The sequence below is a fragment of the Delphinus delphis genome, chromosome 7 (genome assembly GCF_949987515.2).
Source record: "Delphinus delphis chromosome 7, mDelDel1.2, whole genome shotgun sequence".
Classification (NCBI taxonomy): domain Eukaryota; kingdom Metazoa; phylum Chordata; class Mammalia; order Artiodactyla; family Delphinidae; genus Delphinus; species Delphinus delphis.
The window spans coordinates 32,937,625-33,009,713 of NC_082689.1; the positions used below are offsets into that span (position 1 = coordinate 32,937,625).

Sequence of the window (72,089 nt, forward strand, 5' to 3'; positions counted from 1 at the left end):
CTTTTTAAATTATGGATTTTAGAGACTCTGAATTCTGTTTTGCTTCTTTGAAAAATAATTTTTATTCTAGAAGGCAGTTAACTTGACTGAATTCAAATTCCAGACTCTTGTCTCCACTGTAGTGGTAGCAGTTGAAACCTTTACTTCAGTTTCTAGCTGCTGATTTTCTGCGAGGACCCCTAGGGTCCCCTCCTTCACTTCATGATTAGTTTAGTGAACAGCACAGGTCTTGGGAGCTCTTTGTGTACAGAGATTGTCTCCTCTTTGGCTCCCTCCCTTCCATGATATTCTTCCTAAATTTCTGGTAGTTCTCCAGCCTTGAGCTCTGTCATCTGATGATGTCAAGCCAGTAATACTCGGCTTTCTACTCAACCTACCCCCAGTGGCAAGCAGATTTAGCAGTGCCCTCCGCCAAAAAATGCAAATGTACAAATCTCACCTTTCGCAGATTTACCCACCCAGTCACTGTCCTCCCCTTGCCAGGGAATGTGTGCTCTCTGCAGGCAGGATAGATTTCAGAGAGGAAGGGGAGGACTCAGTTTATTGCTCTCAAATCCAATCAGATAAGTTACTCTTCCTTGCGTATGAAGGAGCTAGTGAGGGAGTGGAGAGAGGCCAGGAGTATACTGTTCAAGCTACATCAGCAAAGTGAGTTGAGGTGGGGAAGAGATGTTCTCTTCTGATACTCCTAAGAAGTTTGTTCTCTTAACTGATTGGGCCTAAGCCTATGTCAGCTTAGTAGAAGAGATCAGCAGTTTGTCATACAGTTGGACTGACCCTCAGGCTGATAACAATCTGGAGGGGAACACTAATTGAAAACCATCAAAAGCAAGCAAAAGCAGACAGAAATTGGAGGGGAAAGATAAACTGCAAGTTTTCCCGCAAGACTTTCTGTCAGACGGTATAATGCTTACATCAAATCCATTACCCCCCTGTACTATTTTCTATGCCAAATTATGTCCAACCCAGTTACCAGCATAGCACATGAGAGGTGCTACAGTTAAATGATAATTAATCTATACTGTCCAGGAATCCAGGAGGATATCCAAAGGAGAATAGCCAGCAAATATCTGGAAGAGTGGCCACCTGTGGACTTTACATTTTGTCTTTGTTCTATATAATGCTTTTTTTTTTTTTTTTTGCGGTATGCAGGCCTCTCGCTGTTGTGGCCTCTCCCGTTGCAGAGCACAGGCTCTGGACACGCAGGCTCAGCGGCCATGGCTCACGGGCCCAGCCGCTCCACGGCATGTGGGATCTTCCCGGACCAGGGCACGAACCCGTGTCCCCTGCATCAGCAGGCGGACTCTCAACCACTGCGCCACCAGGGAAGCCCTATAATGCTTTTTATTTAAACCTACTTTGTCTGATATTAATGTGGCTACCCCTGCTTTCATTTTCTTTCTACTATATTTACCTGGTATATCTTCTTTTATATAAATTTATTTTATTTATTTATTTTTGGCTGCACTGGGTCTTTGTTGCTGCATGCGGGCTTTCTCTAGTTGCAGCGAGCTGGGGCTACTCTTCATTGCAGTGCGCAGGCTTCTTATTGCGGTGGCTTCTCCTGTTGCAGAGCATGGGTTCTAGGTGCGCGGGCTTCAGTAGTTGTGGCTTGTGGGTTCTAGAGCACAGGCTCAGTAGTTGTGGCGCACGGGCTTAGTTGCTCCATGGCACGTGGTATCTTCCAGGACCAGGGATCGAACCCGTGTCCCCTGCATTGACAGGCGTATTCTTTTTTTTTTTCTTTTTGACAGGCGTATTCTTAATCACTGAGCCACCAGGGAAGTCCCTACCTGGTATATCTTAACCCATAATTCTTTATCGTTTTGTTTTAAGCGGATCCCAAATAGCATATAATTGTATATACTGTTTTATTTTTTATGATTTGAGATTCTTTGTATTTAAGAGGAAGTTTTCATTTATTATAGTAAATAATATAATTGTTCTTATTCTGTCATCTTAGTTTACACAATTTGTTATGTTGCCTTACTCCTGTTTTTCCAGTCTTCTTTTGCTTTTGCTGGTTTTTCTCGTTCTCTTGTTTTGCTCCTAATAACTTAGAAATTAGACATCCTATTTTTATTTGATTAGTAATTTCAAAATAAAAAGAAAGTGAACTTCTATTTCTTTACCAACATTAAGAATACATTAGTTATCTATTGATTCCCCTGGAAATGAGTCACATATTTTAGTACCTCCCTTTGTTCCTACCTCCCACCATTTATTGGAATAGTCTGGGCTTTTAAAACTATTATTATTATTTCTTTTTTTTACATTTCATTAATGAACACTTTTCACATTTGCATTTCCTTAATGTAGCCATGTTAACCATGTTAAGAACAGTTACTTAGACATTAATTTCTAAGTTTACAAAAGGTTACAATTTTCATCTCTATTTCTTTTATAACATATCTGCCTTATACTTAAGATCTTTATTTTTGTTAATTTATTGGATACTAAAGTATTTCTTTAAGTGATTTTTAAAGAAGAGTATATATCTGAATCTTTGCATATCTGAGGGTATATATTAAATGTGTATTCTTCTGACATAGCAGTTAATCCGTAGGAAGTTTTCCTAAGGAAATGATAGCAGGATGCAAAGATGTGTGTACAGGTTCATTTTTCAGTATTATTACAAAAGCAAAAATCAGAAACTAATAAGTGTCTACAAATAGAGATTGGTCGAACAAAATAAAATTATTTCCAGCCATTACTGCAAAATCATAACAGTTTTATCACTTTGTCACCTAATTAATGTATCATTAATCTTTTTGCCTGTTACTTGTGCAAGTTATAATTAAAACATAAATTTAGACCATACAAAGTAAACATTAGCATGTTTAGCTGTCAACATTAATATTCAATTTAGTATCTTTTTCAGTTTTTCAGTTAGATTAAATATTGGCTAAATAGATATTTATTATTGAAAATATTTTTTAAGAAATTTAATTTTAGTTATTTCTTGTAGTCACTCCATGGATTTTTTTGGGCAACCCAGACCAGAAGATAACCAGTCAGTAGTCAGCAGAATGCAAAAGAAATACTGGAAAACCAAACAGGTCTTCATCAAAGCAACCGGGAAAAAGGAGGATGAGCACATAGTGGCATCTGATGCTGAACTGGATGCTAAACTTGAGGTAAATTTTAGGATTCTGTGTACTGCATATAACTTGTTATTATCTAGGATGACTAAGAGGACTATGACAAGCTTTCATACTGAAGAACTTATCGGGATAAATGCAAAACTTGATAATAGAATAATTGTATCCATTTATCAATCAGATCTTCTGGATAGATCATAATTCTCACAGATTGAGGATTGGCAGAACTGGTGTTCATAAATTAGATAAATCATGAACTAAGTAATTTCTCTGGCACAAGTATTGTAATTTTTATGCCATGTTAATGAATTAATTATATTTCTAATTGGGACCATATACTCATTATGTATCATGTCATAATATTTTGTACTATTTTATCTGAAGTCTATAACTCACTGCAATACATTAACTGAAATCAAATAGTGAGTGAGGATTTTACAAGTTGGAGTTTTTGTTTCTATTATTAAGGGGTGGAGTTAATTGAAGTATGTCATATGCATTTTTGGTTCTCTTTTTCATTTTAAATAAAAGGACTAATTACCAGGAAACAACTTTAAACTTTAAATGCTTTTAAGTAATTAAGCTAATTAGAAGGAAGTTCTCATGTACGTTAATGAAAAAAATCTAGATTTTTAAATGCAGATTTGCTAATTCCATGTACATATACTAATGTAACTTTTACAAACATTTCCAGGCAGGAGTTCTGTTACGCTTGGAATGTAGTAATCTGTTGGGATTCTTAAATATTCTTAAATATTTTAAATAGAGGTCTAATTAAATAGGTCTTAATCTACTAAGTAATTTTATTCTGCAGAAAATAAACTTTCGTAATTGCCCTAACAAATATGGAAATAGAAATTACTTCTATTTAACAAACTTTTTGTGTTGAAAAGTACAATTTGTGTTGAAAAGTATTCTTCTTAGGATTCAGTGACAAATATGGAAAAAAAATGAAGGGACTTTATTTTAAGTAATATGTTTTAGCACCAGGGGAACTCTTCGCTGTTGCTACATATATTCCCACAGATGTATATTTTTTTGTATTGTTTCACATCATTAGGTAATGTGTGGGTGACATTTTATATTCAGTGTAATTCTTGTCCATTAGACAAATATTTGGAATCAATCAAGAACTTTCTCCCACAATTGTACTAATTTTTTTAAGAATGAGAAATAGTTTCATTTTAAGTATACCTACAAGTATGCATACTTAAATTATCATGTTGTACACTTTAAATATATTACAGTTTTGTTTGTCAAATTATATCTCACTAAAACTGAAAAAGATATTTTTATTATAACAGTGAAAAGCAATAGTATGTAAATCTTCCAAGGACCCATGGGAAAAAAAATCATAATCACTTCATCATAACAGAACTATCATTTTTGTATTCTTTTCTAATCCCCTTCCATATGGATTTAAAATGGCTTTTTAGATTGCCAAATCCATATACCAAGTGTAATTCAAACATACTTAAACTTACGTGGAAAATTGATGGTTGCTCCTCCACTTAGATTTTAGTGTCTGTTATCAGTCTTCCTTCGATCTGATCAAACATCAAAATAACAACAAAACTACATCAGAGATAGATCATTCAGGCTTAATAGTGATATTGGAAGTTCATTTGATAATCTCAAAGGATTAGGGCCTAATATTGTACCACAGTGCCAAGGTCTTTTTGAACTAAAGTCTCATAGCAACTCTTCAGCGAAGGACTTTGTGAGTCTTCTTTAGGCTGCACCCTAAAACCCATGCTGGCTTCTTTCTCTGGGAAAACCTAAATGTATAGATATGTGTGAAGAGTTACCTCACGTGTATGTGTCCTGATCTCAAATTTTCACTTGCTTTGAAATGGGAGCCTACTGGATATTTTATTTTTTTGTTAGCTATTAGCAGCAGTGATAATGAAGGGATTAATATTCATGGAAAATTCTAAACAAAAATAATCCAAAAGAATTTATTTTTGATGTTGTAACACATTATTTAATTTTTATGGTAAACTCACTGACCTGTTTTGCTTAGACCAGTATTGGAGAAAAGTCAGACTCTGAGTTAGTTAGTGTTTTCTAAGGCTATCTATACTCTTTTCATCAGTGGTAAGCAATGTTTGATGTAGTTTATATTAGATTTACATTTTTGCTATTTAGACAGTTTGGAGCTGAGGGGAGGACAAATTCCACAGTTATAAATTTTTATTAGTTCCCATGTATTTATCACCATTTCTTCCAACCCTCATGGGGGAAATCTAAGTGTGCTTTTTCTACACCTGAAATAAAATCAAAACTGAAGTATATCACAGTCAAGGAAAATAGACATAATACTTATAAGAAAATGTTTTGCTTTTGAAGTGCTTTTTAAATATTTTATATTTGTTTATGGTTCTTTACATTGTCCTAATAAAATTTATATTTCAAAGGTTTTTCACTCCATTCAAGAGACATGCACTGAACTTCTGAAGATAGTTGAGAAATATCAGCTAAAACTCAATGGTATGAAATCATAGATATCTATCTGACAATTCCCATTTAAAATAAATATTCATTTGCATTTTTTAAATGAAAGGTTTAATGTAAAAATAGTAGTTTATTAAATTATTTTGTGGACAGTTTCTAATGACAAAAATGAGTATTTACAGTGACCTGTTCTCAAATCCCCCAGTGTCCTCAGTTCATCAGATCCTCTGACAGACTCATTTTGCTGAGTTTAGTTTTCCTTCCCAGAGTCTTAAGTGGATTTGCTTCCATCATTTAAAAGCTCTCTTTCTCAACCCCTACTTGCTCTAGCAGTTGCCATCCCATTCCTCTGCTCCTTTCACAGGGAATTTCGACATAATTATCTGTAGGCACAGAATCCATTCCTTTCCTTCCACTTCTCATTCTTTAACCTTATTCCTTGACTCCAATTCCCTTTCTTCCCACATATTCAACATCTATAAACCTTTTAGGTTTTCACTCCCACCAGTCAGGTTTTCATTCCCACCACTGCACCAGATTGCTCTTGTCATAGTCATGAAGCAATAAATCCAGGGACCAATTCTCGGTCCGTGTCACATTATTTAACACAGTTGATTATCCGCCCCCTCCTTGAGACACTCTCTGTGCTTGGCTTCCAGTTACCACATGTCCCTGGATTTCTTTTTAATGGTCATTCCTTCTCAGTATCGTGCCACTGCTGGAATCTCCTCTCTTCTATTTTTTTTTAAATAAATTATTTTATTTTATTTATTGCTGTGTTGGGTCTTTGTTGCTGTGCCCGGGCTTTCTCTAGTTGCAGCAAGCGGGGTCTACTCTTCATTGCGGTGCGCAGACTTCTCATTGCGGTGGCTTCTCTTGTTGCGGAGCACGGGCTCTAGGTGTGTGGGCTTCAGTAGTTGTGGCACACGGGCTCAGTAGTTGTGGTGCACGGGCTTAGTTGCTCCGCGGCATGTGGGATCTTCCCAGACCAGGGCTCAAACCCGTGTCCCCTGCATTGGCAGGTGGATTCTTAACCACTGCACCACCAGGGAAGCCCTCTCCTCTCTTGACCTCTTCGGATTGGAACTCAATCTTTGGATCTCTTCTCCTGCCTTAATTACAGTTCCCTACTGGACATGGCCACCTCTCTGATTCTGTTACTTCTCTAATCTCATCTCCTCTTGAGCCATGTTAATCTCCTTCACAGTAGGCATATCTGCATAGTCGGCTCCTGATCTTCTTTAGGTATGTGGTCAAGTGTCATCTTTTTAGTGAGTCCTTCCCTGACCCCCATATCTAAAATGAAATACCCCTCTTTCTCATAAGTCTGTCTACTTAACAATAGAACTTAACAGTATTCAACATTCTGTATATTTTATCTGTTGTTTTTCTTACCACCACTAGAATATGCCCTCCTTAAGGACAGGAATTTGTCTGTTTATTTCTGGTCTCCTAACCTAGAAACAATGTCTAGCATACAGTGCATACTTAATATATATTTGCTCAATGAATGGTTTTCTTGTGTAGCTGTGTAAATTGGTCTCAAAATTTTACAATCAAAGTTCATGTGTTGTTCCGTTAAAGCAAGAAATCCATTATAGCATGGTAATTTTTTGAGTGCCTGCCATGTGTAAAACTATGTCCTTTTCCCAAGGCAGTAGTTTGAGAAACAACTTTTTGTAACAAAATAAGAGACAAGAATAGTGTGTAATTGAATTCAGGATAGTGATACAGACATACCTCTGAATTCTCTTGGAGTGAAAAATAACTGTGTATTAGAGTGATTGGTAAAGGCAACTCCATAGATGGGAATTGAGGTAAAATGTAAAAGGTTTATAGATGTTGAATATGTGGGAAGAAAGGGAATTGGAGTCAAGGAATAAGGTTAAAGAATGAGAACAGTCTGCATGATGGAAGAGTTTGTAATTGGGACTAGTAGGGTGATACAAGAGCAAAGGAAGATTCGAGTCAGATTGCTAAGGACCTTAAATATTTTACCAAGCAGTAAAAAGCCATTGCAATCATTGGAGCAAGGGAGTCCTGTGACAGAAATGTAAAGAAACATTTGCAAGTTTGTGCATACTGCATTTTGTCCTGGGATCACCAGATCTTTTAGCATGCTGGTGGAGCATTTCAGGGTAAGGAAGGGATATACATATATATATTTCATCATGTACTTTCTCTTCAAGGTTGTGTTTGACTGTGTGATTTCTTGAAGACTGTTTTATTAATAGATCTTCTGTTGAGACTAACATTGGACAATTGCAGTAGATTCCTCCATCACTATAAAGCTTTATGAGAATAACTTGGCTGGGGAAGAACACATAGGAGTAGGGTCTCTGTAGTTTTTGGCAGCAGGTCCCAACACAGAATTAGCACAGATTCAGCTTCATCTCCTCCCCTTTCTGCATTGATAAGGATGAGGCTCAATGATGGTTCTTGTTCAATTGATATTTGTTAATGAGATAGTCCGAGTTCTCAGAGAGCTTTCTGGATCATCTACAAGTTAATATTTTTTTTCTAGTAGTTTTCATTGAGGTATATTTTATGAAGTTCTGATTCAAAGGAAATATGTAATCTGTACATCTTTGAAGTAATGAGAATATTAAATTAAGCAGATTCCTCAAATCCAATCCACTCTTAATCAGGTTAATTGTTCATAAAACAGCACTTGGTTTTATTAAAGATGATACTACAGAATGTGTAGACACCCTCTCCCAAACACCATCGTGCTCTCCTAGGGCCTCCCTTGTAGGTACTACAGGGAGGACCAGGCGGGGGGGCAGCTAGCAAGTGAGAAGGCCTGAGTTCCCCTGCTGCCTCAGAGGTATTAAAAGGGACTTCCCTTTCAGTTTTTAACTTCAGTTTTTCCATCAGTAAACTAGGGTGAAATTAAACATGACATTTGTCCTGTTTTTCACTTTTTTTTATAGAATTCTTTTTGAAATTAATTTATTAATTAATTGATTTTTGGCTGCATTGGGTGTTTGTTGCTGCACACGGGCTTTCTCTAGTTGCGGCAAGTGGGAGCTACTCTTCGTTGGCAGTGCTCGGACTTCTCATTGCAGTGGCTTCTCTTGTTGTGGAGCACGGGCTCTAGGAACGCAGACTTCAGTAGTTGTGGCATGCAGGCTTAAGTAGTTGTGGCACACAGGCTCAGTAGTTGTGGCTCGCAGGCTCTAGAATGCAGGCTCAGTAGTTGTGGCGCACGGGCTTAGTTGCTCTGCGGCATGTGGGATCTTCCTGGACCAGGGCTCGAACCCATGTCCCCTGCATTGGCAGGTGGATTCTTAACCACTGTGCCACCAGAGAAGTCCTTGTTTTTCACTTTAAGCTCACAATTTGAACACTTTATGGGCTTCCTCACCTGTTTGTCTTATTGTGATTAAAGGGTCATCTTCCACTAGATCAGCGCTTCTAAAACTGTGGTGAAGGGCCATTTTCTGTCTTGTGTTTTACTTTCAATCTGTTGTAAACTGACACTTTTGAAAATATAATAAAAATGAATTTTCAGAAAAATGGACTTAAAGAAGACATGCAAAATATAGGCACACTTTTTTATTATTAGACTCAGATATAAAACAGTCAAATTGGTAAAAGTTTCTAAATAGTTTCTTAGTTTTGATATCTGTCACAAGCTGGTAGCAAATGGTTCTGGACCGACATTGGTCTACAGACCACACTTTGAGTAGTATTGTACTACATGACAACTTTAAGGGTTTTAGGAACCAAATCGTGGACAGTTGTGGGTCTGAGATACTGAGCATAGGAAAATGAAGCCAGGATGGGAGACAAGAATAAGTTAAGTTTAAATAGAAAGCCAGGGGCTTCCCTGGTGGCGCAGTGGTTAAGAATCTGACTGCCAATGCAGAGGACACGGGTTTGAGCCCTGGTCCAGGAAGATCCCACATGCCGCGGAGCAGCTAAGCCCGTGCACCACAACTACTGAGCCTGCGCTCTAGAGCCCGCAAGCCACAACTACTGAAGCCCGTGTGCCTAGAGCCTGTGCTCCGCAACAAGAGAAGCCACTGCAATGAGAAGCACGCGCACTGCAATGAAGAGTAGCCCCTGCTTGACGCAACTAGAGAAAGCCTACGCACAGCGACGAAGACCCAGTGCAGCCAAAAATAAATAAAATAAAAAAATAAATAGAAACCCCCAAATACTTTGTAAGAGGCAATGATCCTAAAGTGCACGTTTGAAAATGCGTCATCTGTGGCTTTGTTTTATTATTTTGGAATTTTTTTTTTCACTAAAGATCAGTCTTTCCCGAAGTGAGGTCCATGGAGTCAGTGCATCAAAATCATCTGGAGTGCTTGTTTAAAAAAAAAAAAAAACAGATCCTCAGACCTGTAAAATCAGAATCTCTGGAGATGAAGCCCAGGAATTTGCATTTTAAAAATAAGTGTCTCTCCTTCCACCCCCAAGTAATTCTTATGTATAGAGAGTTATTGCTGTGAGAATTTTATTCGTGTGTGTGTGTGTGTGTGTGTGTGTGTGTGTTTTAAACCAATGATGAAATGAAACAATGAACTATACTGTCATTTTTTCCCTAGTTATATCGGAGGAAGAAAACGAACTAGGGCTCTTTTTAAAGTTCCAAGCAGAACGGGATACAACTCAGGCTGGCAAAATGATGGATGCCACTGGCAAGGCACTCTGTTCTTCAGCCAAGCAAAGGTTTATCATGGTTTTGCATCATCCTTAAATTTGTAGTCAGTATGACAGTTTTGATGTGTGTAGTTAAATTTGCATATTTGTAAAGGTTTCTCTTCATTCCATTAGAGGATTAAAAGAGAAGTATATTGCAGTATATAGTTGTTTTGATGCCTAAGTCTTATTTATTTTGAATTTAAAATAATTATTTAAAAATTGACATTCACAGGTTGCTTAATTCCTAGAAATAGACTTTAGGCCTGTACTTAAATTTCTTAAGTGGTTTGATGTAACAGAGGCACAGAATGGCTAAAATTTAAACATGTATATATATTTTTTTCACTTTTTGGATATTATACTATCTATGAGTACATTGGAACTTTTCCTCTTTTTAGGCAGAGGAAATTTTGTCTTCTTAATTATATACTTTGCATTCATTATTTTACAACTTTTTAACATAAAGATACCTGCTGCAAAGAATCTCCTACAATTACTAAATAAAGCCAAAATCTTTGCATTTTCTAGAGAAAAATAAAAATAGACTTTATCGGACCTGTAATGACAATGTATAACTTAAGTGGCTTTATTCTGAAACACCATATTAGTGCAAAAGTCCACCTTTAAGGAGGTGACAAAGAGACAGCCAATAAAAGCCCCTCTATTGCCACTAAGTCAAAAGCAGATCAGAGGAGCTGGGTTTGACTTGTGTTTCTTAAATCCTTTTTTCTCTTGTTCTCATCCTCAGCTGCTAAGAATTTTATCCTCATTCCTTCATCTAGCATTTTATCTGCTTTTCTATACCCAGGTTTTCCCTAAATTTGTCAAAAGAAAGGCTTTCTGCTTATAGGATTATGCTTTATAAATATAGGATCGCTTTACTCAAGGAATTCTTTTCTAAATGGCAGATTTACTTGGCAGATTATCTATACATGGATAAACATCTAAAATGTTGCAAAAATGATATATTGATATTTCCTGAAACAAGAAAGGGAGAGATAGAAACACATCTTTATTAACAGTTCAAAGTTGACTGTATGATCCTTATTTGCTTTCCGATTTTCGTAGGCATCTTAATAATTTCCTGTTTAAAGACTCATCTTGATAGCAAGTTATGCTTTATGGTTGTTTTTGTTTTATTTTGCTTATGGAACGTACATGCCTCTTATTTTTACCTCTCTGCCATTAGATTGGCTCTGTATACTCCCCTGTCTCGTCTTAAGCAAGAAGTAGCAACATTCAGTCAAAGGGCAGTATCTGATACCTTGATGACTGTCAATCGGATGGAGCAGGCGCGCACAGAATATAGAGGAGCTCTGCTGTGGATGAAAGACGTGTCCCAAGAACTGGACCCAGACACCTTAAAACAAATGGAAAAGTTCCGAAAAGTATGAAAATACATCCCTTTTTTATGTTTTCTTGAAGCTCTACAGAATAATTTAATCAAGAGTATAAAACGTCAGACTATTTTTGGAAAATGTGTTATATTATAAATTCTTGGTTGCTTGGAAATCTTCAGTTAACGTACAAAAGGTTGTCACACTTTTTTTTTTTTTTTTTTTACTCTTTGAGTGGCATAATAGATCTACCTTTTAAATGTTGCCTACCTGGACTTTTAGGAGTTGTTTGCAGGAGGAAAACAGTTCATTAGTCAGGAAAAAAAACTTAAGTAAAAACTCATGTAAAATGATTATTAATTATAAGTGAAGGTTATCAGATTTTTCATTCTGCCACAATACATAGTTTGACCACAAACTGTTAAAGCAACTATATGTGTGAACATATATTTTGCTAAGTAAACTCCTTATTATAAATTGTATTCCCTGAATTTACCATACATAAATAGTAAAATTCACTCCTTCATAAAGTGCCTATAATAAAAATCCATATTTATATTTAGTATTGATGGAGTCTTTTTACTAGCCGTTACAAGTTCTTTGCCTCAATGATTACTCCAACAGACCTGGGCAGTAGTAGCTGGACACATGGCCTCAGGCAACCTGTTATTCTGTCCCCTTTATAATCCTTGACAATTAGAATACAATCCAAGGGAGTGGTTACACAACATTGTCAATGCACTAGTGTCACTGAATTGTACAGTTTTAAAACGGTTAAGTATATGTTATGTGAATTTCACCTAAATTAAAAAAAAAAGAATATAATCCACACCTCTCATCTAGACCCAAATAGCCCTGCACAGTCTGATCTCTGGTCCCTCTGCTGCCACATCTTGTACAGTACTTACTTTCTGTGCTCCAGCCCTTTCTATGCTTGAGGAAGGAATCGGCTCTACCCTATTCCTTCCTGCTCTGGAAACACTTCCCACACCCAGGACTTTTGTCCTTCCTTTTCCCTGGGTCTAGAAGGCTCTCCTCAGGGTCTTAGCAGGGCCTGCTCATCATCTTCCTATCCCAGTTCACACATCATGCATGAACTCACCAAGGGCTTCCCTGACCATCTAATCAAATGTTGTCACCCATTTCTGTTGCATTTATATGTTATCTTTGTGACTTGAGATTATGTTATATATATTTTTTCTTTTTTTCCTGGGCCTCCTCACTCAGGGATGGTGAGGAAGAACATTGTTCACCACAGCATCCCAGTGCCTGGACCAGTGCCTGGCACATAATAGATACCTCATAAGTATTTGTTGAATGAATGAATAAGTACATTTAAAGTTGAGTATTCACACTATTTGGTGATAAATGATTCATTTGTAAGAAATATAATAAGCCTGTATTTAAGTTTATAAATATATCTGTATGGTTCAGAACTATTATTAATGCTTCTCAACACTTTTACTATGTCCTCTTTCCATTTATTCTTCTACTCTTTCTTAGGTAAATATTATCCATCAGTAGTTTTGGATGTTTGTTTTTATTTGGAATCTGTTTTTTTTTTTCTTAACTATGTACCTTCTCTCTTTCATCACATAGTTTCTCAGCATAAAGATATCTGCTGGAAAGAATCTCCTACAGTTTCTAAAAATAGCCAAAATCTTTTCCATTAATTTTGAAATAATACAGGGAAAGGGAATTAGTCTTCTTTATTACAATTTCATGTGTCTGAAAACATGTATCATAAACCTGTGTGGTATATTTATTTCTGTATTATAAGCAATAATAACTAACATTTTTGTGGTTGCAGGTACAGATCCAAGTGAGAAATAGCAAAGCTTCTTTTGACAAGTTAAAGATGGATGTTTGTCAGAAAGTGGATTTACTTGGAGCTAGTCGCTGCAATATGTTGTCTCATTCACTCGCTACCTACCAGGTACCCACCTCCATGGTCAGCATGTCCTTGCAGTAAAGATGAGTGGTGAGATTCCTTTTTAAAAGTTGTCTAAAGAGTGCAAAAAAACTGTATAATTGATCAGATTCCTTTGACTTTGCTGAAATTGCTTATTGAGTTATGACATTCAGAATCATGAATGGAAAAGACTTTTCCAGTCTTTTCAGACTGGAAAAGACCTTAGGGTCTTTCTTTGCCTACTCCCATCGCTTCACATTATTCCCCTTGGTATCCTAGGAGAGACAGACAGACACTTACGGACTGTCTAGGGTTGAGGAGGGGAATGTGGAGAGGAGGCAGGATTCAAGGCCTATTAGCCTTGGTTCATTCAGAGTTACTCCATTTTAAACTAGTTCTACATACAGTTTCATTTGAAACAAATATGCTGTGGCCCTGAGCTGTGGAGCCTGCTCTCTGGAGCCTGTGAGCCACAACTACTGAGCCCAAATGCCAGAGCTACTGAAGCCTACATGCCTAGAGCCCATGCTCTGCAACACTTTTCTATCATTTTACGGATGAGGAAAGTGAGAATTAAATGAGAATTAAATGGCAATGTTGGGCTTAAAAACTTAAGTTTTCTAATTCTAGGTCTTGTGTTCTTTTCATTCTGCCAAATTACCGTTCCACACCACTTTAATCTCAGAAGTCTCATTTGTGCTTACTTTATTCCAAATCATACATAAATAGCATACAATGAGTAAGTTAGATATTAACAGGTAGCAGTTAACTGATTTTATCAGGTATTTGTAAATGGCAAAATAGGAGAATACATTTTTTTACATGAGAAAACAATACAAACTAAAGGAAATGGGTATTCACTGCTGCTTTTAGGGAATCTACTTAATTCAGTTCAGTACTGTGGAATGCAGAAATCAAGAGAGGATGCACTTGAAAATAAAAGTATGTGACAGGACTTCCCTGGTGGCCCAGTGGTTAAGACTCTGTGCTTCCACTGCAGGGAGAATTACTTGAGTTAGCTTCATAGCACATTTTTTTGACAAGTCTTTCTTGAACTCTAAATGAAAGTCCAAATTTAGTGGTACAAGTTATTTTCCTCCAGTTAATAAAGGTTTGTATTATATGCTTACCAACATAAAGATTTACACATATACTTCTAATGCAAATATGATATTTTGGTGCTTTTACCATTTTTCTTTTGGATTCCTCAGAAGGTGTTCTAATCTGCCAGTTGCATTCTCTTGGCTGCAATTACACTCTAGCTGGCTCCAGTGTACATTTCAGTGCTGTATACAGATAGGCACACATACATGCAGATACAACGCCAATTCTTATGGAGAATTACTGTTTACAGTGCTTGCTGGTTCACCAAACTTGGGAATTGATTTTAGTTCCTACTTCTTATTATTTGACAACTATTCATCTACGATAGTGAGGAAAAATAGCACTGAAAAAAGAGGAGAAGAGGGAGAACTGTAGTGTCACCTTTTCTTTTTCTGCAGAGGACACTGCTTGGATTCTGGGAGAAAACAGCTCGAATGATGTCCCAAATCCATGGGACCTGTACTGGCTTTCATCCGTGTGATTTTGTAGCTCTCAAGGTACATTTCTTTCAATGGTCTTTTCTTAGATTTATCACACTTCATTTGGATAATAACTTTGAAACTACTTTTTGCTAAGCCTAATTTCAACTTTACAAAACACTGGGAAACATTTTTCTACACTCTTTCAGCCATTTTTCTGAAGTTCCCTGATTCCAGATTCTACCAGCAGCACTAAACAAATACATGGAAATACTGCTGGTGGGCTCAAGATATTTGTAGGGTGGGGGGAAGGGGGAATAAAAGAAAGAGAAAGTGAAAAGAAAATTAAAATACAAAAGAGAGAAAAGGTTATGGAAAGGAAAAACTTAAGAGGAACAAGTGATGGGAAGTGGTAATGTGTTTTCAAAAATGACCACATCACCCACCTGACAATTTTAGGAGTTAAAGAAGAATCTCCTTGCTTTACTTTTACACTCATGTCATAGATGTGATTCATGATACAAAAATTATGCCAGTTTTGGTCATTATGTATGTGTGGTTGCCTCTGAAGAGACTACTGTATTAGGTCAGCTCTTTCTGTAACACCTACGTGAAAATGTACCCTTCCTGTCAACCTTCTGTGCATATGCCTTATCCAGCAGAGATGCACTGTGTTAATCATTCCTTCAGTTCTGGTAAGCTAGGTTTCAGTACCTTTGAACTTATCATTCTGCTTTATTTTCAGTAGAGCTTGAAAATGTTGAGTGTGCCTAAGTTGGATGTGATATCTGTGATGGGTTCATATCCTGCAACTGTATATTACAGGGGCTTAGTATGGATTTTTAAGTCAGGTTCTGACATAGCATCTTCTGTTTTTGGTAGATAACCTTGAATTTGTTTTTTGTTGTTGTGTATGTGTTTTGTTTTTTACTTTTTCTATGTTAATGCTTTACTGTATAGCATACTGTCTATTTAGGGAAATTTAACATCCAATTTCTGCTCAGACTAGACTTGAAGTTGAAAATCTTTAGTTGTATTTAAAACGTTGCAGTACCGGCTGGCGACACAGTGTAAGTCTTCTTTTTCTTTGGCATATCACAGAGCGGTGAACCCTGTGGCTGGCCCATGGTGTGCATAGTGGCTACAGGCTGCCAGGATACAAAGGACACAGGGCTCGGGTCAAATTACATCAGCATACATCTCCCATATCTCACGCTCTCTACTTTAAAACTCTTCCTGTTTTATATTGTTCTCTAGAATTTTTGTTCTCATTTTCGTTTGCACAAAGAGAGAAACAAGATTCTTTGCATCTACTTAACATTGAATTTCTTACCCTTAGCAACTACAAGGCACTCCAGTCAAGCTTACTGAAGACCACAAGGAAGAACGAATAGAAGACAGTTCTCTCCCGGAAAACCTCAATAAGTAAGCAGACAAAAGTTATAGATCATGTTATGGAGTCCTGGATACCATTGTACCATATATTTGGAAAGAGTTGCTGCTTCTTTGGTTTACCGAATACTTATTTCTCTGTCAATTTTCCAATTAACGTTAAACATTTGTTTTGAAACCTACCACCCCCCTCCCCCATTTTTAACATGGTAGGCAAAGTTGATGATAGCAATACAGAACAGTTTGGGTGATAAACCCAAATTCTATAGTGTGGGAGATGGAGCCTTGTATTAAGAGCCTTTACCTAGTGAATCCCAGAAGGGGCAGCTTGAAAAAGAAAGGGACAGGTGTCAGCAGCTATGAGACAGAAGCTACTGAAAATCTGTCTCCAGAACAACACAGATGGGACTGGATTGGTTACCTGAAAATGGAGGCTCTTGCTGTGCACATCTTTCATGTCGCCTCTTTCCTTCCCTTTAATTACATCTTACCTTTGTTTTCCTTTCAGAACTGCCACTTATCATTTTAACCAGACTGCACTGAGTATAGTAGCGAACCCAGAAATAGGCCCAAACAATGACAACCATATATTGTTGAATGGAAGGTGATCTGAAATACAAGTATTTCACCCTTTTCTCTAGGGGGAAATACAAATTTTTTTACTAACTTGGACATATAAATGTTTTAGTATATAGATTACACAATCAAATGTATAGATATGAATTAAATGTATTAACTTAGTTATACATTGACATTTAAAATTGTACATTAAGCATATTAAATTGGTAAATATTTCTGTTATCACATTTTATGAAAGTTTTATTCAGAATCTTCTCATACATCTTCAGCATTATGAAAGCTACCTTTTAAAAATTTTTTATTCATTTATTTTATTTTTGGCTGCATTGGGTCTTCGTTGCTGCGCGCAGGCTTTCTCTAGCGTCAAGCGGGGGCTACTCTTTGTTGCGGTGTGCAAGCTTCTCATTGCGGTGGCTTCTCTTGTTGTGGAACACGGGCTTTGGGCACGCGGGCTTCAGTAGTTGTGGCTCGGAGGCTCTAGAGCACAGGCTCAGTAGTTGTGGTGCACGGACTTAGTTGCTCCTCGACATGTGGGATCTTCCTAGGCCAGGGATCAAACCCATGTCTCCTGCATTGGCAGGTGGATTCTTTTTTTTTTTTTTTTTTTTTTGTGGTACACGGGCCTCTCATTGTTGTGGCCTCTCCCGTTGCGGAGCACAGGCTCCGGACGCGCAGGCCCAGCGGCCATGGCTCACGGGCCCAGCCGCTCCGCAGCATGTGGGATCTTCCCGGACCGGGGCACGAACCCGCGTCCCCCGCATCGGCAGGCGGACTCCCAACCACTGCGCCACCAGGGAAGCCCGGCAGGTGGATTCTTAACCACTGCGCCACCAGGGAAGTCCGAAAGCTACCTTTTGAGTTAACTAACAGATTCCAAAGCACTTCACCTTCTCTTCCATTCAGAGTGTTTAAAACACCATCTATGTATTCTGTCGTTGGAAATTTCATCCCAAATCAAAGTGTCTGTTTCCTCTGTAGGCTTATTTTGTAGTATTTGCAAATAAATACTATATTGCTTTTTAAGTGTCTTTAAAGACTTATTTTTAAAAACCCTCCAATTCTAGAGTTGTGAGGTTATACCCCTGGAATAATAACTAAATCTGGTTCAATTTCTTTATCTCATTTTTTTATTATTACACCAGATGGATGATATAAATTTCCAAAATTAGTATTGGTTTGGAATGTTTTAGGCAAATGTGCCTTCTTTTGTAAACATCACTTTGTTGTTCAAAATAGAGTACTCCATTTTTTCTGCAGTTCTTCATTCCCTCTAGTTCCCAAGTATTCTTGAGCAAAACCTTTTTTTTTAATACATCTTTATTGGAGTATAATTGCTTCACAATGCTGTGTTAGTTTCTGTTGTACAACAAAGTAAATCAGCCATACGCATACATATATCCCCATATCCCCTCCCTCTTGAGCCTCCCTCCCACCCTCCCTATCCCACCCCTCTAGGTCTTTGCAAAGCACGGAGCCGATCTCCCTGTTCTATGCAGCTGCTTGCCACTAGCTATCTATTTTACATTCGGTAGGGTATATATGTCAATGCTATTCTCACTTTTCCCCAGCTTCCCTCCCCACCCCCGTGTCCTCAAGTCCATTCTCTATGTCTGCATCTTTATTCCTGCCCTGCTGCTAGGTTCATCAGTACCATTTTTTTTAGATTCCATACATATGCATTAGCATATGGTATGTGTTTTTCTCTTTCTGACTTACTTCACTCTGTATGACACACTCTAGGTCCATCCACCTCACTACAAATAACTCAATTTCATTTCTTTTTATGGCTGAGTAATATTCCATTGTATGTATGTACCACATCTTCTTTATCCATTCGTCTGTCGATGGACACTTAGGCTGCTTCCATGTCCTGGCTATTGTAAATAGTGCTGCAGTGAACATTGTGGTACATGTCTCTTTTTGAATTATGATTTTCTCAGGTTATATGCCCAGTAGTGGGATGAGCAAAAAACCTTTTAATGCTTGAAAACTAAACTTCATACTTGATGGCGTTGGTGACAGATGTTCTCTGTGGTATAGTATTTAGCACAGCGTTTACCATGCTGAACACGGTGCTTGGTGCTTGATCAATACTCAGTAAATATACATTGAAAGAATAAGAGGTGAAGGATTATTTTTACAGTCTGTGTAGCTCTAGAGAAGAAGATTTGTCTCAGACAGATTTTAGGAGATCTACCGGACAACTATTTTATATGTCTCCTCAGTTTAAAAAAAATTTTTTTTAAGCCACATAAAACTGTTTGTAGAGTATGAATCCCAAATGTATTTTAACCAAAACCTTTGGATTTTTTTGTCTTTACTTTAGGTTAGTTTTCTCAGATGAGGAAGTGAGCTTGGGAAGTGAACCAGGTAAGATGGTAAATTCATTAAAATGTGAAATGATCACATTTAAATGTCAAAACAGTTTGTTACACCCTTTGGGGATTGTGTTAATATCCATTCAATTAAAAAATGTTAAGTCCCTTTGTAAGTCTCTTCTGTACAAACTTGAGTTCACCTTTTTTTCGCAGCTTTATTGAGGAGCTGTAATTGACATGTAACACTGTAAGTTTAAGGTGCACAGTGTGATGATTTGGTATATTTTAGTATTGCAAAATGATTTTCACCATAAGATTAGTTAACACATCTATCATCTCACATAGTTACCATATTTATTTTGGGCATAAGAACATTTAAGATTTACCCTCTTAGCAGTTGTTTTTAACTATAGTTACCATGCTATATGTTAGATCCCCAGAACTTACTCTTCTTATAACTGGAAGGTTGTACCCTTTGGCCAATCTCCCCATTTCCCCCATCCCCCAGGCCCTAGCAACCACCAGTCTACTCTCTGTCTCTAGGAGTTCGGCTTTTTTAGATCTCACATTTAAGTGAGATCATAGTGTCTTCCTCTGTCTGACTTATTTAACTTAACATAATGCCCTCTTGAACAGCAGTGAGCCAGTGCAGCAATGAACGTGAGGGTGCAGATGCCACTTCGAGACAGTGATTTCATTTCCTTTGTATATAAACCCTGAAGTGGAGTTGCTGGATCATATAGTAGTTCTATTTTTAATTTTTTGAGGAACCTCCATACTGTTTTTCATAATGGCTATACCAATTTAGACATTCCCACCAACAGTACACAAGGCTTCCTTTTTTTCCACATCGCTACCAGCATTTATCTCCTGTCTTTTTTATACAGCCATTCTAACAGGCGTGAGGTGATATTTCATTGTGGTTTTGATTTGTATTTGATTTCATTAGTACTGTTGAACACCATTTCATGTCCCTATTGGCCATCTATATGTCTTTGGTTGGAAAAATGTCTACTTTGCCTATTTTGAAAATCAGATTACTGTTGTTGGTTTTTTTAATATTGAGTTATATGAGTGCATTATATATTTTAGATATGAACCGCTTATCACATCTGTGCTGTGCAGATATTTTACCTATTCTGTAGATTGCCTCTTCATTTTCTTGATCTTCTTTTTTTTCCCAGAGATTTTTAGTTGGATGTAGTCCCACTTGTTTATTTTTGCTTTTGTGTCTTGAGCTTTTTGTGTCATATACCAAAAATCATTGCCAAGACCAGTGTCAAGGAGTTTTTTTGTTTGTTTGTTTGTTTTTGTGGTACGCGGGCCTCTCACTGTTGTGGCCTCTCCCGTTGCGGAGCACAGGCTCCAGACGCACAGGCTCAGCGACCATGGCTCATGGGCCTAGCCGCTCCGCGGCATATGGGATCTTCCCGGACCGGGGCACGAACCTGTGTCCCCTCCATCGGCAGGCGGACTCTCAACCACTGCGCCACCAGGGAAGCCCTAAAATGTCTTTTGATTGGAGAATTTAATCCATTTATATTTAATTATTGATAGGTAAGGATTTACTAATGCCATTTTGTTCATTGTTTTCTGACTGTTTTGTAGTTCCTTTGTTCCCTTATTCCTTTCTTGTATCTTCCTTTGTGACTTGATGACTTTTTGTGGTGGTATGCTTTGATTCTTCTATCTTAACTTTTTATGTACCTATTACAGGATTTTTTTGGTGATTACCATGAGGCTTACAATAAAATGTCTTATATTTATAACATTATTTTAGGCTGATAACAAGTTAATTTGATAACATACAGAAACTAGACTTCTACTTCTCCTCCCCTCACATTTTAGGTTATTGATGTTACAGTTTACATGTTTTTTACATTGTGTGTCCAATAACAAATTACTATAGTTTTGTTTTGTTTTTTTTTTTTGCGGTACGCGGGCCTCTCACTGTTGTGGCCTCTCCCGCTACGGAGCACAGGCTCCAGACGCACAGGCTCAGCGGCCATGGCTCACGGGCCCAGCCACTCTGCGGCATGTGGGATCTTCCCGGACCGGGGCACGAACCCGTGTCCCCTGCATCAGCAGGAGGACCCTCAACCACTGCGCCACCAGGGAAGCCCACTATAGTTATTTTTAATATGGTTTTTTTAAACTTTTAAACTGGAATTGAAAGTGATTTATGCACCAATGTTACAATATTACAGAATCTGACTATGACTATATATTTACCTTTACTGATGAGTTGTACACATTTCATGCATTTTTACAAGGTTAATTTGCATCCTTTTATTTCAGCTTGTAAAGTGCCCTTTAGCATTTCTTGTAAGGCAGGTCTAGTGGTAATGAACTTTCTCAACTTTTGTTTGTTTGAGAAAGTCTTTATCAGGTCTTCATTTCTGAAGGACAGCTCTGCTGATACAGTATTCTTCATTGACAGGTTTTTTTTTTTTCAATATTTTGGATATATCGTCCCACTCTCTCCTGGCCTGCAAAGTTTCTCCAGAGAAATCTGCTTATGGTTTTATAGGGTTTTCCTTGAATGTGACGAGTCACTTTTCTCTTGCTGCTTTCAAAATTCTGTCATTGACTTTAGACAGTTTAACTATAATGGGTCACAGTCTCTGGTTGGGTGAAGTTGCTGCCCCTGCTCTCAGGTGGTGGAGGTGGGCAGGCTACTTGCTGGGCTCTGTGTTCAAGCAGTTCTGCTTGCTGGGCTCTGTGGTAAGGTGGTGCTGTGCTCTAGGGTCAGACAGTGTTACTAGCTGGGCTTTACAATCACCTCCAGTCAGGCAGGGTCACTGGCTGTGCTCCCTCACCAGATGCTGCTGCTGCCTGGCCTCTGTATGCAGGTGGGGCTGCAGCAGGGCTTCACAATCTGATGCAGCCTCAGCCTGCAGAGCCACAGGCTGAGTTTCATAATTGGGCAGGACTATGGCTGTGCTCGGCTTTTGGGCAAGGTCGCTGGCCAGACCTCCTGGTAGGGTGGGGCCTCATACTGTACCCCACAGTTGGGGGGTGTCATTGACTGGGCTCCCTGCCTAAGTGAGACTGCAGGACGTGCCCAGCAACTGGGCATGGACGTAGGCTGGGCTTTGCTGCCAGGCAGGGCTATAGACTGGGGTGTGCTGCTGGGCAGTACTGTGAGCTAGGCTGGGAGGCTCCCCAGCGTCCCTTTTAGGGCATCCTGGTCAGGTGGGCTGGGGCCATGCTCCCCTGTTGGGTGGGGCTGCTGACTTGCTTCCCTGCCTGGGCAGGCAATAGGATATGCTCTGCAGCTGCCCCAGGTCTCAGTCCAGGCTTCCTGGTCAGGCAGAACTGGAGGCTATGCTCAGCAATGAGTTAGCTTTCAAGCAGTTCCTAATTAGAGGGTCCAGTTATCTTCTTTAGGGAATTCTGGTCTTCTCTAAGATAGGTGTTTTAGTGTAGATATTCATTTCACAGGGTTGTATGATTGTTTCAAAATTATCCTCATATTTAAATTTGTGTTCTTATTTTTTTTTGTGTTCTTATTTTTTAATAAATATATATTATATGTACAGTCAACATATATATGAATTACTCTAGCTTTGGAGCCAGAAAAATCTGGGTTTGAATGCTGGCTTTTTTTTAAAACAAGTCATTTATGCCTCTCATTTTTCTTATCTGAAAAATGAGTCATACAATCCTGCCTTGCAGGACATCAGGGCTAGATATATTTATCAACTATATAGCACACAGTAAGCATCCAATAAATGTGATAGGTATTTTTAAGTATACACATAAATACAGACCATATTGATAAAAGAAACTATTTAAGAAGCTATAATAATCATGAGCTCATATATCTAACATACCTTCAGACTTATGTTAGCTAATTCCAAGGTTAGCTAATTTTGCATGCATAATCCTGTACCTAAGTAGAGAACATTTTTTTTTAACAGTCATAAGTGAAATATAATGGACATTGTTGTAGTTTCACCATCCATCTATAGTATTATTTTGTCTTTTAAAGCCTGCTGTATCAGCAGTTATATCCTTTCTTTTATTGAAGTATAGTTTATGTACAATATTATATGTTACAGTGTACAACGTAGTGATTCACAATTTTTAAAGGTTATGCTCCATTTATATTGGATTGGCCAAAAAGTTATTTCGGGTTTTTCCATAACATCTTATGGAAAAACCCAAATGAACTTTTTGGCCAACCCACCAGTTATTGTAAAATATTGGCAAAAAAATAAATATATATATAGGCTATATTCTCTGTGTTATACAATATATCCTTATAGCTTTTTTACAAAGCTATATAGCTTTTTTACAATATATCTTTATAGCTATTTTACATGTAATAGTTTGTACCTTTTAACGTCATACCCCAAACTTGCACTTCCCTCTACCCTCTCCCTACTGGTAACTACTAGTTGGTTCTCTATATCTGTGTGCCTGGGTTTTTTTGTTATGTTCACTAGTTTGTTGTATTTTTTAGATTCCACGTATAAGTGACATCATAGTATTTGTCTTTCTCTGTCTGACTTATTTCACTTAGCATAATACCCTCCAAGTCCATCCACATTGCTGCCAATGGCAAAAATAAACTCAAAATGGATTGAAGACCTAAATGTAAGGCTGGAAACCATAGAAGTCCTAGAGGAAGACATATGCAGAACACTCTTTGACATAAATCATAGCAATATTTTTTGGATTCATCTTCTAAAGCAAGGGAAATAAAAGCAAAAATAAACGCATGGGACCTAATCAAACTTAAAAACTTTTGCACAGCAAAGGAAACCATCGACAAAATGAAAAGGCAACTTATGCAATAGGAGAAAAAATTTGCAAATGATATGACCGATAAGGGGTTGTTATCCAAAATACATAAACAGCTCATACAACTCAACATCAAAAAAACAACCTAATTTAAAAATGGGCAGAAGACCTGAATAGACATCTTTTCGAAGAAGACATACAGTTGGCCAACAGGAACATGAAAATATGCTCAGCATTGATGATCATCAGAAAAATGCAAATTAAAACTATAATGAGATATCACCTCACACCTGTCAGAATGGCTATCATCAAAAAGACCACAAATAACAAATGTTGGTGAGAATATGGAGAAAAGGGAATCCTCGTACACTGCTGGTGGGAATGTAAATTGGTGCAGCCACTGTGGAAAAACGTATAGAGGTTTCTCCAAAAACTAAAAATAAGGCTGCCATATGACACAGCAATTCCACTCCTGGGTATATATGCAAAAAAAAACCCAAAACAATTATTCAAAAAGATACGTGCATTTCAATGTTCATAGCAGCATTACTTACAATTGCCAAGATGTGGAAGCAACCTAAATGTCCATCAATAGATGAAAGGATAAAGAAGATGTAGTATATATGTACCCAGTCATAAAAAAGAATGAAATTTTGCCATTTGCAACAACATGGATGGACTTAGAGGGTATTCTGCTAAGTGAAATAAGTCAGAGAAAGACAAATACTGTATGATGTCACTTATATGTGGAATCTAAAAAATACAACACACTAGTGAACATAACAAAAAAACCCCAGGCACACAGATATAGAGAACCAACTAGTAGTTACCAGTGGGGAGAAGGAGGAGGGGAGGGGAAAAATAGGGCTAAGGGATTAAGAGGTACAAACTACTGTGTATAAAATAAATAAGCTACAAGTATACATTGTACAACACAGGGAATATAGTCAACATTTTATAATAATTATAAATGGAGCATAACCTTTAAAAATTATGAACCACTATGTTGTACACTTGTAACATATAATATTGTACATCAACGATATTGCAATAAAAATTTTTTTTAATTAAAAATGGTCCTGGGGCTTCCCTGGTGGCACAGTGGTTGAGAGTCCGCCTGCCGATGCAGGGGACACGGGTTCATGCCTGGGTCCAGGAAGATCTCACATGCCGCGGAGCGGCTCGGCCCGTGAGCCGTGGCTGCTGAGCCTGTGGGTCCAGAGCCTGTGCTCTGCAATGGGAGAGGCCACAACAGTGAGAGGCCCGGGTACCACAAAAAGAAAAAAATGGTCCTAATAATAGTTGAAGATGTAAAAATCTTGGATTTTTTTTTTTTGTCATTCTTTTTTTTTTGCCACACTGCATAGCATGAGGAATCTTAGTTCCCCAACCAGGGATTAAACCCTGGCCCCAGCAGTGAAAATGCCAAGTCCTAACTCCTGGTCCACCAGGGAATTCCCTACCTTGGAGGTTTTTTTTTTTTTTTTGGTCTCTGTCTATACTGGGTTGCAAATTAGGTAGAGACATGGGAAACAGACTCTAAGAAACTGGCTCCTAGTGTAGTAATAGGGCATAATTTATCCCAATATAGGCCCAAAACTTAGAGATAATTTTTTAAAAAAATGTTTGCCTATGGGTTTTTTGTTTGTATGTTTGATTTTTTAATGTTAAACATTAAAAAAATATGCTGTCTTTTAAGTACGTATGTTTGATCTTTCCCTTCATATGAAATCACTACTGTAAATGAGAAATGTGGAGATGCTGCTCACAGCTATGCACAGCTCTTAGAAGAATAAAGCAGCCTTTGAATTAAAAGTACAACATACCCTGTTAGGAACACAGATTTGAGCCAGGCTGTCTGGTTTGAACCTGAGCTCCACTGTTAATTAATTGTGTGACCTTGAGCAAGTTACTCGACTTCTTGCCTTACTAGTGCCTCATCTGCAAGGTGGGGATGCCATGGTTATGGTGGTATCCGGTAGGGTTTTTATGAGGATCACCAAGGTTAACGTGCACCAAGCCCTGAGAAAAGCGCCAGGCACTCAGTAAGCTCTGTAGCCACATTAGCTGTTACTATTTCCAGGTCCCCAAACCATGCAGTATAGGATATGGAAGTTTGGCACAAAAATTGCATCAACTTCACAGTTTTGCCAAGTGTCAGCTCGTCTTAGAGCATCTGTCCAAGGCCTGTGCTAGGCCCAGGGAACACAGAGATGACCAGCTCCACTCCTCCACCAGGAAATCCTGAGTCTGATACAGACATGAGCAAATAAACCAGTAGAAGGCAGCATGGGGAATATTACCCATGTGTTATTAACTTGAAAAATTATAATCCTCAAGGAATAACCTCAAGTAATAATGTATTGTTAAGTGTATTTGTTTTCTATTGCTATGTAATGAATTATCACGGATTTGAAAAAAAAGCACAACATATCCAATCATTTATTCATTCATTCAACATAAAATGAATACCTGGGGCTTCCCCAGTGGCGCAGTGGTTGAGAATCCGCCTGCCAGTGCAGGGGATATGGGTTCGTTCCCTGGTCCGGGAAGATCCCACATGCCGCGGAGCAACTAAGCTCGTATGGCACAACTACTGAGCCTGTGCTCTAGAGCCCGTTAGCCACAACTACTGAGCCTGCGTGCCGCAACTAAAGCCCGCGCACCTAGAGCCCGTGCTCCACAACAAGAGAAGCCACTGCAGTGAGAAGCCTGCGCACCACAACGAAGAGTAGACCCCGCTCGCCGCGCGCAGCAACGAAAACCCAACACAGCCATAAATAAATAAATAAATAAGAATATCTGTTGTGTCAGAGACGTGAAGAGCAGGCAGAACAAAATATAGTTGACCCTTGAACAACGTAGGGGTTAGGGACACCAACCGCCTCCCCACCCCTACCCTCTGGCCGCCGTGCAGTCGAAAACCCACATGTAACTTTTGACTCTGCCAAAATTTAGCTACTAATAGCCTACTGTTGAATGGAAGCCTCACCGATAACAATCAATTAACACATATTTTGTATGTTATATGTATTGTATACTGTATTCTTACAATAAAGCTAGAGAAAAGAGAAAGTTATTAAGAAAATTATAAGGAAGAGACTTCCCTGGTGGAGCAGTGGTTAAGAATCTGCCTGCCAATGCAGGGGACACGGGTTCAAGCCCTGGTCCAGGAAGATCCCACATGCCACGGAGCAACTAAGCCCATGTACCACAACTACTGAGCCCTCATGCTGCAACTACTGAAGCCTGCGCACCTAGAGCCCGTGCTCCACAACAAGAGAAGCCACCGCAATGAGAAGCCCGTACACCGCAACAAAGAGTAGGCCCCGCTCGCTGCCACTAGAGAAAGCCCACAAGCAGCAATGAAGACCCAATGTAGCCAAAAATAAATTAAAAAAAAGAAAATTATAAGGATGATAAAATACCTTTACAGTACTGCGCTGTATTTATGAATACAGTACATGTACATTGTTTACAAGATGGGTCATCTATCAGTACCTACATCAATATTGTCTTACATAATAGAAAACACTGTAGATATTATATGTATTACTAACACTAGGCATCAAAAATAAAAAGATAATGTGAAAAAGATTCATATTTATTTACAGGTGTAACGATTCATGCGTCTCTAACAAAGAAGCAGCAATATGATTGCATTATTGTAGCCTAGTGTAACTGCTAGACTGTTTGGATGCCTTCGGTGTTAACTCTGGGGCTCTGGATGGCCAGGGGCATTGTCCAATTTCAAAAGAACTTTAGAAGTCAGTCCCTTCCTGGCAAGGAACTTCCTGACTTCAGGGACAAAGCATCAGTGAAACCGATTCAGAAAAAGGGTTTTCATGGTCCAGTCCTTCTTGTTGTGCACCAGAAGACTGGCAGCTGGTGTCTACCTTTTCCCTTCAAGGCTTGGGGGTTGGCAGCTTTATAGATGAGGGCAGTCCTGATCATGCATCTGACTGCATTTGCACAAAACAGAAGAGTTAGCCTATCCGTTCCTGCCTTAAATCCTGGTGCTCACTCCTCTTCCTTACTAATAAATGTCCCTAGTGGCATTTTTTTACCAGAATAGGACAGTTTTGTCTGTATTAAAAGCCTGTTCAGGCAGATATCCTTTCATATCAATGATTTTCTTAATGTCATCTGGGAACTCGTCTGCTGTATCTTTTTCAACACAGTTTCTCCTGTTATCTTGACCTTTTTTAAGCCAAACCCCTTTTTAAAATTATCAAACCATCCTTTACTGTCATTGAATTCTCCAGCATTAGATCCATCACCTTCCTTTTGCTTTAGATTGTCATATAATGACTTTGCTTTTTCTCAAATCATATTAGTCTATAGGTACGCCTTTCTTATAGCAATCCTGCACCCACATAAAAGCTGCTTTTTTTTTTTTTTTTTTTTGCGGTAGGCGGGCCTCTCACTGTTGTGGCCTCTCCCGTTGCGGAGCACAGGCTCCGGACGCGCAGGCTCAGCGGCCATGGCTCACGGGCCCAGCCGCTCCGCGGCATGTGGGATCTTCCCGGACTGGGGCACGAACCCGTGTCCCCTGCATCGGCAGGCAGGCTCTCAACCACTGCGCCACCAGGGAAGCCCAAAACTGCATTTTTAATACGAGATAAAAAGGTACTTTACCAAATGTGTGAGGTTTTTGCACCTGCTGGCACAGCTGCAGTGATGGCTTCATGAATTTCCTTTTGTTTTTTTTTACAATGGTCCTTACCCTGGATTCATTTATCTTGAAATGGGCAACTGCAGCTGCATACCTCAATCTATGATACATACCAAGCATTTCAACATTTTCTTGTAATTTTCTGTGCTTCTTGGAAGCACTTCCAGCATCACTAGTGGCACTTCCTATGGGTCCCGTGGTGTTATTCAGAGTTTACAGTATTACCGTAAACATGAAAAAGACGCAAGACTTGAGAGATCAGTTTTTACTGTGATACACAATTTATTGGAGAAAGGAAATGGTCGTGTGGCGATGATTAGTGTCACACGGCATTTTAAGCTGATACTCCCAACACTTGAACTCACTACAGTAGCAACCGGAGGTGGCTATGAAATTACTACAGTTAATTTTATGCAGTTATGATTTAATTACTGCATCTTTACGTTTGTTTACATTTCTCTCAGCTGCAAACTGTGCCATATCAATGATGTGTGCATAAGTTTTGATAAATTTTAACTTTTTATAATAGATCTGTGTGTATTTTATGGTGTAAATGATAAAAAGACTAGTATGTATATATATTTTATGCATTCATGACATACCTAATTTTTCTTAATGATTTTGATATTTCTTGACTGTGAGGTTCTTCTGTGAGTTTTTTCAAATTGTCACAAATCTCCAAAATTTTTTCCAGTGTATTTATTGAAAAAATCCACATATAAGTGGACCTGTGTAATTCAAACCCTTATTGTTAGGGTCAGCTGTATAAAATGGCCTTTCGGAGACTATAGAATGAGAACAAATCCACCAAGGAAGGAATAGGCTTTGGAATGTGAAAAACTTTATTTAACTGAGGTATAATTGACATATAACATTGTGTTAGTTTCAGGTGTACAACATGATGTTTGGCTATATGTATACACTGCAAAATGATCACCACAGTAAGTCTAGCTAACATCCATCCTCATACACAGTTACAAATTTTTTCTTGTGATGAAAACTTTTAAGATTTACTGTCTTAGCAACTTTCACATATGCACTACAGTATTAACTATAGTCGACATGCTGTACATTACATCGTTATGACTTATTTATTTGGAAGTTTTGTGCCTTTTGACTCCCTCCGCTCATTTTGCCTCCACCCCTGCCTCTGCCTCTGGCCTCCAGCACTGTTCTCTACATCTGTGAGCTCGGGTTTTGTTTGTTCTTTAGATACCACATATAAGTGAGATGGTACAGTATTCGTCTTTCTCTGAGTTATTTCACTTAGCATAATGCCCTCAAAGTCCATCCATGTCATTGCAGATGGTAAGATATCATTCATTTTTTTATGGCTGAATAATGTTCTATTGTATATATGAACCACATTTTCTTTATCCATTCACCCATCGTTGGACACTTAGGTTGTTTCCATATCTTGACTATTGTAAATAATGCTGCAATGAACATGGGGGTGCATTTAACTTTTTGAAATAGTGTTTTCATTTTTTTGGATAAATACCCAGAAGTGGCATTGTTGGATTATATGGTAATTCTATTTTTAAATTTTTTGAGGAACCTCCATATTGTTTTCCATAGCCACTGCACCAATTTACATGGAATATGAAAACTTTTAACTTTCAAGAGGGCATAGATATAACAGAGGACCTGAATACCTGTGGGTATTACAAATTTATTTGTGTATATATATATAGTATTATATATATACATATGTGGTTTTTATATATGGTTCTTTAAATTTTTAGATATATGTATTATAATCTGATGTGGTCAATTGAACAGTTTGGTCACATTATCATAAAATACTATAGTAGGGGGGCTTCCCTGGTGGCGCAGTGGTTGAGAGTCTGCCTGCCGATGCAGGGGACACGGATTCGTGCCCCAGTCCGGGAGGATCCCGCATGCCGCGGAGCGGCTGGGCCCGTGAGCCATGGCCGCTGAGCCTGCGCATCCGGAGCCTGTGCGCCGCAATGGGAGAGGCCACAACACTGAGAGGCCTGCGTACCGCAAAAAAAAAAAAAAAAAAAAAAAAACCATAGTAAATAAGCATGCTAAATTTCTTCTTGTTCAGCTATCTTTTATGTGCTTTTGTTTCAGCAACTGAAGATCACAAGGAAAAACATTCTGGAATAAGAGAATTTGGAGCACCTCAGTTTTCTAACTCTGAAAATGGTAAATTATAATTTCACTATATATATGGATAATTTATTATTTAAAATTCTTTAGTTTTTATTTAATATTTATTTCCATAACATGAAAATCTGTATAGGTCTCTACACAGGAATGCAATCCTATGCTTCTACTTTGTAGCACATGCCAATGGAAATGAAATAATTGCTTATTCTGTATGTTTTGGCCCTGTGGAATGTATCTCTGTAACTGTGAGGACATGTGGCACTGTGTTTATCTTACTGTCTCATGTGTCTCTACCATCCAGCAACGTAGGTACTCAGTAAATACTACCTTGAATGTCTCTGCCAAGCATTGCAAACATTTTCTCCTAGTTTGTCTTTCGACTTTTCCTATAGTTGCTTCTTGCCACGAAAAAGTTTTAAACATTTTATGTAGTCAAATTTATTAATCTTTTATTTTATTGGATCTGGTTTTTGTCATATGCAAAACCGAGGTTAGAGGAGTTCGTTTATGTTTTCTTTTAATATTTGTATAGTTTTATTTTTTATATTTAGATCTCCAATTCATTTGGAGTTTATTTATGCAATATGGCGTTAACAGTGGATTAAATGTTATCTTTTTGCAAATGGCTATCCTTTATATTATTTTTTTAATGCCATGTTTGCCCCAGTAATTTGAGATAACTTCCAATCATATGCTAGATTTCTATATGTATTTGAGTCTATTTCTGGACTTTCATAGAAACTTTTTTGTGTGTTTTTGTATCTGGTGGGACTAGTATCTTCCTCTTCGTTTCATTATTTTCTTAACTACTCTTGCATGTTTATTTTTCAATATGAGTTTTATATCAAACTGTCTAGCTCCATAAAAAAATTCATTGATATTTTTATTGTGATCACATTAAATAGGAAAACTGACAGCTTGCTGATGTCAAGACATCCTAAGCAGAAACAAAGGGCATCTTTCTATTAAAGTTTACTTGTCTATCTTTCTGATATAGTTTTTTCTTAGAGGTTTTGAACATTTCTTGTTAAGTTTATTTCTGAATATTTTATTTCTTTTATTGCCGTTATAAATGACATTTTCTTTCCATTTTATCTTTTAACTGGTTATTATTTTGTGTATTGATACAATTTTTGCATGTTAACCATATATCCTGCTACCTTGCTGAACTTGCTTATAGTTTGAGTTAGTTTTATCATTGATTTTCTGGAACATTCCAGGTATACCATCATGTCTTCTGCAAATAGAGATAGTCCTGTTTTTTCTTTATCAATTCTTGTGACTGTAATTAATTTCTTTTGTTTAATTGCATTGGTTACTACCACCAGAACAATGTGAAATAGTATTGTTCCTGATCTTAGTGTCAATGCCTGTACTGTTTCTGAATTAATTAAGACGCTAGCTTTTGGACTGAGGTATATATTTTACAGTGTTAAGTATCCATACATTCCTGTTTTCTCAAGAGTTTTTATTAGGAATGATTGTTGAATTTTGCCAACAGGTTTTTCAGCATCTATGCCCTGTGAAAACATCTAGGCCTGTGATTTTTTGTGTTTTCTTCTCTATGGAAATTGATCTGTTTAAGCTTTCTATCTGTACTGGGACCAATTTTAGTAAATTATATTTTTCTCAGAAATTATTCATTTTGTCTAGGTTTTCTAATTTATTTACATAGAGTTGTACAAAATCTCTTGATTTTTTAACAGCTTTATCAAGGTATAATTTAAGTACCATAAAATTCACCCACTGTAAGTATAAAATTCAATGACTTTTAGTAAATTTATAGAGTTGTGCAACCATCACAATTGACTATTAGACTATTCCCATTACCCCCAAATTCTCTCATGCTTGTTTGCAATTAATCCTTCTCCTACTCCCCCACTCCCGCCAGGCTAGAGCGAATTTTCATCTGGCTGAATTGAGAAGTGGGTGGAAGAGAGTGGTTCTTAGTTCAAGTCTTTCATTCTTTTCTAAATTTTAATAGATTTTCTTGAGTAAATGTTTCTACACTTGGTGTGTGTCCTTGGAACAACTTCCAGAGACTTTAAATGGTTGTTTTTAAAATCATTTTCACCAGTTACTTAAAACTGACGTGCGGGTCCCTAGACCTCATCATTCTATCATGCTGGAAGCCCCTATGTTTCATTTTTATTGATAATGATAAATAAATATTTATTTATTAATGATATTTTATTGATATTTAGGGTCATGATTTTTCATGTTAGTTGTTATTTAAATATCCCATGGATTATGATATGAAATGTCTTCTTTATCATTTTTCTGAAATTCCATTACCCTTCCAACCAAGAATTGTTTAATAGAAGGTATAAAAATGTGCAAGTGGAAGAGATTTTTATCTTTCTGGTTTCATTAAAAAAGTTGTCTCATTTTATTGCATTATAATCAGAGTATGTTGTTCGTAATATTTCTATTTTAAGAAACTGTTTGTGTGTGTGCCTTAGTTATAATTGATTTATGTGAATTTTCAGTGTGTGCCTGAGAAAAAGGTACATTTTCTGTTAGGGTTTTGCTTATATTCAAAAGTAACTACCGTGTTTTTTTATGCTGTTTAGATCTTTTATATCTTTACTTTTGTCCTCTTGGCCTGTTTTTTTACTGAGAGTAGTATATTAAAGTCTCCTATTTTTAATTTGTTTCAGTTTCTCCTTGCATTTCCTGTTTCTGTCTTACATAGATGGTTGCTTAATTATTTTATACATAAATATTCATAACTATTAATATTTTCATTGTGAAATGTGGTCATTTTGATCTGTAGCCTACCTAATTAGAAATTATTTTCACATAAACTCCTAATCAGTTTAATTGTTCATTAAAAATTATGTTAATAAAGTATGAGCACAATGAAACAAACTTGATTTGCCCTATATCCTACTCTCATTTCCTCAAAAAGAAAAAAACCATTCTGTTTTTATATTCACTCAACAGTTGCAAAAGACGTACCAGTAGATTCATTGGAAGATGATTTTGAGAAGGAATTCTCATTTCTGAACAGCCTCCTAAGTCCTGGTTGTTGGAGTGCTAGTGAATTTTCCCAGGAATGCCAGGCTGTCTTTGGGAGCCCCAAGGCCAGTCTTACATCCCAGGAGCCTTCTGGGGGGTCTGAGCCTCTTGCTCACTCCTCAGGATTCCTTCCTTCACAACTCTTCGACCTTGGCCTTCATGCTGCTGGAGCTTTCAACAGTAAGTGTCTATGCAACCTTTGGATACCCTTGAATTGTTGTATCTTTTTTTTTTTTTTTTTTTTTTTGCGGTACGCGGGCCTCTCACTGTTGTGGCCTCTCCCGTTGCGGAGCACAGGCTCCGGACGCGCAGGCTCAGCGGCCATGGCTCACAGGCCCAGCCGCTCCGCGGCACGTGGGATCTTCCCGGACCGGGGCACAAACGCGCGTCCCCTGCATCGGCAGGCGGACTCTCAATCACTGCGCCACCAGGGAAGCCCGAATTGTTGTATCTTTGTGAAGCAAAAATATGTGCCTGTGGATGCTGAAATCAACAAGGAGATTGAGTTAGCTTCTGTACTACTAGATAAAATCTGCAGTCACACCAGTCAACGGGAAAAATAAATATCATTGGAGTCTGTCAACGAGAGTGAAATAAGGGCTGCTTTCCTGCCACCTCCACTAAACCCCACATTTTTTCATTGACTTTCCCAGGTGTCTTCTCTACATAGAAAATCAGTGTCTTGTTTAAAACTCTTGACTTGCTAAGTTACCCTGCCTAGGGCAAGTGATACTGTTTGTTCCACCTAGCAAAACTCGATGTGTTCTCTTCCTATGGGCTCAGAGTTAACAAGAGCAAAAGGAATAGGTCTGGAGCTGGTTCCACAGCAGCCTTCAGGGCAAGGCAGCGGGGATGGAGGACTGTGGTGGAAAGCTGGGAGCAGGAAAGGGTCACCTGCTTTGCTTATATGTCAAGGACTCTCTCCACTCACCTGCTATTCCACCATCCTGTGTCCAACCCAACACTTTGGGAATCATTTTGCTCCCCACTTCCATATTGGTTCCGAAGTCCTGTCAATTCTGTTTCTAAAACGTGTCTCAAATTTCCCACTCCTCCTCCTCTGCCCTTTAGAACCTCATTTGGTTTCCTGGGTTACTGTGACTCCTCCTAACAGGTCTCCCAAACCCCAATTCGTCTTCCATGTTTCCTCCAAAGTTCTCTCTCTATGAAGCAGATTCAGATGTCAGCACCCTGCTTACATTTTTCAAAAATAAAGCACCATTGGCCCCAGGATCAAACCTGCCTGTGCCTGCATTTCCACCCTTATCTCCTACCTTATTTCAAAATACCTGCTATTTTCGGTAACCGTACTGTTTCCAGACCCTTCTGAGGCATCTTTGTTCATGCCCCTCTTTGGCTGTAATGTTCTCTAATAGAGTGTGGACTTGGGCCCAAATATTAGGTTCCCATCCAGTGTTTCCTCCGCCACACCAACCTTGAGGACTCCCTCAGTACTGCCAAGTGGAAATGCTTTCTCCCTCCTCTGGCCTCCTGCAGTGCTTTACTGGTTTTCATGGATGTGATCATAGTTCTTTTTTTAATATAGATTTTATTTTTGTTTATTTTTGGCTGCATTGGGTCTTCGTTGCTGCGCTAGTTGCGTCGAGCAGGGGCTACTCTTTGTTGCGGTGCGCGGGCTTCTTTCTCATTGCGGAGACTTCTCTTGTTGCGGAGCATGGGCTCTAGGTGTGCTTCAGTAATTGTGGCTCATGGGCTCAGTAGTTGTGGCTCACAGGCTCTAGAGTGCAGGCTCAGTAGTTGTAGCGCATGGGCTTAGTTGCTCCGTGGCATGTGGGATCTTCCTGGACCAGGGCTTGGTGTTGGCAGGCGGATTCTTAACCACTGCACCACCAGGGAAGCCCTGCAATCATAGTTTATCCTGCCTTATATCCCTGTCTTTCAGCCTCACGGCACCTCACGGTGTCTTAATGCATTGTACTTTGTATTAAAATAATTATGTTCATACTTTATCTGCAAGACCATCATGCTTTATCCAATCTTCAAGCACCTCAAGGGCATGATCTGTGGGGTGATTTATCTTGGTGCTTTCTATGACAGCAGCATAAAAGTTAGCTCAATAAATAAAATAAATATCAGTTAAATAATGACTCAGTTAAGAATTGGTTAAATAACCTAAAAGTAAGAATGGACCGTACTATTTGATAACGAGTCCCCCTGTCTAGGATAATTCAGATGTTTTGCTTGTGGTAAAATTTTAGACAGCAGCTATTCTCGTGTGGCATATCGATGGCCCAATAGTTATAAAGATTTACAAACTGATTCACTGTCTGCTATGAACTCCTGCTCTCTCTCCTTCACTTGCCACATCACCAGCAGCTCTGGACTCTTCTCTTATTTTCTGGCCGTACAATATCAACAGGATTTCTGCACTAGTCAGAACGTCTGTCTTGGTTCCTGCCTGCAGGCTGACGGGATATTCCCACGTAATAGCCAAGGCAATTGTGTTTGAGTGTCTTGCTGAGTCATCAGGCAGTTTAAACTGTTAAAACTTCTCCCCGCACAGGACTCTTCCTACTTCACTAGTCTCTCCTTTATGTCTACCTCTTTTTCTCCTGTGATGTAGACCAGGAAGATGAGCTGCCCTGAGGGTTTAAAGATCTATGTTCTAGGAGCCCCAAGTAAGAACTTGGGCCTCAGATGATCTCTACTGTACAAGGAAGGTAGTAGGCCAGATAATCTAAGTTCCTTTCTAGTGCTGTGTTTTAATTATAGTATAAATACGTTTTCATGTTACAGTAGACATTGCCCTGTGTTACTAGTATTCATAATGATACTTTTTAAGGAGTATATCATATTTCATCACATTTGTCCACCATAATACACTTAATTCCTTCCTTATTGTTTCTACTTTTTCATGTTATAATGCTGCAATAAACAAAATCATGCATGTACTTTTTCCTTCAGTTAAATTATTTCCTTAAGATAAATTTCTAGGAATGGGATTACCAAGTCAAAGGGTATAAACCTATTATTCATAGGTTTCAGGATTCTAATTGTCATGTTTATTTCCTCTCTTCCTGACTCCTTACAGCTTCTCTTTCTACACCTTATCCATTTGCCATTGTTTTAAAGAAAAAAGGCTTATATATTTATTTCAGAACCACTTTGCAAAATGTAAGAAAGTCTAACTCTAGCTGGGACTAAACTTAGATGATTTGAATAAAATTCATAATAGCAGATATATGTCTTATACTGTGGAATATTGCCCTGGTACAAAGATTGGAGGACTTTTATTAGATATTTTCCCCTTTTCCTGTTTTGCTGATGCTACTTTCTACTTGATTAATAATGGATAATTCATTATTTCTCTTTCCCCAGGCTGGGCCTCCCAAGGGGGATTAGAACTTCCTCTTTCACACATTGATAACCAGTCAGTGCCTTCACAGAGTCCAAAGAAATTAACAAAATGTAAGTTATTTACTTATATTATCACAAGTAATATGCCATCATATTAACAATCAGTCAAATTCAGGTAAATTTAGAAAAGGACCATGTTACAGTCTTCACCTCATATTGTCCAGAAAAGTACTTTGTTAATAATGAATTAAAATGAAAGCTGTATCTAGCTATCCCTCACTGTGGAAAGAATTGAACAGAAATTGTGAGCTGCCATAGTAAACTAAATTCTGTACCTTAATCTTTTATATTTTGTGTTAAGGTTTGTTGATAATGGATAATACCATTAGGGATAGAAGATGCCCTTTGTTTACAGAATGCCTATTGACAAAGAACGTGCCCAGGGTCTTAGCATAAGGCCTGGTACGTAGTAATTGCTAATATATATTGAGTACTTACTATATATATTTTTTAAATTTATTTATTTTTGACTGTGTTGGGTCTTTGTTGCTGTGCCCGGGTTTCCTCTAGTTGCAGTGAGTGGGGGCTACTCTTCATTGTGGTGCGTGGGCTTCTCAATGCAGTGGCTTCTTTTGTTGCGGAGCACGGGCTCTAGGCATACTTACTATATTTTGTCTGCGGAGCTGGTCCATGTTGTAATTACCATGTAGGATATACATAGAAAATTGACACATTCTCTGTCTTGCAGGATCTTAGATACATATTAATCTTAGTCACTGATGCTGATTTACCTTTTTAATTGGACATAATTTCAGACGTACAGAAATATTTCATAAATGAAAATGGCACAAAGAACACATGTATATCCTTTACTCAGATTCACCTGTTGTATTTTACCCCGTTTGCTTTATGCAGGCTTGTGTGTGTGTGTGTAATGCGTGTGCTATTTTATCTGAACCACTTGAGGGTAAGTTACATACACCATGACCCTTTACCCCTTAATGCTGCAGTTTGTGTTTCCTAAGAATAGGTATATTCTCTTGCACAACCATAGTATGGCTGTTAATATTAACGTAATCCTTTTCTATGATCCACCATGTATGTGTATTCCATTTTTGTGAGTTGACTCCATAATGTCCTTTATGGCACTGTCCCCCCCTGGGACAGAGAGTCTAGGGTCATGTATTGTATTCAGTTGCCATGTCCCTTTAGTCTCTTTTAATCTGAAACATTTCCACAACTTCTCTTTGATTTCTGGACATGGGCATTTTAAAAGAATATAGCCCCTCTGGTCCACTGTTTTTTGTTTTTAATACACTGCTCCTTATTTCAGTTTTATTTGAGGTCTCCTTATAATTAAATTTAGGTTATTCGTTATCCTGAATATATCTAGTCAGGTTATCCTGACGAGAATACACATAGGTGATGCTCCTTTCTCAGGGTTTCACATCTCAAAGTTATTCCTCTCTCCCTCATGGGTGTTGTTAATGTTGACCACTCTATCAAGGTGTTGTCCAGTTTTTCTCCTATACAATTACTATTTTGTTTTATTTGATCTTCCCTTGCAATTACTAAGCAGTCTGTGGGGAGACACTTTGCGACCTTGTACACGTCCTGCTCTTTGTCAGAATTTCCACATAGATTTAGCATCCATTGTTGCTTTTTGCCTCATTCAGTCTTTATTGTGATGGATGAAAAGTGATTTTTCCAACCCTAGCACTCCCTCCACTTTTGTTTATTGTAAAAACACATAACAAAATTTACCATCTTAACCATTTTTTTTAACATCTTTATTGGCATCTTAACCATTTTTAAGTGTACAGCTCAGTAATGTTAAGTATATGCACATTGCTGTGAAACGGATCTCCAGAACTTTTCATCTTGCAAATCTGAAACTCCACCCATTAAACACTAACTCCCCATTCTCTCTCCCCAGCCCTGGTAACCACCGTTTTACTTTCTGTTTCTATGAATTTGACTACTTTAGATACCTCATATAAGTGGAATGTATTTGTCTTTTTGTAACTGGCTTATTACACTTAGCATAATGTCCTCAAAGTTCATCCAGGTTGTAGCATGTGACAGGATTTCCTTTCTTTTTAAAGTTGAATAACATTTCATTGTATGGATATACCACATTTTGTTTATCCATTCATCCATTAATCATTTTTAAAACATCCTTATTGACATATAATTCACATGCTATACAATTGGCTCCTTCCACCATCCATCAATACCCTGCTGTAAACAAAAAAATACCTTCTTCCCCATTTACGAATGTATTTATTGTCAGAATAGATTCGTATTTTTTCAATGGTTTATAATCACTACTGTACTTAATCATTTTGGTGCTCAAATTGCCCCTGTGTTGACCAGTGGGAGCCCTTTCAGGCTGACTTCTGAATCCTTGTGGTATCAATATTTTAAATTTTTCAAATAATTTTAGTCCTACAGAAAGGCTTGCAAAAATACAAAATATTTCTATATGTTTTCACCTAGATTTCACCATGTTCACCTTAGTCTCTCTCTATGTGTGTAATATGTATGTAATTTCTTCTGAACTGAAATTATTCTGAGACTAAGTAGCAGGCATAATGCCCCTTTACCCCTAAACACTTAAGCATCTGTTTCCTAAAAACAAGGACATTCTGTCACAAAATCACAATTCAGTGATCAAAATCAGAAATTAACATTGCCACACTGCTATTATCTAATCTATAGACCTTATTCATATTTTGTCAATTGTCCCACTAATGTATTTTGTAACAAAGAAGATTTTTTTCCTAGTCCAGGATCACACACTGTATTTAGTTGTCAAGTCTCTTTAGTTTCTTAATCTGGAAAAGTTCCTCAATCTTTGTCTTTCATCGTTTTGGCTTTTTTTGTGGTGTACAGGCCATTTGTTTTGTAGAATATTCCTTGAGTTGGGTTTATCTGATGTTGTCTCATAATTAGACTCGTGTTATGCATTTTGGCAAGACTAGCAGCACAGGAACGATGTTGTGTGTTCTTAATAAACCGTATCAGGAGGCACATGATGTCTATTTTGTCCTATTGCTTATAACGTTAACTCTGATCACTTGGTTAAGGTGGTGCCGGCCAGGTTTGTTCACTGTCAAATTACTATTATATTTTTCCCTTTGTAATTAATAATTATCATGTGGAAAAATATTTTGCAACTGTGCGAATGGCTTATTTCTGAGTATCAAAGTTGCACCCGCTAATTTAGCATTCGTTGATAATTCCTGCGGTGGCTGTTGCCAAATGGCGGTCTTCCATCTCCTCTCCCCTCCGCCTTTATTAGTTACGTTCTACTATATGGAAAGGCTTTGTCTTGTCCCTCATTTTTTACTTATTTGTTGGTATGTATCATTGTGGACTCCTGGAACCCTATTTTAATTCTTCCTAATGCTTTGGGATAAATCGATTGGGGAAATCCATCAATTCCAAGCAAATCACAGATTCACAGCAGCCACTTCTGAATACAGCCATCCCTTAGGGATTCAGACTATTCATAATTATAGTTTTCTCTTCTTAAACTCAGTAAACTGAATTGTGCTAAATTATTAAAAATAGAGACTATAAAAGTGAGTAAATTTCAGAATTGAACACGAAAAGGCTGAGGTATTGGGAAAGCTGCTATTTGCCTATAATCCTTTGCTGTACAGTAGAAACTAACACAACATTGTAAAGCAATTATACTCCAATAAAAATTTAAAAAATAATAAATTATATGACCATTACTTTACAGATGAGGAAGCAAGGGCCCCTGAAGTTAAATGACTTGCCCATTATTACTTATTAGTAGGTAGTATACCCAGGACTCAAAGCCAGAATTTGTGTGGGTATCACTGACACTACCTTGGGGTTCCCAGAAGCAGAACTGGACACACAATGCAGCCTTTCACTCTGTCCTGATCCCTGAGGCTTGGGATCCCCACAGCCCAAACTCCAGCCCTCTGATCCGTGGAAATTGGTAACCATGAGTGATTATAAGAGAGGGTTGCCTTAGACTCTTCTGAGCAGGACTGCCTTCCATCCTTTGCCCACTGCGTCCCTGGTCTTAGGTCTTTAGATTGTCCCCTGGCTCTCAGCCCTGCTTTCTGGACGCCCTGGCCTTCAAGAGCCTAGCTTTCTGAGATGACCCACTGTCTGCGCCCTGCACAGTTTTTTACTAGTCCCAGCCTTCAGTATAGATGTGTATCCTTGACTATCTGCCACACAACTTGTACACTATCGATATATGCAATTTTCCAGCCAGGTAACAAACAGGAAGTCGTATCCGAGACATAACCCGCTCCATAATATATATATATATATGTATTTTTCCACAATATATTTATCAAAAATTTTAAAGTACACATGGAAATGTGATAGGATTAGGGGATTTTCCCCCCTATGTCTAGTATTTTAATATTACTTTTATAATAAATATAGATTTTAAATACTAAGTTTACAAGTGTAATGTTCCTACTTTGTAGGAACAAAGGTTAAATTCTGAACTTACCTGAGAGCCTTCTACTTCCTGCCTTTTCACTTTTAATCAAGTCCTTTCTCAGAGCAACATGCAATTACTTAAATAGCCTCAGCAAAGCATGAGGTTATTTGCATTAGCTTTTCAAAATTATCCTCAAGGAGACGTAATTGATGTTTATACTTGTCAACTTCTTAAATTTGATTCAAAAGAAGCATCTACTTTAAAATCATAAAAGTGGTACAATAATGTGATTTTTAAAATCTGAGACTCTAATGTGTTTTTTTCTTTTTTAATAGCTCCCAACAGTGGTAACCAAGACATGTCAGCCTGGTTCAATCTATTTGCAGACTTGGATCCGCTTTCAAACCCAGATGCTATTGGACACTCAGATGATGAACTTCTTAATGCTTGACTGAAGTTATGATGCCACTTCGATGGCCTTGAGACACCAATTTTGCAACTTAACTGCCTTTGTGGAAAGGAGTTTATGTTGTCACCCATATACGAAAACCTTGTGTTTGCAAGGTTAGACAGATGGAAAGGACCACGTTTTAATACATTAAGTATCTCTTTAATATCTTGGATTTGCAGCTGTTGATAATATATGGAAAATATTAGAAACTATTGAGTCTGAAATACATACCAAAAGTTAGTTCAAAAATAACAGCTAGGAATAATTATCAGTAGGAGTTGTGTTTATCTGTTTGGAAAGCCTTTTATGTATACGTTGCCTTGCTGGCTGTGAGAATTCTGTATCTAGAGAAAGGACAGCATGTAAACTGGGTTGTGATTGGGGGGTTGGTTTTTAAATAAAACGGTGGCAGGGGGAATTCTCTGTTGTGGAAAATAGCACTAGAACCAGACCAGTTTTTTCTTTAGTTAGAAAGGTAGAATAAAAGATTTGAGAACTCAATTTGCTTCAGTGAAATCACAGAGAAACTTGGTGCTTGTTTTCTCCACTTGGAGGCTAAAATGTAATATTCCTTAGTTTTTTTTCCTTCATACAAAATCATGGACACCCCCCGATTTCATTATTGAATTTTCTTGGGGAAGTAGCAGGATGATTTATTTGCTAAGAAGTCCATCCTTTGCATAAACAGAAAAACCTCTCTTCCCATTTTATAAACCACAAGAATGTCCATCCTATGGTGGTACTTCAGACATTGTCCAAGTGTCTTCAGGCTTGATTCTTCACACATTGCTACTACAATGTACTGTATTCATATGCTTCCTGAAAGAAAATGAGGGGAGGATACTCCCTGAGCAACTGGCAGTAGTGTTCCTGAAATGACCCAGAAACTTCTATCTGAATGAGGAAAAAGAATTCTAATTAACTTACCCTCGTACAGATTTGCAATACTTACTACCCCACATTTCTTGACATGATTTAACCCAGAATGCTTTCTGGCAAAGTTACAGAAAGCTCTATACCATCAGTAAGGGAGTGTTTTTCCACTTTTCTGTGGGTGACATCATCTGAGGCTCTATTTGATTACTAAGGACAAACTTACCCTTAAAAGGTTTAGAGTCTAAGTATTGGAAGGAAGGCTATTTAATGAAGTTAGCATAAGCTAATGAAAACATAGCCACTGTATACACACAGTCACTCAGTTTCCTATTCTTTTTTCCCATCCACCCTTTAGTTCTGAGGCAGTTCACCAGGTGTCTTGTCATCCAGTCCATTGCATCTGCATAAGAAAACATTTTAACTAAGACGTTCACAGTAGTTTTCATTGTACTCCTAGTTCTAAACAGGCTTAATTATTATTTACAAGAGAACTGCTTGTAATCTCTGAGTCTCTGTATACAGAAAAACATTTTTTAGGAATGGAGTAGGGCAGATAAAATGCAGTCCACTTCCCATCCACAACAGTCTGGCCTAACTACAGTCTGAACTGCCCACAAGCTATTTAGAAAACCACAACTGTGGTCAAGTAGTGTGTAGGCTGGAAAGACCGTATCTGAGGGTCAGAAACATGGACTTAAGGTTATGTAAATCCTTCCTTAAAATATTTTCACACGCTTATTCCTATTTCTTTACTTGGTTAACCATTAAGAAGCATTTTGTAACTCTCCCTTTTTATTCAGTTTAATGCCCCAGAATGCAATACTGTCTTTGTTCCACCAAAATTCAATCACCAGGGGTTATAATTATGAATCACTATCTAAATTCTATACCCATGGTTGCTCTGTGCTTTCAACTTTGAAGTATCTCAGAAAATGTTAATTTTATGTCTTGCGTTTTTGCCATTTTTCTTTCATTTTCACTAATGCATTAGTTCAAAAATATTTGTATCGCTTCCTCACATGCATGCAGAGCAGTCCTTGTTATTTCATGTAAACAAAGACACTCAACGCAGAGGAAAATCACTAGTCTCTCCAGGCCCAAATCCCAGACCATGAATGTGAAGGGGATACTAACCCCAATTTTCCAAGAGCAAAGGTTATCAAAAAATAGAAACATACAAGGATTTTTATTCTTCAGTTCTTAATTTCTCTAACATTTTCGCTTTCAACAGAGTATGTAGTTGCTTGTTTAGCCTCAGAGCAACATTAACTGCCTTAGCAAGTCTAGTTATAATTTCAGCAAGTCTGACTGCATTTTTGAAGTGCACATTTAAAACTTTGCTATTAAAATGAAGGTAACTATTCACATTTTCTCAAGATTATTTGAAGCTCAGTCATTAATTTAAGGTCCAGAAACAGAAATTTGGCTATATTACACCTAAAATAGGTATAATAGGAAAGCTAAAATAAAAGACAAACTAAAATAAGAAACCAAGCACATATTCAGTAGGGAGTGACAGGAAGGACAGGATAAACACAGAACAGAAAAGTGATCAGTTGCTTCCTGGTTAAATCTAGAATAACCATTCAATAAGAAGTATATTAATTAACCTTAACCAAGGGTGGGCTGAGAACAACTCTTTCAAATAGATGGATGCTTTTTATATTAAATGGGGGGAAATAGCTATGTTATACTTTTTAATACCAAATAAGAATGCATTTAAACTTAGAAGAGCCCCAGAAGAACTAAAAATTTGCCTAATCTTTCTTCAGCCACTTTATAAGAGAGGTAGGAATACCAGGGCAGATTAAGATCAAATTGGTATAACTTTGTATTTTTTGAAATCTTTCATTAATTGTAAAACATAACTGATGTGATTAGAAACAAACTGTATTTTAACGAAACAGGTTTCAGTATTTGCACAATGAAAAAGTGTTTGTATTTCAACTATGGATATTTCACATAACTATCTTTATAGACCATCTGGAAGTGTAGAGGTCTTACAGCATATGAACAAAGGAAGTTTGAATGTGCTATTTTTCTGAGCCTCTTTTAATAAAGATTACAAGATGGCATAAAGCAAAGTTTATTTGCTCAAGTGTTCAATACAATACAAATCCAGTTATTGTTTCTCTATTCAAAAACTTGGGTTTTACCTCAGGACCATAGTAATAAGAAAGTAGTTTGAATGATACAGATACCACAGAATGAAAATAAAACCAGGGCAATTAATATCTTTGTGAGACTGATTCTTCCTAATTTACTTCATGCAGGAGGGACTTCGTGGCGTAAGATATGGGAAGTAACAGGATGTGTGTTCTTTGTGTAAATACTCTCAGTAACAAAATACAAACAAATAGCAGAATTTTGAGCCTAGAAGCAATAACCAGTGAAATATAAGCCATAACATTTAACCTGATTTGTTGAAGGGAGGAATAAAAAGCAAGGCAGGATTGATTGATCCAGTTATTTCTACCTTCCATAGCACGGGCAGAGCCCTGCATTTCCTTACCTTGAGCAATGAAGCAGACCCAGAATCTTGGCATATAGACATTAAACTAGGAAGGAAACACAAACTTTAAAATATTAACTAATTCAGCAGTATTGAAAGTAATGCATTTAAAACACAACAGTAAGGTATTTAAATATAGCAAAGAAAACCTATAGAACAGGATAGGAAGAAAAACGTTTGTTCGTTAGGATGGGTCACATCCATAAGCCCAACATAAAATTTCTTCCATGTTTTATGTGCCATTTAAAAGAAGACTAAAGAGTTCAGCAAGAACTGTCCTTGGCATCTAAAGTCAAGACATGGTTCTCTAGTCAGTGGTGTAAATAAACCAATGTCCAAAAATAAGTACAACCTGGAGATAAAGGTCTGAGTGGTGTCATCAGGTAAGATTTTGAAGGGCATGTTTTTACATTAAAGAAAAAAGAGTTGTTTTCTTTATCCCAATTCAAAGTAATACTCTCATTTAAAAGTCTGTAAAAGTAGACGACAAAGAAATGATCCACCAACCTACCAAACAGGAATAACTACTGTTAATATTATGTATGAACTAAATTGTGATCCTAGGTCAGGGGTTCCCAACCCCCTGCTGTTAGGAACCGGGCCACACAGCAGGAAGTGAGCGGCGAGCCAGCGAGCTAGCGAAGCTTCATGTGCTGCTACCCTTCACTTGAATTACCTACCGCCTGAACCCCCTACCCGCTCCGGTCCATGGAAAAACTGTCTGCCACGAAACCGGTCCCTGGTGCCAGAAAGGTTGGGGAGCCCTGGTCTAGGTGATTTCATTTTATAGTCTGTCTGAAATGGGCATACCAAGTAATTGAGGTTAAAAAATTACTTTCATTAAGTCTTTACCTCAAAAAGTCAGTTAAAAAAAAAAAAATCCACCAAAAATGTGAAGTTGCTACTTTCTGCCTCTCTAACATACGTGCTCCCCAAATTAAAGAAAATATTTCTTTTGAATTTCTGTAGCTATAGCAACGTTAAAACCCAGAGCTTGAGGATTTGTGTCATTACCTATCTTGGTCAGGAAGTGGTGTCTAACCAGGTTACTTTGTTTTCGCCCTCTGAACCAAGATGCCAGCAGTTGAAGCAATGAAGAAGACCACAAAGAACAAACAAGGCTATGACCCAAGGGCACAGAATCTGCGATGATACCAAACACCTATACTTTATTAATGTCACTGTCATAGGAGAAGTAGCAGTAAGTCTGAGTTCTAGAATCAGAATTGGTTCAAAGCCAGATTTTGACATTTCCCAGATGTATGACCATGGATAAATTAATCTAATTCCAATTTTGCAATGTATAAGACAGTAACTAGCAGTACCTGGCTTCACAGGGTTAATGTAAGCACCAAGCCTGGCACTTGGAAAGCTATCAGTCAGTGTTACCTATTTTTATTATGATTCAGCCTAACATCCTTGACTATATTATACTTTACAAGGTAAAATGAATTTTATGGGATCATTTTCCGTGACCAGCAACTTGTGGCTTTCCTAAGGGATGAATAAACTTACCTAACAAAATAGAAAGGAGATGATCACATGTGTCTGCTTCCAGATTTTTAAGTTATTTTCACACTCACTAGCCATTTAACTGACAGCACTGGCATCAGCATTTCCTAAAATCACATAAGAAAACTAAAGTTCAGAGAGGTGATTTCTTTGCCTAAGATCCCATGACTATTAAGCGGCAGAGCCAGAAGTAGTACCCACATTGTGGCTTTCCCTGCAACTCCTCTGAATCATCCCAGTGATCTCAAAAACTAACTGCTTAAGGCATGGTACTGAGATGAATGGTCATACTACTGGGTTTCTGGCCATCAGAGCTCCATGACAGTCTTCTCTAAAACACAATGATTAAGCATGACTCATCCATGCTACGGTATAAAATCAAAGAGTATATGGCAATAAATTCTCAGTTTGAGGAAGATGCAAACTGCTGAAAAGACAAGAATTTTTAAAAATAAGCCCAGCAATTTGGAGATGCTTAGTAAAGAGAAGTAGAAACAATGTATTTAAAGAGTCCAGTATCTGTGTTAAGATACCAGACCAACTCCAAAACACATATACAGAAGTTGTATCTACAACAGTATTTTTCAAATCATTTTGATTACAACTCACAGTAAGAAATATATTTTACTTCACAACCTAGTACAAATATATCCCTATGGCTAGCAAAAGCTTTACATACAAATACTATTTCCCTGATGTCTTCAATATACTTTTGTTTCCTGTTCTGCTTCATTAAAAAAAAAAATGTTGGCTGGACCCACTTAATTCATTTCAAGACCCAAACAGTTTGAGAAACACTGAACCAAAGAGACACAAAGGCTATCTGTAGTATCATACCATGTTCTAATAGAGGTTTAAAATATTTAAAAAGCAAACATAATCTTAGCAAGGGAAAAAAATGATATTGATATACATTGGCAGGGAACTCCTAGGAAGAGGATACTATTTCACATCCAACCACTGAAAAGCAACTTTCAGTTGCTTTTAAGGAAAGCAACTGAAAGGTCTATAATGATCTTTTAAGGAAAGGATCATTATAGACCTAAAAACTTTTGGGGGGGAGGGCGTATATTTAATACTAATGAACCAAAGCAAAAAAAAAAAAAATCAAATAAATGGGGGAAGATGGGAACACCCAACTTGAGATCTAACTTTGCTCCTCTCAACCTCTTTAAAGGTGGAAGGAAAAGACTGAGAGTAAAAAGAATGGGAGAAAATGTTACGCCAATTTGAGAGATTCTCTTCACGTTTGCTGCTGTGTTTAATTATAATGTTATAGATATAATCTCCAAATTCTGGTTAACATTTACCCCCAGAAATAATTTTAGAATTTCTTGCAAAGTAATTTGGTGACCACTTTTTATGACAGGCAGCTATGGTGACACTTTTATTTCACTTAAAAGATGACCCTGCTTTCTAAATGATTATACTGCATGCAGGCTTCATACAGATTAAACCCTTCAGCCTAAACAACTGTCTTGCATTTATAAACCACCGACACAAAGGAAGCAGAAAGAATGAATTACCAAAACAAACGGGGGAAAAAACTCCTCTATCTGTACTTTAGAATGAAATTAAGTGACTGCCCCCAGCTAACTCTCTAACAACCTGTAAAGTGCTGAATTACCTATAAACAGGTACGTCTTTCAGCATGCTTGCTTATATTTTAACATTTGCTTAGCACTTAACACAAAGATCAGGTGCTTTCAGTTCAAGAGCAAGTTAAGGAGGTAGCAAGGAAGTAACAACTGACAATATTTTATATCCTGCTACCTAACACAAACACAAATTCATTTTTCTATCTGTGAAAAAGAACATACTAAAGTTATTTCAAGCTAGAAATGTCTGAAAAGAAAGAAATTTGAATTTGAGGCAACATTCATAAAAGTACACAGAAAAAGATTCAAGAAGAACAGACTTTATTTTTAACATAAAACTTCTATTTTCTTGTGAGGCAGCAACAAGTGTTCAGGTATAGGGAATACATAAGTACACAGTAACAATATTTATCACCATTGGAAATGCTGTTTTTTGGGAGAATTTTGTTAGAAAAATGAAACTTTAAAAATTGCATTTTAAAAAGATTTACACAGCTTCAACAGAGATGAAAAATAAAGACTTTTAAAAAACATAAATTATATTCTTCAACAGGATTGTATAGACAAAATATTGTTCAGGGCTGCTCTGCTTATCATTAATTTAGGCAGAGTAAAACATAAACCTTAAAGTGCGAAGTTAAGTGTTTTAGCTTTCTTAATGCAAATTCAGCACGTCCACTGGTCTGGTCTTGAGACACTGAAATTCTAAGCATTAAGGAATGAATCTTTAGAATAGTAAATTCAGTAGTGGCAATTTTTCTTTTATTTCCTTTAACAAAAGAAAACTCTGACAACCCACTCTTAATCTTGGACATACAGAAAGCTATAAATTCTGCTATTTTTTAAATACCTTCTTCCAGTAAAAGCCAACCATTAAAAAGAAAGAAAGAAAGAAAGAAAAAGGCTTCCTTGTTGCCAGTTATTCCACAGTTAACAATAGCACCTTCTAAAACTCTGATTTGGCTTGTCACAAATATAAGAAATACTTAAAACAAAATGAAGACTCTAGTTAAAAAATAATTTTGGCATCCATGCTCACCATATTAATCAAAGAAGCAAAACAGGTATTTTTAAAACATAACTGCACACAAAAGCCATGACAAGTCATATAGACTTAGTAATGATCAGAAACCGTAAATTCATGTTATCACCGCAAGGAAAAAACCGTTTAAGAGTAAAAATAACTTAACACTGACAAAGTTTATAACCAGAGAATAGCTTTCTTTTGCTGAAATATACAAGCCATCTATTTCTTTCTTTTACCACAATGGAAGTAAATTTATTTAAAGTTTTTAAAAATTTAAATTATATTCCCATTGAAGCTATTCTAATTTATTTACCTTCTGTACAGTTTTCTACAGAATAACAAGATAGTTATGGAATGTAATTTTAGAAAACAATGTTATGCATTCTATTGAGAGTAGACCCATTTTTTAAAAAAAGTCAACCACCTGTGAACCAAGGTTACATAAAAGCCAAGTAGACTATGACCAATATTTTTGCAAGACTGCATAAAGCTCAGATACTTAAAAATTAGCCCTTTGGCACTGGCAGTTAAGAGTTTTTTATACCTTGTACCTTCCCCCCCTCCTCAAATCTCAGGCTCTATTTCTCCCAAACATGAGGACTATGTTTAGTTGCCATATAATTCATTTACCTGCAAATTCACTTTCTCCTTACAACCAGACATTAAAAGTTCCACCTCTAAGACCGTAAATAATACTATCTTAAACTTGTTCTCCCATTCTGATTGTAAATTACTTTAGTTTAAGGATATATGAAACTCTACAGAAAGACGTGAGTTAGATAAACATGCACAACAGAGTAAGAAGGAAAACTGTTTACAAAGTGGCATTCTAGTTTTGAAACACCTTGTGACATGTACAGATGGAGAGGGAAGTAAGTGTAAGGCAAGGAAAAGAACACAGAATTAACAGAATTCAGGTAATCCAAAAACTGATTTTGGATTTTTCTGAAACCTTATTTTTTAACTTCCTACCATCGATACCAACTCACCCGATTTCAGCTTTACCTTTCTTTTGTACTTCTGACAGAGCAGTTCTCAGTGGTGAAATGGTACATAGAGGCAAAGAATCAAGGTTCTCAAAGGACCTACTGACCAGAACATTTAGACTTTGAATAACTTAGCTTTTCCTGATTTAGAAGCCACAATGTACTAATTTCAGGAAAATTAGTTTTGGACAGAAAGGGTACCAAAATTCATCAATGCCACCAACTGAAACCTGACAGACTTATTCAAACGTTTGAGTTTATCTAATTTGCCTAACTACATCTCTGTTTTCAACTTAACAGGGCAAAATTTTTAATTACTTCGATGTTTTAAAGGTACATGAGTATAAGAAGTCCTTTCAGAAGATTTATTGCTACCACTAGCTTTTCTTTGATGGGATATATCTGGACATACTGACATATTAACCTTCTAAACTATATCCCTTTTACAAGTATTTGTTTTCTCCCTATAATATGTATAGGAACATTAAATTATTGCATCATAAGGTAGTTTGTGAAGATCTTAGAAGGATGCTTTCTATCAACAGTTTGCTATAACTTTTCAAAAAGAGCTGCTCCTCAATTTCACTACCACATACCCAGACATGAAATACTGCTGTCATGTGATACTGGCAGTGACTGTATTAGGATGAGCCTAAATCCAAAACCATGTGGATTCTTCAAAGGTTCCTGTTCTTTATGCTCCAAAGCTCTCCTTGCCTGTTTTCCCCACCGTGTGGAATGCTGGAGGGAAAACTAGCAAAACCTATAGGCAACATATCTCAGTGCCAACCACCATAAAGGAAACGTCAGTCGCAAGATTGTGACTAAGGATTGCTATTCAACGGATTACACTCCTGGCAAACTACTAACCCTGACCAAATCCACAAGACAACAACATCACAAAAGCAAAGGAGGAAATCCATGCACAGCCATTTTAGGATCTCGTGGGGCTATGATACAGTGACGGTTAAAGGTAGAACGACACCTGTGGGAAAGAAAGGAGATCATGTGATAAATATTGAGCAGAAAACCCAAGGGGCTCCTTACTCCTAGCTAGCAGTCGACACTGGGTAGTTAGTTTCCTTTTGGCTCACTGACTTTTAAACCAAGTTCCAATGATGGGTGAGAACATATTAAAGCACTTGTCTCCAGATTATAATTTTTCTGACCACATGGTGAAATGTGTACAGGAGTAGTGAGGAAAAGAGCAGTTTTACAAGTATTTCACCCAAAGCACAAACATCTGACATCAAAAAACATAAATCACATAATGTACTAATATTGCTTTTTTATCTCTTTTATATATACTTGTTCAATGCATTTACCTATCAATTCTTGTTTGGGAGAAGAACACAGTCATGAGATTAAGATTGCTAGGAAAATGTCAACAATCCCTTTGGTCCCAAAGCTGAAAACAGCTGAGAAAAGCACACACCTAGAAAGGGAAACAAGAAACAGAGGCCAAAGAATCGTCTGAACATCCTGTTTGCTATGTTTTCAGAAAACGTAACATTGGTATTATAAAATAGTCATTTTCATATAAAAGATGGTTCTTGCAGCATCATTCACGTCTCCCTTCAAGAATCATGTTTGCAGGGATCAGTTTTTTATTTGTTTTTTTCAAAGAAGTCTAATTTGAAAGCAAAAAACAATGTGATATCAGCCCTCCAAAAGGAAAGAATGAAACCTTTTTCTTCTTTCAACCGGTGCTTTAAGAAAAAGCAGGCTAAGCACTGAGGGCTGGCCTTCAGGAGTGAGCAGAGCCATCAGAGGGGCTGCTTTCTTCCAGAAGCCGCACTGTGACACGTCAGCGTGGAAATGCTGGAGCACGACACAGCCAACTGGGAGCGCACGATGCCATCGCTGCCAAGGGATCGAGGAGATTCTCAGTTGACCAGAACAGTGGCCTCACAGCACTGGGACCTATCCTTCAGCTTCCTCAATGGGTTCTGGTGGTGGGAGGAGAGAGGCTGGTGGCGGGACTGTACTCGTTCCTCGAGAGACTCGCTCTTGCTCTGTGTTTGTAGACAGGGAGGCCACAGCAATAGGCTGCAGAAGAGTGGTTGTCATGCCAGTGGTGACTGTCAGACTGTGGCCAGAGCCCTTGAGGGTAAGATCTGGTGTGGGGAGGAGTGGTTTAAGGATGCTGACGAGGCAGAAAGCAGAGCCGCTTTTAGGAATGAAATTCACCTTGTTTTTGTCAGGGCAGTAAAAGGCCGGGATTTCGTGAAGTTGTTTTGGCCTAGACATAGAATAAACAACCCAATACTTTTAAGTCACAGAACATCAGAAGTTCTTTTCTTTCTTTTTTTTTTTTTTTAAAAAGTAATAACTTACAGACACAAAAAAGGAAAACAAAACTCAAGCTATGTCCAAAGCTTCAAATGCTATTGACCAAGGACACATGATTCAAATTATTTATCTCAGAATGCTGGAAGGACACCAGATTTTGTTGCGCTTTCAGTTCCCTGGCGAGCCCCGGGCACCACATAGGATGATGCTCAGACATCTAAGTGAAGATCTAAGATAGCCAATTTGAATAAAGAATTTCCTAAAGCAAAAGATATTCTAGCTGTTTAAAGACAAAAATATGTTCCACTATGATTTTTCCAAAGTCTGCACTATTTTGAAGGGAAAAGGCAAGGAAATTAATGACATATATTGTCTATCTTTTACTGAGTTCCACCACTGCGTGACTAAACTTCGGTGGGCATGAGTTCTCCAAGTGCGCTTAAAAATCTCTTTGAAACAATTCTCTAAGTTAATAGCCATGATGGTTTTCTGAATAACGTAACATAAATGTAAAATCAAAATAAAACTAATGACAGTCCTCTGTTCTGAAAGTTTTTATTGACGCCAAATCCTTCCCTGTCCCTAGTTGCTCCTGCAAATTAACCCAAAGAGTTGCAAAAGGATACGAGTGTTAATGGTATTCCCTGAAAATATAAAAAATTAACGTAACATGGAAGTGACACAAAATTAAAAAGAAATTCAAGTGGAAGAAACTAAATAAATCAAGATTCAGGTGGGAAGAGGTAATACGATATGACAAAGTATGGTTCTCATCTCTCCTAATGAAATGAAAAAAAAAAAAATCCAAATGTGCCAAGTCTGCACTAGATTCTGGAGACCCAAAGACGAAATGAACTACAAGGAGATAAACATGTAGTTCTTGGGAAGAGGGAGGTACTGGAGACAGACTGTATTTCAATATCATTAGTCTCCTTTCTAATCTTTAATTTGTTTTTAAAACATTATTCAGAGAAGCTACGAATTACTTCAAAGGATCCATAAGCTTTACTGGACTGCCAGAGGTGTCCATAGCACAAAAAAGCTTGAGAACCCCCGCTAGCGGGACTGACAGATGTGATAAAAATGGTTTGTAAAAGGTTTAGGGGTAGAACAAGGGAGTGGATAACCTGTGGCACAGAGAAAGAGGGGGAGTTTGGTAGGAAGGTAGCTTCTAGAGGAAGTAACATCTGAACTGGGTTTGAAAGAATGAATAAACAACAGACCTGGGGAGTAGGTGCAAAAAAAAAAAAAGTTCCAAGTACAACATTTTTGGGTGGGCATATTTTGGTTTGGGTGGGTATATTTTATTGATTAATAGTGAATACTACCCATGGATAGCTTTGGCAAGTATAATAATTTAAAAAGAAAAAAATTACATTGTTTAAATTTGTTTTTCTTGTGTATTGTTCTTTCTTGGATACAATGGAAACTTAATACTTGAGTACATCTAGGGCCACATGTGTATTTGGATATATTATGATAAGAAGAGCACACACACCCGTTTTTACTGACAGCATGGATTTCAATTCCTTAAAGAAGATAGGAAGCTGAGATTATGTTTCTTATTTATTTATTTATTTATTTTGCGGTACGCGGGCCTCTCACTGTTGTGGCCTCTCCCGTTGCGGAGCACAGGCTCCGGACGCGCAGGCTCAGCGGCCATGGCTCACAGGCCCAGCCGCTCCGCGGCATGTGGGATCTTCCCGGACCAGGGCACGAACCCGTGTCCCCTGAATCAGCAGGCGGACTCCCAACCACTGCGCCACCAGGGAAGCCCCATGTTTCTTTTTCTTTTAAATAAATTTATTTATTCATTTATTTATTTTTGGCTGTGTTGAGTCTGTTGCTGAGCACGGGCTTCTCACTGCGGTGGCTTCTGTTGCAGAGCACAGGCTCTAGGTGCATGGGCTTCAGTAGTTGTGGCACATGGGCTCAGTAGTTGTGGCTCGTGGGCTCTAGAGCACCGGCTCAGTAGTTGTGGTACACAGGCTTAGCTGCTCCGCGGCACATGGGATCTTCCTGGACCAGGGCTTGAACCCGTGTCCCCTGAACTGGCAGGGGGATTCTTAACCACTGCGCCAGCAGGGAAGTCTGAGATTATGTTTCCATAATTAAATAATGCTTGTATTTTCTTTTGAAGAATTATTAAAGATAGCTTTCCTTCTTATATTAGGAAAAAAAGGGCTAATCAATTTTTATAGCCTCCTCTAAATGAGGCCTAGATTTTTAATTAATTTATTTATTGTTTGAGGTTATCTTATTAAAAAGACAAAATTGTCTTAAAAATCACTTAAGACACATGGCTGCTAATGGATCTTGAAGATGAAACCACACATTTCTGAGATACAAACTTCTGACTTGGACATTTTTTAATGACAGAATCTAAAATCAGTTTAACTTCCTTTCTGCTTTTACGAAAACAGACTTATGACAGATCTCACACAAAATAACGTAAACAATAACAACTTGTCTAACTGGCACCCAGATCAAGAAACAGAACACTAACAGTAAAAAAACAAAAACAAAAACAACAACAAAAAAACATCACCACCTCTCCTCCAGTCATGACCCCAACCCACCAAAAGGAATCATGTTTCACTCCATTTAACTTTGAGGAGCAGATTCCCCAAGAAACTCGTTACCCACCCCTGGGGTGTATGACCAGTATTATACTTATGCTACTAGAAACTGCAGGTACTAATACTACTTCAAAGTTTTCTTCAATTTAAGAACCATACATATCAAAAAACCAATACACACACGTGTACACAGAAACCCTCAGAACTAGTTTAAATATTTTACTTTTTCCTTAAGAAGTTAGTCCAAAAGGATTGTATCTCAAAATAAACATAACGGCTTGCTCGCTGACTTTCTGAGAAACAGATGGTCAGGATGGATAATTATTATAGGTATTTTCATACTGATGTGAGGAATTCTTTGGTATTTTTTTAAAGGCTTATGTATTTTCTTTTTAAATTCAGGAATAAATTAGTAGCTAAGAAATGGTGATTCCAAATTACTTATAATGGGAGGAATGGAAAGAAAGGAAGAAAAGAAGGGGTTATGTCATATTTTTTAAAAAATCTCTATACTGAAAAGGAGCCAAAATATCTAGGAATCTAAGGTAACTAAGGTCAAGGAGTTCATTAACTGGGATCAGGAAACAGCATATGTGACTTCATTAAAAAGGACTTGCTGGGACTTCCCTGGTGGTCCAGTGGTAAAGAATCCGCCTTCCAATGCAGGGGACGCGGGTTCAATCCCTGATCGGGGAACTAAGATCCCACGTGCCGTGGGGCAACTAAGCCCATGTGCCTCAAACTACTGAGCCCGCGTGCTCTGGAGCCCCCACTCCACAACTAGAAACAAGCCCTTGTGCCACAATGAAAGATCCCACATGCCACAATGAAGATCCTGCATGCCACAACTAAGACCTGACGCAGCCAAAAATAAATAAAATAAAATAAATAAAAGACTATGCCTCTGGTGCCATATTAGCTATAAAATAAAAAAGGACTTGCTAAGTGCAACTGGCATGGCTATGGTCTGTGCTGTATCCAAAAAAAAAAAAGAAATGCAAAATCTGGTCTTGCCCTTTCTGGGCCCAAATCCAACTACCTGTTTTCTTTCAGGTAAATAAACATACATTTCTAAAAACCAGAGATCAACCTCTCACTGACTCCAACCCCTGGTTCAGGTCAGAGTTATTATCTTTAAACCAAAATTAAGACTTGGAGAGAAAAGTATACTTTAAAGAATGATTAAGATAAAATTTAAAAATTAGGACCAGGGGCTTCCCTGGTGGCGCAGTGGTTGAGAATCCACCTGCCGATGCATGGGACACGGGTGCGTGCCCCGGTCCGGGAAGATCCCACATGCCGCGGAGCGGCTGGGCCCATGAGCCATGGCCGCTGAGCCTGCGCGTCTGGAGCCTGTGCTCTGCAACGGGAGAGGCCACAACAGTGAGAGGCCCGCGTACAGTAAAAAAAAAAAAATTAGGACCAATAATCTACCCTTGCTTTAATGCTAGTGCATCCAGCTTTACTCTAATTATGACATAACTGGGGCAAAAGAAACCAGTTTTTAGACTTTGAGTAACTTGTTTTATTGATAGGTTAAAATTACCTCTAAGAAATCCACTATTGGGTTACTGCTGTTAACTTCTTTTTGGAATATAATTAAGATATTTAAAAATGAATAGATTTCCATGTGCTACACATCCTTTATATCAGTAAAATTTATAATAAACTATGTGCATTTAAAAAAGACTAGGTTTACCTTCTAATAACAGATGGATGTACCATAAAACATTTTATATGTCAGGGTTTACCTTATGTTTCTTTGATCTATCTATCCATCCACACACACACCCCATCCTTTCTTCCTTCCCTTTAGAAACAAATAACATTTGTTTGTTGTATGAATATAGTTCAGTTATTGAGAAATTTTCCAAATGTAACAGTCTAAGGCAGATACCACAGGACACCAACCCACACAACCAATATTCACTCAAAGTCATTTACACAGAAATTCAAACTGCTTTTTAAGTCCATCAGCCATTTCTCTGCACTTAGGCACATCTGAATTACCCATACGTCAATCAAAGATTTCAACTCCATAAGGTTCCATGTGGACCATTTGATTTTTACTTAAAAGAATGACTCCATTTCTTAAGAACTCTCATGAAAAGGTCTAAGCCAGCATTTTCAAGTCAAGCATAAAATCCTATGAGGTTTGTTAAAGGTGTATAATCTAGGTCCTACCTACGTCCATATTTTTACTCATTAGGCCTGGGATGGGACCTGGGAACCTGCAGTTTTAACTAATAACCCAGATGATTATGATGCAGGGATTCTATGCACGTGGAGAAATACTGCTTAAACTCTCTGGCACCAGTCAAGTTTTTAGACTTACATGGTGAAAAAAATAAGCAGTTGCTAAAATGGAGTTTTCAATTACTGTCACAAAAGCAGATAGGAGACTGACAGCTGGGATCTCCTAGTAGAGAAGGTGAAGGGATTAAAAAACAATGCTCTTTGTGTGGCAAAATTACTCAGAATTTAGATTAAAGGAAGCACTGACGGAGGGGGAACAGAGAGGAACAAAAGGATGCCATATTTCAAAATGATTCTAGGATGTTCATGATGGAAGAAAAAGATACATTATGTGATTCAGACAAGGCTGGACAATCTCCACATTGTAGGTTTGGTTTCATAGTGAGAAAAAGCCAGAGGATGGCTTTTAGACTTGCAGCGATAGTGAGATTGGAAGGTGAGGTTTATATAAGTACCATCATCCTCTCCTCAAATAATGTTCATCAGCTAATTTGCTCAGTTTCATACATACCTGCAACCCTGTAGCCACCACTTCCAAAGCAAGGGGGCATAGCTACTGAAAACACAAAGCTGCAATACTTGCTGAGCAGACTCTGAGTCTACAACTATGAGTACCTGACTAGAGTACTAGCCAACAGAAATATATGAGCACAGAAGATCGCATACCAAGGGTACCAGACACGGTTTAAAATTCTGCTTCTTCCGTGATCTTCATCACAGGAACATGTTTCTGCAAAGTAATAGGATTCTCTTCCCCACGTTGGCAGGAAAATATTTTTTTTATTTGTTTAGAGAACTAGAGACTATAAGTAGTTAAAAACTGGAGGGAATTTGATCCTTGAAAGAAGGAAACCCACCCTGCGTTGAGATCCGTGGTTTACCTTGAATAAATACAATGCTAAATTCAATGTGTGGAGCTGACTGTTTACAGGTTCAAAACTAACCACGGGTGATACGTTGGGGACAACTGAGGAAACGTGAATAACAACCGGATATTAGTTCATATTAAGCATAACTGTAATTTTCTTTGGTATGACAAGGGTATTGTGGTTATGTAGGCGTGGTTACTTTTACCGTGGTTACTTTTAGGAAATGAATATTAAACTGCATTTGAGGTTAAATGTCATGTCTGCAACTTACTTTCAAACAGTTCAGCAAAAACTAAGCAAAATGTTAACTATAGGATCTAGCGGTGGATCTATGGGTGGTCACCGTACTGTTCTTCAGCCTATTTGAAATTCTCATAATAAAAGTTTTTTGGGGGGAGGGATGATGGGGGATACTTACGAGCATTCCTCAAAGACTTTGACCCTCTCACAGCCCTCAGGAGGTTCCCTTTTGAACATGTAACTGTTGTTAGGTTTTGGTGAGGTTGCATATTTGGGCAAAGGAGAGTTGTTCCCATTATCTGCAAGAAACGACATGCTGGATTACTGAGAAACACTAGCACATACGTGTGGAGTCATACTGTATTGGATTGTTCTTGGCCTCCCCCTACACCATGAACAACTGAGGGTAAGGAATAGTGCTGCATTCATCCACATCACCCCACTACCTAACACAATTCCTGGTAAAGAGGAGATAATGTTTGTTAAATAAATGCATAAACAAGTAAGAGATTTTTATTTTTCTTCTACTTACCATCACCACAGCCTAGGTAGGTTATTATTTAACCTACCATCACTTACTCCTCAGCACTGAACACTGCCATATTTCTATTCTGTACACAGCATATTGGGCTCAAATGCCACTTCCATTCTTCCCAGGACAAGTAATTGAAATGGTTCTTCACTGGTTGTGTATCATTCACTCTTGGTCTGCCCCTCAGAATCGCTCTATTTGATTTCTCTGTGCCTCTGGCCACAGTCTCTGCTACAGGTGGTCAGATCCATATGCACACTATATGCCGAAGACTTTCTTTTGCCTACAAACTTCTCTATACCTAAGAGGTCCTTCTCCATACATTTTCCCAAACCTCCTTCAAAGTCTGGCTCAAAGTTTTTGAAATCTTTCTAAATTAACCCTACCAAAGGGAACACTTCTTGACTCTGGTATTCCCGTCCAGTGCTGATGTCCTCAGTTCCTATTATATTAACTTGAAATTCTAGACATGTTCCCTAAGTGTCCTAAATGTAGAGTCTGACTGTGCCAACTAAACTACAATTCCTTGCTGGCAATATAGCACTGTAGCCCTTTCTCATAAAAGAAATCAGAGGAGCTAACCAGTCACTAGTCTCCTAAAGTCAAATACAGCAGGACATAAAACTTATGGAGTTCCTATATGTTATTGAAGTAAAAGTAGAAAGTATGGGAAATCAAGGGACAGATTACAATAGCCATGGTTTAGTTTGTGAGGAGAGGGGTACATCTGATTGAGCGCTAAGTACCAGGGGCTGCATTCACTATCCCCGTTTTTTTTTTGTTTTGTTTTTGTTTTTTTTTTTGCGGTACGCGGGTCTCTCACTGTTGTGGCCTCTCCCATTGCGGAGCACAGGCTCCAGACGCACAGGCTCCGCGGCATGTGGGACCTTCCCAGACCGGGACACGAACCCGTGTCCCCTGCATCGGCAGGTGGACTCTCAACCACTGCGCCACCAGGGGAGCCCTCACTATCCCTTTTAATCTTCACAATAAGTATCAGAAGTAATTATGGCGACTCCTGACAAGAAACACATGGCCCAATCAAAGGATTTAGTTCAGTGGGTGTCAAACTTCTGTGCAGGTGAATCACCTGGGGGCACCAAAAACGCCTAGTGCCTGTGTCCTGTCCCCAGGGGTTGTGATTTAATTGGTCTGGGGTGTTGGTCTGGAATAGCCATGTTTTATTTAACCTAGAAGATGACAAAAAAGGGTCCAAATAATAAAATTTTACAAGTGCCCACTGTCTGAAGTGACTTCTTCAGAAAATCTTATGTCCTCTGTACTTGCTACAGTCTAAGTACTTTAGATGACTGGCAGTAAATGAACAGTTGTCATTGGACATGGAACATTTCAGGACATTCAACACATTGCAAGTAGAAAGTTCTAAATGAATGACTACTAAACTAAGCTGTAGAATGTATTTAATAATAAATATCTTATTATTGCTCTCAAGTTCATGTAATAATAACTATGATTAGGCTAAAAAAACACTGCCCTGATACAGAGAGATGAAAGACCCTATTTGTTTTAAAAGGTAAGAATATTATTAGTAACTAATATGCAAAGTGCTATGTCTCCAATTACTTTCTGAGTCGGGCAAGTGGTTTAATACTGTAAGTAGCCCACCACCACCACCTTTTACTCCAGGCTTGCCTGGAATACTCATCTTGCATTGATATAAGTCAGCTTAATTCTTGTTAGAAATATCACAGGGCTTCCCTGGTGGCGCACTGGTTGAGAGTCCACCTGCCGATGCAGGGGACACGGGTTCATGCCCCGGTCCGGGAATATCCTACATGCCGCGGAGTGGCTAGGCCCGTGAGCCATGGCCACTGAGCCTGCGCGTCCGAGCCTGTGCTCTGCAACGGGAGAGGCCACAACAGTGAGAGGCCCGCGTACCGCAGAAAAAAAAAAAAAAAAAAAAGAAGTATCACAAATACAGATCCTAAAACACACTACTGTAACTTGAAGGTTTCACATTCAATTAAAAAGTAGTAAGATTGTAAAAACATGACAACTAAGGTGATAGAGAACAAATGCTTATCAGGACAAATGTTTATCTCATTTATACCAAAAAGAATGTCTCTCACTAATAAGGAACTTGTATTAGTAAGTGCAAAAAAGGAAAAAAAAAAGGTACAAACAAAAGCCCATAAACCTACCCAACTAGACCATCACCTGAGCACCACAGTAAAACCTACTGTTTTGTACTCCAATTTTTTTAAATCTATGTTTTGAACACATCTCAAAGTAATTATCTTAGTAGCCCTAGGTGTGTGTGCTCTGCTAGAAAATGAACAGAATACAACAGGTGGTATTCAAACTCCTCCTGCACTGTACCTTTATCCCTGGGATCAACAAGCAGGTCATCAGCCGAACAAGGGCTCTCCTCGCTCCCCTCGTTGGAGATAGTGAGGAAGGACGTGGGGGACACAGACTGGGAGCGGCTGCTGCTGTTGCTCCCCCGCTCTGCCCCGCCGGGGGTCTGCGTGTCGATGCTGCGCGTGCTGCTGCTTCTCTGCACAAGGGGCGGAGGTGCACGATGGCCGTCTGGAATATCTTGTGGCTGTTATGAAATTTTAAAAACGTAAGTATTTTTGTCATTGATTTTGCATATAACCTATGCACATCCTCCTGTATACTTTAAATCATCTCTAGGTTTCTTATATACCCTAATACAATGCAAATGCTATGTAAATAGTTGCTGGTGTGTGGCAAATTCAAGTTTTGGATTTTGGAACTTTTTGGATTTTTTTATTTATTTTTTTTAATTTTTTGACCATGCCGCATGGCCCGTGGGATCTTACTTCCCCGACCAGGGATTGAACCTGCGCCCCCTGCAGTGGAAGCACGAAGTCTTAACCACTAGACCGCCAGGGAAGTCCCTGTCATTGATTTTGAAATGCACCTAACGTCACCCTTCCCCTGTTGTTCCAGAAGACTCAAAAGTCAGAAACCCTCTCATCAGGTCTCGCGAGAAAGAAGCCTCTGTGTTGCTCTGTGGGGACACCCCTGTCTCATCTGTCCCCCGCTGGACACTGAGCAGCAGACAGAGCCTCTGTATTCTCAGGGTCTGGCACATGAGTGGTCAGTGCTTGCTGAAGAAGGAACTGCACTGAATTACTTATCATGTGCTATTCTTTTTAAAATTATAAAAAAACAGGCCATTATAAAAGAGGAGAAATCTAGGTGTAACTCTAGGTTCCACGTTAGAAGAAAAGGTTATCCATTGTGTGAACTAGTCACAGTTGATGACAGGCCCTGCTACTTTCTACCCCTGCCCACTTCCTCCAAGAACAGGGTTTTCAAAGAAACCTTCCTAAGTGAGAGAAAGCTTAATCACAGCAGTGCTAATTATACAGGGAAATCAAGGAGAACACTCAGAGGGAAGCTTGTGTGACTCACTCAGCAGGGAAACCAGCTCCCTGTATACCTTTGGTACATTTACCTTTATTACATCAAAGAAAGTTTCCCCGTCATTCAGTGGAGGAGGGAAGGAGGAGAGGGTGTGGGCAGTTGCGTTTTCTCTAAGCTAAACCAACCTGTAATCTTAAGGGAGAGAATCTTAGGCGTCAATAAAACACTACTTTAAACTCCCCAATTTCTCTTTCACTGAAGAATGAAAGCTTAAATATACTGTGACATGGTTTTAAATATAAACAGGAAATTTTATCACTGTCTTATATATGAACCACTCTTATGTGTGTCATAGTTAATAGAATACACATCCTTATGTGTATTATAGGTAAGCAGAACTGTGCTTCGATGATACAGTCAACCAAACAGTAACTAACATAAGCAAGAGGTAGATTCATACTTTAGAAAGTATTCCATGTCATATCCCTCCCTCCCCAACAAACTCATAAGCTAAACTTCTGTTAAATAGAGTTATAGCCAATAAGAAGCATATCACCTGTCTAGGGGTTTTTAAATACAGAAAAACAAAAAATAGTTTCTGAAAAAAAAAAAAAAGTTTCTGTTCAAGGATCCAAATTTAAGTCACATCAGTTGCTTCTATGAGATGCAAAGAAATGAGAACTTTTCATTCACTTGCAAAGGTCAAAGTTTTTCAAAAGAGAAAATTTTCATTCTCAACAAGGAAGAAACCCATGTAAATACAGAAACCAAAACTGTGAATTTTCTTAATAATTAGAAAAGTTAATGTATGAATGATTTTAAGATACAAGAGTACTTACTATAAGTTGTTCTTCCTTTTCCCCAGTCTCTTTAATTATTATTTCAATCTCCTGATTCAATCCTTCCACACTATTCCGGAACCGGGAGCCTGTTGATTTGGTGATGGGAATTACTGGAATAAGTGCACTCTTTGGAACAGGAGCCTTAAGAAAAAGTGGTGGAGGCGGGAGAAGATACACTTAATACTACCTTTAAGTTCTCTAGATGGAAGCATACTTCCATTTGACATGGTTAACTCTAAAATAAATCAAAATAAAATGTATAGGCCTCACAAAAACTGTGAAAAACCAAACCTGCTCCTTGGTATACATGAAATATAATTTAAAGCCAAAACCCCAGACAATCAAGGGAGAATTTCAGAAGTTTATTCACATCTATGAGGGACTATAAAGTGTACAGAGATAAAGGAAAATACTAAAAGAATGTTAACCTCAGATATTCCTTTATAACAGAGTTCAGGTTTCAGAACATAACTTTAAAGTCCTCTAGTGCCATAATTATATATATTCCAGGAAATAAACAACAAACAGTAATTTATCAAAAAAAAAGAAAAAATATTTTGGTGGAAAAATAAAATCACTTCCAAAGTCCATACACAGTAGCAAGATTACAGAATAACTTCCCTGTGAAATTTATTTGTACTGTCATTGTAATGATATTAATATGTTTTGCTCCAAAGCCTATATAATTTTTTTTTTTAAATTTCCCACTGGCACAGTATTACTTTTGAAAAGAAATATCTGATTATATTACAGGATGTCACTTGGTTTCCTGACAAATACTCAAAATAAAATATGAAACGAGAATTGCGAGGTATCTGCCAAAGTTCATAGCAACAGTGTGCCAGAAGATCATCTTGTATTGTCCTGCTGTCTGGTAAAGAAATGTGATTAATTCATCCTTCATTTAGGGAGGTTTCTTTGGAAAACCTCCCTCTCAGAGAAAAGTGGAAGCAAGGAAACAAAGGTAGTAACAGGGCCTCTAATCAGTTACCACTAGTTTCATTCGATAACCTTGTTGTCTGACACAGAACTTAATGTTAAACCTGTATTTCTCCTTTTTTATTCCTGCACACCTTTGTAATTAAAAAAAAGAGAGAGAGAGAGAAAAGCACAACACAAAAATCCTGGGAAACCAAAGCAAGACATTTGTTAGAAAAAAAGTCAAAGGGAAATCAAAGGGAAAGCTTCAATCTGGAGTGCTGAGGCAGCACTTCTTCATTGCTTAGTTATGTTGGGCCCCGAGTCTCACCTTCCTCACGTGTAATATGAGAACACAGCACTCCACCTCAGAGAGTGGTTCTGAGAATGAAACGAGAGGACAGGGGTGCAGTGCCTGGCCCAGAACGGATGGATCCTCAGTGAACAACAGCTACAATTTTTATTTTGTGTTTTCCCTATTATGTATTTGTGTTTTCCCTATTTTATTCTTCTCTTTCCATAAATTTTTTCAAGTACCATTTATTTTCTTCTACATATGGAATCTTCTAACTTTCCCGCTTTTCAATCCTTCTTTTCCCCAGTCTTCTCCCCATACCCTCAAGCTTCTCATATTACTTATTTCCTTTTCACTTCCATCTCCCTTCTTTCTGTCCCATCTTCTAGTCTCAATATCCACTATCAAAGGAAGGAATATGACAAATCTTAAGTTTAGATATTCTATAGTGTTTTATAGAGAAAATTTATATAATTAAATTTTTTTCAAGTCCACATCTTTGAGTCATTCTCTACATGGTAGATCTTTGGGGCACTGATATACCATTTCCAAAATTGTTTGTTGAGGAAATCTTTGCCATGTCTTTGCCATGAAATCAAGGCCATATGTCTATTCTCTTGGTCTACTTCCTTTTCTCTGAAAACTTGTCCTGGTTAGACGCCTTCAGATTCCATGAGTGGTAACAACTCTCCACCCAACTTGGCAGGTGGCTAAAGCACAACAGCATCACAGATCAAGTACTGGTTGGAAAATAAAACCTGAACTCAATGACACTCTATACTTAACAAAATTTAAATTTCACATCAGCTCGCGTCAGCTAAACTATAAATTCCAAGTAACAAAGAGTGGCCTATAAGAACAATGAGATTTTTAAAAGGTGAATGAGAGAATTATTTTGCAAATTTACAAACAGAAAATCATGGGAGTAAAACTTGATTAAAACTATTCATATAGGTCTTCAAAGGTTTAGCTCTCATATTTCTTTTGATTCCCTCTTTCTTCAAATAAAAACATAAATACTGCCTATATGGGAAAAGAATCTGAAAAAAAAAGAGTGGATATATGTATACGTATAACTGATTCACTTGCTGTACACCTGAAACTAATACAATAGAATAAATCAACTATACTCCAATAAAAATAAAAAAAAAAACCCAAAGCACAAATACTATGTTCAGGGGAAAAAAAGCAACTAATTTCTCAGCATTTTCTGTTCTACCTATTGGAACAAAGTCTCATCTATCCCAAATATTTCACAAAAGTGGAGTTAAAGAACACTCTTCCTTTATCTCTGAAAGTTTATCTGACCAAAAGCCAATATATACAAATGCAACACACACACATTTATATTTCACACACACAAAAAGACTATTCTTCCAAAATGTCTAGAGTAAAAAGCTATACTTGGGTAGAGGAATCTCAGGTGATATATTTTTCTTTTAGATTATTTTTCTACAACCAACCTGAGAGGAGAAACTATGTCTTACTCATCTCCTTATTGCCACTGCCTAACAGAATCTAGAACAGACATGATGCTTATTCGACAAGGCTGGTGTTACGAATTGAATATCTGTATCCCCCTAAAATTCACATATTGAAGCCCTGACGCCCAATGTGGCTATATTTGGAGATGGGGGCTGTAAGGAAGTAATTAAGATTAAATGAGGTCGTAAGAATGGGGCCCTGATTCAACAGAATTGGTGTCCTTGTAAGAAAAGACACGGGAGAGCTCACTCACTTGTGCTCTTCTTCCTCTCCCCCTCCACACACATGCACCAAGGAAAGGCCATCTGAACACATGAGAGGGCAGCCAACTGCAGCCCAAGGGGACATCTCACACCAGACACTAACCCTGCTGACACCTTGATCTTGGACTTCCAGTCTCCAGAGCCATGAGTAAATTAATTTCTGTTGTTTAAGCCACTCGAGCTTATGGTATTTCACTATGGTAGCCCATGCTGACTGATACACTCACCCTTAGTTTTATTCTTCATTTTTAGTTTTCAACACTCTAAAGAGACTACTTAAACATAATCCTGAGATACAGTAGTTTGAGAGAACTTGAATATGGCCATAAAAACTTTACTCTGAGACACTATTTTTAAATGGCATTGTTTTCTTTATTGCAAAAGCAATAAGTATTCACTGAAGAAAAATAAATGGGATTGTTACTAATTTGATAAATATCCTTCTATCTAGCCCTTTTCTTCTGTGCATAGACACTTTTAACCAGAAATAGATTGTAACTTGTGCTTTGTAACTTATTTTTTTACTTCCTATTTCCCTAATTTTACTTCCCAATTCCCTAATTCCTATTTCTTTCTATGCTTTAAAACTCTTATTTACCAAATCATTTTTATAGCTGCATAGTATTTCATTGTATAAGTGTATGAAGAAGTCAGTGTCCTGTTATTGGCCAAATAGTTTCCAATTTTTCACTATTCAGAAAAAATACTGGCAATTCCCTGGTGGTCCAGTGGTTAGGACTCTGCACTTTCACTGCCGACGGCTTGGGTTCAATCCCAGGTCACAAGCCACACGGCCCAGCCAAAAATAAAAAAAGAAAACAAAAAAAAAATGCTGCCATAAACATCCTCTTAGGTGAGTATTTGCACACATATGTAAATACTTCCTTAAGATACAATCCTGGAAGGACTAATGGCTCAAAATGCAAGAAAGATTTTCAGGATTTTGATTCATATTGCCAAACTGAACAGCAAAATATTTTTACTCCTTAGAATATCTGCACCTCCATGTTCATTACCACATTTATAATATTTACAATAACTATGACATGGAAACAACCTATGTGTCTGTTGATGAATGAATGGATAAAGAAAATGTGGAACACACATAAACGATGAAATATTATTCAGCCATGAAAGAAATCCTGCCATTTGCGACAACATGGATGGACCTTGAGAGCATTATGCTAAGTGAAATAAGTCAGACAGACAAATACTGTATACTGTATGTTCTCACTTATATGAGGAATCTAAAAAAAAAACACAAACTCAAAAAATAAATTAAAAAATTTTTTAAATAAAAATAAAAGTAAACCAAACTCATAGAAACAGAAGTAGATTGGTGGTTGCCAGGGGCAGATGGGTGGAGGAAATGGGTAAAGACAGTTAAGAATACAAACTTCCAATTACAAGATGAATATGTTCTGGGGATCTAATGTACAGCATGGTAGCTATAGCTAACAACACATTATTATATACTTGGAAGTTGCTAAGAGAGTAGATCTTAAAAGTTCTCACCAGAAAAGAAAAAACAGGTAACTACATGAGGTGATGGGTGTCTTAACTAATCTTACTGTGGTAATAATTTCACAATATATACATACACCAAGTCATCACACTGTATATCTTAAATACACAATGTTATTGTGTCAATTATATTTCTATAAAGCTGGGGAAAAAGGAAAAGAATGATACACGATTTCTTCAAAATTGCTTTTTAAAAAAACTTTTGCCCTATGAACAACACTGTCAAAAGAATGAAATACTAATTCAGACTGGGAAAAAATATTTGTAACTCACATAGTCAACAAAGGACTTGTATTCAGAATATATAAAGATATCTCAAAACTCAGTAATAAGAAAACGAACAGCCTGATTTAAAAATGGGCAAAATATTTGAACGTACACTTTACCAAACATGATATACAGATGGCAAATAACCATATGAAAAGATGTTCACTAGGGTAATGCAAATTAATATCAAGATGTAATGTCACTACACACCTATTTGAATAGCTAAAATAAAAAATACTGACAATACCAAGCGCTGATGAGAAAGCAGAGCAAAGGAGATACTCAAACACTGCTGTTGGGAATGCACAATGGTACAATCATTCTGGAAAAGTTTTACAGTTTCTATTAAGTTCAAGATACAATTACTATATGAACAAGCAATCCCATTCCTGAGCATTTTCCCTAGAAAAATGAAAATTAATGTTTATGCAAAATTCTGCAAGGAAATGATTATAGCAATTTTCTTCATAATCTCCAAAAACTCCTCAGCAATAAAAGAGAATAAACTATTGATATACACAACTTGGATAAATCACAAAGGCACTACTGCTGAGTCAAAGAAGACAGTCTCGGGCTTCCCCGGTGGCGCAGTGGTTGGGAGTCCGCCTGCCGATGCAGGGGACGTGGGTTCGTGCCCCGGTCTGGGAAGATCCCACATGCCGCGGAGCGGCTGGGCCCGTGAACCGTGGCCGCTGAGCCTGCGCGTCCGGAGCCTGTGCTCTGCAACGGGAGAGGCCACAGCAGTAAGAGGCCCACGTACCAGAAAAAAAAAAATAGAAAACAGTCTCAAAAGATTACATACTGTACGAGTCCATTCACAGGACATTCTCAAAAAGATTTAACACTAGAGTGATGGAGAACAAATCAGTGATTACAAAGGTTAAGGAGTGGTGTGTGTGTATAAAGGGATAGCATGAGGAAATTTGGGGTGAGTGGTGGTGATGGAATTATTCTCACACAATATCCTGTGTCACAGTATCCTGACTGTGGTGGATGGTTACATGAATCTATACATGTATTAAAATTCATGTAGCTGTATGACAACCCCCCAAAAAAAGTCAATTTTACTATATGATAATTGACAAACAAAAAGAAAAGTTACTAGCTAACAGAATCATTCTGAATCATGTTCTTTCTGTCTAATATTGTCTCCTTAGGTCTTTGCCTAGAGAGAGCTATATGCTGAAATGGATGAAAGGTGGGAAGAATATCTTTTAAAAAGCAGTTCACAAATGACTTAGGGACCCCTCAAAAGTTAGGTATGTCCCTTTTAGGTGAGGTCAACTGAGTATTGACCAGCCCTGTCAGCTGCCTTTCACACACCCTATTCTTCAATCCTTCCATCTTAGTGCTACAAAGCCAGTAACTTCCCTTGCTTCCCGAAAGCCTCATCAGCAATCCAGCACTGGTTCACCCTGTGACAGAACTGTGATAAGGACAGGACAGGAAGAGGAAGGCAAACAGCAAAGGCCACTACTCCGTTCCATTCTTGTAATAACTTGTATTCTCCACCCTCTGCCTTACTCTCATTCCAAGGTCTTCACTTTCCTACTTTTAACTTCAGTGAAATAATGCCTAAGAGAGTCACTGAAACTGGTTATTTCTCATCGGTCTTTTATATCACTAAGACCTATCACTAACACCTTGAAGGAAAAAAAAAACTTTTAAAAACCTATTCTCACCCTCGTTTCCTTAGCAACAAAAGTAAAATCCCAAAGTATAATCTAACAAAAGGCTTAAAAAAAAAAACCCTCTCCAATTAGATATGTACTTTCTGCAGGGATAAGAGTGGGAGAGTAAAGCTAAGAATATGTTTTGGTTCATGATGGGTCAAGGAAGGAAAGAAACCTTTCTTAAGGTAGTGGCAATAGAAAATAGTGAGGTGACAGGAAACTGATTTGGACTAAAGCACCTAGGGGTTAAAAGAAACCCACAGCTCACTAATCTGCAGTGGAGGGCACATTAGAACATTTCTGTCAGGCAGTCATCCTTCCTGTGCCTGGACTCTTCCTGTGTCAGGAAACAATGAGGAGACAGGGAACTGGTACAGACTAAGAAAGATCTCAGGAGTTATTAGTATATATACTAGAAATAGAACTTTTACTTTATTTTTTATACTGAGCGAAAGGTACTAAATTCTAAACTTAATTTCCTCTCCTAAATGTCACAAAACAACATAAATAATGGCTTGCTCTGGATGCCATTTTCAGGCTGCACTTGGTTTACAACTGTTAAAGTTATAGAAATGAGGAAGGAGAAGACTAGAAGGGGAAGAGGACCTGTCAAGGTTTCCGCAAAATGTTGACCATCCTGGATTTCAGAATCATAAAGATCTGTTAGTAAGCTTGCTGAGAACAGAAAGCTTAAGTTTCCTGGGTGTCATGTTGAGAAATGCACATAAGAGGAACCCACCAGTATAGTAACTAACTGTACATCTTGTTACTGCCTTTCCAGGCAGCTACAGAAGTCATAACCTACTCAATTGGTAAGAAGTTTTTCTCAAATGTAATCTAAATAGCAGCAAGTATTTATCAACAGTTTAATCTATTTAAGGCAAGAGAAAGGAAGGAAGGAAAAGAAAGAAAGAAAGAAAATGGCCACTTCCCTAAGGTCAACACACCATTTTAGATAAATGAAGCAAAGGTTCAACTGTAATTCATTTAACTAGCAAATAGCTATATGATTAGAAGAAAAAAAATCTACCCAAGCTGCCAGGGAAAGATTTTCTTCATTAAGCATACTGTTATTGTTCCAGAAATAAAAGATAATAATAGGCCTTTGATTTTACTCCTTACATAAACTATATTCTAAAATATCTAAAAATAACAAAAATGACTATACTTTAACTTTTATGCTTCATTTCAAGGGCTCTTAAGGAATTTTATGTGTGTGTATATGATTTATTTTTCCCATATCCACACAGCTTTCGGTAACAAAATCTACATTTCTAAATATAAATCAGTGTATGCAAATATAAGTGGGCTATCATATTAACTGAGAGGTCATCCTTAGATAGCTCTGAAAGGTTAAAAATCTTTCAATGTACTAAGGCAAAATCTACCTCTCCTAAGATCTATCCTCTGGAAACAACAAGGATCTCCTATTTTCTCAATTTTTGATTCTTTCTCCTCAAATCAGAATGTTTTCCACTCAATTAAGATTTCAATTAGGTGAATCACTGTTTTAACGTTTTTTTTCTATTTACATTCTCCATATATCTATATACATTACAGCTTAAAGATCAAATTCTGCATGAAAGCTGAGAAGTAACCAACAAAGAAAGAACCCCAAGAGAAGGGTTGGCTAATCCTGAATCTTCATTCGAGGTCAATCTACATTATAAGTTAAGTATCTGTTTCAAAGTGTGGGGATAAGACTGTGGTATGACACAGAGAGTCAGGAAAGATGGGAAGAACACCTACTGAAGCAGTAGCTGAGCAGGAAAAAGAAATATACAGTTAAATTTTCAAAGGAAGAAAAATGTGCCTTGATAGGCAAGTAGGATGGAAAAAGGTCTGTTCAGCAATTCAACAGAGATCTATGAGAGAAACATCAGCCAGAAACCCTAATATAACAACAGGGAGGTCAAAACTGATGTTTAGAATGGTTTTAAAAAAATTAGAAAGCACTGGAAAAAAAGCTTTCCAGTCTTAAGGGCTTTTGTAGAGGGCCTCCATGTGGCCTTGATTCCTCCTGTCCTGTCAGCATTACTTTATTTCTGTCCTCCAGCAATCACTGTCCTTTCATCTGATATCCCCCTCTTAGCTCTTCTAAGCTACAAACTATACGCTATAATAAAGGT

The 72,089-nt window shown here is 37.9% G+C and overlaps 2 protein-coding genes across 2 annotated transcripts in view; one reads left to right on the plus strand and one right to left on the minus strand.

The window, feature by feature from the left end:
- Window positions 1-2,975: 2,975 nt before the first annotated feature.
- ICA1L (islet cell autoantigen 1 like) lies at window positions 2,976-45,528 on the plus strand. The gene is made up of 12 exons (XM_060016279.1): window positions 2,976-3,137; window positions 5,519-5,591; window positions 10,112-10,235; window positions 11,398-11,596; window positions 13,356-13,481; window positions 14,960-15,058; window positions 16,320-16,405; window positions 19,278-19,321; window positions 30,791-30,865; window positions 33,776-34,030; window positions 37,190-37,279; window positions 41,942-45,528. Exons 1-12 carry the CDS (start codon window positions 2,976-2,978, stop codon window positions 42,055-42,057), a joined length of 1,449 nt encoding a protein of 482 aa, XP_059872262.1. The 3' UTR covers window positions 42,058-45,528.
- Window positions 45,529-48,899: 3,371 nt separating this feature from the next.
- The window catches only part of FAM117B (family with sequence similarity 117 member B), an 87,304-nt gene continuing 64,114 nt past the window's right edge, over window positions 48,900-72,089 (minus strand). Inside the window, exons 5-8 of the mRNA XM_060016278.1 lie at window positions 63,533-63,676; window positions 61,677-61,902; window positions 58,983-59,103; window positions 48,900-52,810 (exon numbers count right to left, since the gene is read on the minus strand). Of these exons, the coding sequence (XP_059872261.1) occupies window positions 52,492-52,810; window positions 58,983-59,103; window positions 61,677-61,902; window positions 63,533-63,676 (810 nt within the window). The 3' untranslated portion in view covers window positions 48,900-52,491. The remainder of the gene's footprint in view (window positions 52,811-58,982; window positions 59,104-61,676; window positions 61,903-63,532; window positions 63,677-72,089) is intronic.

Bases quoted from the DNA above. Each gene is read 5' to 3' on its own strand.
- ICA1L (XM_060016279.1), top strand. From the start codon at position 2,976: ATGGATTTTTTTGGGCAACCCAGACCAGAAGATAACCAGTCAGTAGTC. The intron at 3,138-5,518 runs GTAAATTTTAGG...TATATTTCAAAG, and splicing joins AACTGGATGCTAAACTTGAG to GTTTTTCACTCCATTCAAGA. The intron at 13,482-14,959 runs GTACCCACCTCC...CTTTTTCTGCAG, and splicing joins ATTCACTCGCTACCTACCAG to AGGACACTGCTTGGATTCTG.